The sequence below is a fragment of the Vipera berus genome, assembly GCF_964194415.1.
Source record: "Vipera berus genome assembly, chromosome: 12".
Classification (NCBI taxonomy): Eukaryota; Metazoa; Chordata; class Lepidosauria; order Squamata; family Viperidae; genus Vipera; species Vipera berus.
The window spans coordinates 13,752,502-13,808,789 of record NC_138215.1 but is presented as its reverse complement, the minus strand read 5'-3'; the positions used below and the strand labels follow the sequence as shown (position 1 = coordinate 13,808,789).

The 56,288-nt window shown below is 41.5% G+C and overlaps 1 protein-coding gene across 1 annotated transcript; it reads right to left on the bottom strand.

Moving 5' to 3' along the window:
- Positions 1 to 11,609: 11,609 nt before the first annotated feature.
- Positions 11,610 to 34,661, bottom strand: BNC1 (basonuclin zinc finger protein 1). Its single transcript, XM_081337178.1, has 5 exons — positions 34,436 to 34,661; positions 20,537 to 20,639; positions 18,590 to 18,825; positions 14,470 to 16,346; positions 11,610 to 12,733 (listed from the first exon to the last, which is right to left on the bottom strand). Exons 1-5 carry the CDS (start codon positions 34,442 to 34,444, stop codon positions 12,049 to 12,051), a joined length of 2,910 nt encoding a protein of 969 aa, XP_081193304.1. The 5' UTR covers positions 34,445 to 34,661; the 3' UTR covers positions 11,610 to 12,048.
- Between the last annotated feature and the right edge of the window lie 21,627 nt (positions 34,662 to 56,288).

Below are 56,288 nucleotides of genomic sequence, written 5' to 3'. Positions count from 1 at the left end.
ACAACAAAGATGATTAGGGGACTGGATGTTAAAATGTATGAAGAACAGTTGCAACAATTAAATATGCGTGAGGACCCGCTTCAAAACCCCTAAAAATATGAAGACCAGTTGCAGGAATTGGGTATATCTAATCTAGGGAAAAGAAAGGACTAGGGCTGGGGGTGACATGATAGCAGTGTTCCAATATCTGAGGGGCTGCCACAAGGAAAAGAGAGATGTTCTATTCGCCAAAGCACCTGAAGGCAGGATAAGAAGCAATGGGTGGCAGTACTGTAAAATTTGCTTTTTCCTGGGTAGCATCTTTAACATAGAACAAATGGTTGCTGTCATTGGAGCTGGTTTGCTTATTACAGTTTTGCGTGAACCTTAAGCCTTTTGCTATTTTAAAATATTTTTACTGTTGTGATTTTTAATTTGTATTTGCTTAAATGCATACATTGTAAGCCACTCAGAGCCTTCAGGACTGGGAGGTGCATTGAATTGTTTTTTTAAAAATTAAATGGTGCACCTCAGTTTTACTTCATTTCTTAAAAGACATAAATGTGTTTTAATCAATCACTCAATCTCTGGAACTTTGGGAACGCTTTTATATGTTTAATGCTCCTTCTGAATGTAATGGCTGGAAGGTTAACTTATTCACATCAGCAAATAGTAGATTTAGAAGAGGTTTTTCTAGTTTTATATGAAAAAGATGTCTGTTTCTTGAACCTCTTGAACCACTACTACACTATAGCTACTTAGAGAGTAGAAGTGGAGATGCATTCATTGTTGATCTCTTCCTAACTGCCAAACAATTAAAATGCCTGTAATTAATTAATTAAAACATAATTAAGCCTGTTGAATATTTTACATACTAAACCCGTTGAGTGCTTTGCAAAAAAAAGTGAGGGACCCAATTGTTTGGCATTCAGAAAGCTTCCATGTGTGATTCAGTTATTTCATTACTTCTAATTTAATTAAACAGATAACTCTTACCAAAAATGAACAGAGCAAAACCTTTGCAGAATATAGTTCTAACAAAGGAGAATATTTGTAGCTCCGGGTTGAAATGAGGGGTCTCCGAGCTTGCTTGTTTTCTTGCAGATGTTTCATTACCCCAGCTAGGTAACAACGTCTGTGCTAGTCCTGATGAAGCAATTTATGAACGAGGAATGTAGTTCATAGCTTGATCATGTCATGAATAATCTGTCTTTACAACGTACCATACCAAAAGATGTTTAGTCTTGCCAAGAGTGCATAGGTGTATAAAAGATTTAGACCTGGCTGATAACTGAATTTAGGAACAGGCAACGTTTGTTAACAGAATAACAGAGTTGGAAGGGACCTCAGAGGTCTTGTGGTCCAATCCATTGCTCAAGCAGGAAAAGTGGAATTTTCCTCCAGTGGGATTTTCCCATGTATTGTACCAGTGAACATAGATAGGGCAGCCTAGAAAAGTCAGTGCCCTCCTAAACATACCCAAGCACTCCGAATTTGTTGGCAATGTCCATTTTGCTCTATGAGTTCATGGCGACCTAACCCTAAGTGGAATTTTCCTCCTATGGGATTTCCCCATGTATTTTACCAGGAAACATAGATAGGGAAGGCTAGAAAAGTCAGTGCCCTCCTAAACATGCGCAAGCACTCCGAATTTGTTGGCGATGTCCATTTTGCTATATGACTTCATGGCGACCTAACCCTAACCCTAAGTGGAATTTTCCTCCTATGGGATTTTCCCATGTATTTTACCAGGAAACATAGATAGGGCAGGCTGGAAAAGTCAGTGCCCTTCTAACCATACCCAGGCATTCCGAGTTTGTTGGCGATGTCCATTTTGCTCTATGAGTTCATGGTGACCTAACCCTAAGTGGAATCTTCCTCCAATGGGATTTTCCCATGTATTTTACCAGGAAACGTAGATAGGGCAGTGAATCTGGCTTCCCCATTGGGATCACATGATCCCAGGACACTGCAACTGTCATAAACACATGCCAGTTGCCAAGCGTTTGAATTTTGATCACGTGACCACGGGGATGCTGCAATGGATGTTATGTGTGAAGAATGGCTATAACTCACTTTTCTCAGCGCCGTTGTCCCTTTGAGCAATCACTAAATGAATAGTCGTAACACGAGGACTACCTTTAGTGCTGGTGCTGTCAACATTCTTTGGGCAAGTCACCCGCTTGTTTCATTTTCTGGAAATTATGTCTCTCTTCCCCACCACCACCCCCGAAAAAAAAAGCAAAGCCAAGAGAGAGAGGGCGCAGAATTTACCCTGGACAGGCACAAGAAAGATTAATCTATTTCTAGTAAAAATTGAACGGTAAACACGTATATACCCACTGCTCCAACACACTCAGAGCCTTGGTGGAGCAGTGGGCTAATGCCTCCTTAAGTAACACCAGCTGCCTGCAATTAGTGCAGGTTCGAGTCCCACCAGGCTCAAGGTTGACTCAGCCTTCCATCCTTCCGAGGTAGGTAAAATGAGGACCCAGATTGTTGGGGGCAATATGCTGACTTTGTAATAATGCTGCTGTGGTGTGTGTGAAAGCCCTAATAAGCAGGCATATACATAGAATGAAGGCTACTGCTAAGCTTGTAAGCCGCCCTGAGTCTTCGGAGAAGGGCGGGATATAAATGGAATTAAAATAAAAAAATAAAAAAAATTGTGTATCCAATAAGTACAGGAAGCTGGACTGTGTTTCAGATCAGCTCATATTTCTTCCAGGAAGTGGAAGAAGTAATTCAGTTCTTGTTTCTTTCAATGCCTTCTCCATAGAGTGGGACAAATTCATGATTTGGAGAAAGCTTTGGTCTCCTGCTGACGGTTCCTAGCATAAATATAGAAAGATTTAGGAGTGGACAGACAAGGTCCATGAAGACCCGCCTGTGCCCAGATACTTACTAGGGTGCAGTGGTGGGATTCAGATATGTGAACAACCGGTTCTCTGTGTGGATGCCGCTTCTGGAAGTCCATTCTGGGCCTGGGCAACAAAAAATTAGCTACCGGTTCTGTCAAACTGGTGCGAACTGGCTGAATCCCACCACTGCTATGGTGTTTCTGACATCCTGGCCTACCTGAATTTTAAAAGGATTGTTTTAATTAATGTCCCCTATGGCTCTGCGCGATCTAATTGGAGTTGTTGTCATTGAAGTAGGACTAGAAATATGCAGGTCCTTGTATGCAAATCCCATCCTGTTTTAACTTTTTCAAAAATTGTTTTAACTTTTATAAATGATGAATTCCCCCCCCCCAATCTTATGAGGAGCAGTTGCTCCATTTATAATCCGTGTTAAGCACTGATGATCCATAATGATGCCAAAAATTTAGGAAAGTCCTTTAGGTCCCTGTAGCAGCCAATGTGGCTTCCACTTCAGTGGCACATTCTGTCTGTTGCGCTCTTTGGTTAGTGACATCTGTCGTTGTCACTTCCACTTGCATTCCCCCCAATTCTCCCCCCCTAATAAAAAAATCTCGTTAATTATGTTATTTTCAAAGGTTGCCCAAGAAGATTCTTCACAATTCCCTTTAAGCATTCATTGAACCTAGAAATATATATATATTTTTCATGTAGTGGTGAATAGATTCCAGCAGAGGTCTCTCTTGACCAACAACTACACTCTTGTTGAGCTGCTGGAAAGGTGAAATCTGCCTTCTATTCTTTACTGGTGTGAAGTTGGCTTAAGCAATTTCCCAACAAGGAATGTAAATGGGATGAGCTATCCGGGTCCTTTACAAATGGTTTGGAGGGAGCAAAGAATGTTAGAATGAGAACAAGAAAGGAATTCTGATAGCATTTGCCTGCCCTTTAAAGTTTAGAATACCAAGCCTGCTCTGTTCTTCACTCATGACTGTTAACTTCAGAGATCAAAACAGACAGTCTGGTGTAGTGGTTAAGGCATCAGGCAAGAAACTGGAAGGCCATCAGTTCTAGTCATATCTTAGGTACAATATCCAGCCGGATGGCTTTGGGCCAGTCACTCACTCTCAGCCCTAGGAAGAAAGTAATAGCAAATTACTTCTGAAATCTTGTCAAGATATCTGCTGGGACACATCCAGATAGTTAGGTAAAGGTAAAGGTTCCCCCGCACATGCGTGCTAGTCGTTTCCAACTCTAGGGGCCGGTGCTCATCTCCATTTCAAAACCAAAGAGCCAGCGCTTGTCCGAGGACGTCTCCGTGGTCATGTGGCCGGCATGACTAGACGCCAAAGGCGCACGGAACGCTGTTACCTTCCCACCGTAGTGGTCCCTATTTTTCTACTTGCATTTTTATGTGCTTTCGAACTGCTAGGTTGGCAGAAGCTGGGACGAGTAACAGGCGCTCACTCTGATACGTGGCACTCGGGATTCGACTCGCCAAACTGCCGACCTTCTGATCGACAAGCTCAGCGTCCTAACCCACTGAGCCACCGCGTCCCTTCCAGATAGTTATCCGGAGGCAAAAACTGACTCAAAAGCACCCCCAGCCCCCACCTCAGAATAAAGGAGGGGATCAATCTTTGAAATGTTAAGCACTGTTTCCTAATATTGGTCTTGCATTCTTCAGAAGCTGTTTTTCTACAAATGCCTGTATTTCAGTGTGCCTCAAATTTCAATCAATCAGAATAGAGCTGAAAGGGACCTTGGAGGTCTTCTAGTCCAACTCCCCCTGCTCAAGCAGGAGACCCTATACCCATTTCAGACAAGTGACTGTCCAGTCTCTTCTTAAAAACCTCCAGTGATGGAGCACCCGCAACCTCTGGTGGCAAAGCCGTTCCACTGGTTAATTGTCTCCACCATTGGGAACTTTTCTCCTTAATTCCAGGTTGCTTCTCTCCTTGATTGGTTTCCATCCATTGTTTCTTGTCTTGCCTTCTGGTGCTCTGGAAAATAAGTTGACCCCCCCATCTTCTTCATGGCAGCCCCTCAAATACTGGAACACTGCTATCATGTCACCCCTAGTCCTTCTTTTCTCTAGACTGGCCATACTCAGTTCCTGCAACCGTTCAGATTGCAGCGGGGCAGGAAAAGAAAAGGTTACAGTAAATCTATTTCCAACTGTTGTATTTACCAGTATACAATGGTTGAGAAAGCTGACAAGTCCTTTAGATTTTTTTTATTCTTTTCTCTTTGCTGGGGGAAAAAAAAGGAAGCTACAAAAATGAACTCCTTGTGGGTACCAAACAAAGGAGGTTTACTTTTGTCTGGAGGAGGAAGAAAAACTGCTTTCTATGTTTCTAGGATCAGAAGCAACCTGCCACACGGGAAGGAATTGTAAAACAATGAGGCGTGGAGTTTGGACGTAGCTGGACACATGTAAGACAAGAGCTTCAGAACCATGAAAGAAACGCTCAGGGATATTTAGGGCCTCCCTGCTCGGGACCTGAGCTACCCAAATCAATTTTCTTTGAGCATTTTTGGCATTAACATCCAGAAAGCATGCAGATTAGAACAAAAATGTTTCCATAAGCTCATGCTTAATAAAGTGAGGTGCAAATGAGGATAATCCTGTTGTTCTGTTATTCTATGATCGTTGTGTATCCATCCCATCAAGCCCAAGGAAAGTCCAGAATGGTATCAGCACCCCTGCCCTGGCAAGGGGTTGGACTACAAGACCTCAAAGGTCCCTTCCCACCCTATTATTCTATCTTTTAAATCATGGTATGTGATGGAGTAGATATAGCAAGGGTCTTCAAACTTGGCCCTTTTATGACTTGTGGACTTCAACTCTCAGAATGCTGGCTGAGGAATTCTGGGAGTTGAAGTCCACAAGTCATAAAAGGGCCAAGTTTGAAGACCCCTGAGATATAGGATCCATTGTTCTGTCCTGGAGTATGGCTAACCTTCCTATTGTTGCAAAGAACATTTTTCTTTAAGAATACTTCAGTTAGTCACATTGGTTCATAGTTACATCATAATATAGTTTGTTTCTTAAGGTGTTGTGTGAATTCAGTCAGTCTGGCATAAAATATAAGCCAGGCCCCGGTCTTCAGTCTACATTCTCTTTGCCTTGCTCTTCTCAGACGTATTAAATTCTCCAGAAATTCTTTTCTTCTGCATGACATTTAATTCAGTCCCTAACTTTTACGCAGAAAAATAAAATACAATTTCTGCCTGCTATACGGCTGCCAACTCTGCTTTGGAATGTAAAGAATTTAAGCAACCCTTTCTTTACTGCACAGTACCTTCTCTCCCATTTTTCATAACCCCCCCCCTCTTATTATTATTTTGCCAACAATGTCCCAAGGAAATGAAACTGGCATGGAGGTGGTGGAGGTGGGAGGCTGAAGAAGAAATGGCTGGCGTTCCTATTTAATCACGCAAGCTAATCTGAAGGATGAGCGTGACTGCAGGCATAGCTTTACAGGCCGTAACTTGAGCGAACAGTCACCCGGGCGCAGGGTGAATCTGGATTGCAAACATTCCCATGTAAATTCAAGCAACCAACACATGTCGCAATGAATTAGGAGTGCAGAGACCCCTTTGGAGAGGCGGCACAGAAGAGCAAATGGAGAAATTCATTAGAAAGTTTCCTGGTCTGTCCTTAGATATTTTTCAAGATGAAAAGTGAAAATAAGAAAGAAAAAAAAGGAGGGACGATACATTTTAAAAGAAAATTGCTGGGTTGTCATGTTGGAAATCCAGAGACCATAGCATAGTGGTAAAGATGTTGAGTAAAGACTGGGGGAAGACTGAGCCAGTTTCTCTCTCAGAGTCCCAGTTACCTCACACAATTGTTGCAAAAATTGGAAGAAAGAATACAATCAACCATAATACAGTTGCAGAAACTGGGAGTGTCTACTCTAGTCTAATGAAGTGAAGGCCTAGGGGTGACATGATAGCAGTGTTCCAATATCGAAGGGGCTGCACCGAAGAAGGAGTCAACCTATTCTCCAAAGCACTTGAGAGGAGGACAAGAAGTAACTAATGGAAATTAATCAAGGAAAGAAGCAATCTAGAACTAAGGAGAAACTTCCTGACAGTGAGAACAATAAATCAGTGGGATGGCTTGCCTTCCAGAAGTTGTGGGTGCTCCATCACTGGAGGCTTTTAAGAAGAGACTGGACAGCCATTTGTCTGAAATGGCATAGGGTTTTCTGCTTGAGCAGGGGGCTGGTCTAGAAGACCTCCAAGGTCCCCTTCAGCTGTTATTCTATATTCAGTTCTGAACTCCTGGTAAAAAGGGTGAGATAAATCTAACCAATAAATCATGAAATATTCCTGGGAAAATTAGGTAGGCTTCGTAGGCTGCTTGTAAATTATGGGAAGAAATATCAGGATTTTGATGATTGCACTAGATCTTGGTAGAAGGCCAAACCCCAACAAAACCTCAGGAGATGAGATTTTGCTTGAAACTAACTATTCTGCAGGAGACCATGTAGGAATGCTTTAATTTGTGGGCTCATAAAACAAAGTGATCCTCCCTGATTTCTTTGATAAAAATTGTGGTGGAAAAAAAAAGGATCATTTAAACACAATTTGGGCTGTGGTTTGCTCTCCAAGCTTGTTTCAATTTAGTTTCCGAACGTTTCCTTACCAGACTAGGTAACATCAGCAGCAGGATTTTGTTGCCCTGTTCTTCTTTAGCTTATATGTGACCCAGGACATTTATAAGCTACGGAGAATAGGACGAGAAAATCAGGCTGATGATGTTTTGTACCTAGTCTGGTAACGAAACATTCAGAAACTAAATTGAAACAAGCTTAGAGAGCAAAGCACTGCCAAATTTCTAAAACCTGGACCACAATTATTTTCTATTACTTAAACAAATTAACCAATACGTGCTGTCTCTGATAACCAATGACATCTTCCTTTTCAATAGGGTATGTAAAGGTTAGGCAAGAGAAGACAGGGGATGTTATATTCCACCAGGGCTCTTCAAACTTGGCCCTTTTATGACTTGTGGACTTCAACTCCCAGAACTTCTCAGCCAGCGTGCCTGGCTGAGGAATTCTGGGAGTTGGAAGTCCACAAGTCATAAAAGGGCCAAGTTTGAAGAGCCCTGCCTCAGAATATAGTTCCTGCTTGTTCCGTTAACTGGGATCGGATAGTTTGTTTTGCGTGTTCCAAAAGTGTCCTCAAATAGAACTGAAGCCGAAAACCAATCTAAATGCTGCTTAAAACATCTAAATATCTTACCAGGTTTAAAGCAAAGGATTGCCTCTTTCCATTCCATCTTACTTGTCTCTCTAGACCAGGGGTCTCCAAACGAGGCAACTTGTGGACTTCAAATCCCAGAATTCCTCAGCAGCATTATCAGAATTCTGAGAGTTGAGGTCCACACGTTGCCAAGTTTGGAGACTCCTGCTCTTATTTGATAAGCCATTCTGTTCTTTCTCTCACTAGCCAAGATGCAGAGGCCACCTAGCAGAGACAAGACCTTCTTGTTGGCAGCTCCCTGCACAGTGGACCACTCTGTGAACAATATTCATCCATGTTCCTCGCTTCCATTGGCAGTGTGGCTTGAATCTGGCTAGGATCAACCTAGAGACAGTGTTACACATTTTTATTAACACATGAAAATTCTGGAGAAATACAAAACAGCATTACTTTGGCAGAACAGTGAGGAATCATAAGATGGGAGCAATACAACGTTCACTTACAATACCCATTTCTTTCATTGCATTAAAAAAAAATCTTGAAAATTAAGTAAACACATTTACAAGAAGATCAACAACAGGGTGAATTAAAAAGGAGAGTTGAAATCAATGGAAGATGATGTGGTGGGCTTGAATTCTATGTCTAGCTATCCTGACCTCAGTTGGGTGGTGCACACATCAATGCAATATATGGCCTTTACAAGTTGCAACATGGGAGCTGAGGCCCCAATCCTTTACTTTAGAGTATGTGATTCGGTAAGGCTGGAATAAAGGATAAAGTTTCAGTTTTAATCATGAATCAACATGGGGGTTATATTGTCCTGTCTTTCAACCAAAAGTCACTCCCAGAAAAAAGGAATCCAACTTTGAAATGAAATACCTACGGTATGTTTGTAGACAATAAGACAAAACAAAATGTTTAATTATTCAGATTTATTCTGTTCCTATCTTTTTCCTCTGGGTGATTCCTTTATGATCTTATTATTCAATGCAGGTTGAATCTGTCCAACTTCTTTGCAGTGCTACGGACAACTCAAAACTACGCTTCGAGTATGTAGTTACACTCAACTTACAGAGTTTCCTTGGATCTGTTCACTAACCCCTAGGACTGTTAGGTCGAATATCTGCTAAACTAAAGCAACAGTTCTCCCCACCAAAGAGTCACCCCAATTCCCCTTTTCATAGGTTGAGAATTCCCAAATTGTTTTTCGTGGGTCATCATCTTGACAATGAGCTTTGTTTCCCTGAGATTTTTAAAAATATTTTTAAGGTATGCTTGGTGCATGGCACAGCTAAACCCTATTTACAGCCCAGTGTTTATCTGGGAATGCTTTATTTAGTCTGTGAGCACTGATAAAACATCTGGGCATACTTGGCATATTTAAACGTAGGAATGGCATCAACTTGGCCATTACACATTCTATTCAAACTGGTTTACTACATCTTTAGACCACTTTCTGGTAATGATGTTGAGGTTTATGAACAGGATTTCCACCACTTGAGCTTTCCTGAGTAACTACTGAGACTTCTTTTTTATTCTCTTTCAGGAGAAGGTCTAAAATATGAAAGAATCCGCAGTATTCAGCATCTGCTTCTTTTTTCAGATTTAGATTTTAGACTTTTTAGAGACTTGCCAACTTTATTAATCCTGTTGCAAGTCACAAGTCTTCCTCTTTGTCCTCTGCTAACCTGGCTTATTCATGGGTTGGTTTACCACTCAATCTATTCAACCTTTATATAAATATCAATGCTGCTGCAACATTATAATCTTCAAGTTTTGGATGAGTTTCCATTCAAAACACGCAAAACAGTCTCTGGATTTAAGTATATTGGGTCCACATGAAAAACTAGGGATGTTCAACCATGAAAGCTTTTAAGATGTATGGAATTCTGGGAGTTGAACTCCACAAGTCTTAAAGTCACCAAGATTGGGCACCCCTGCTCTAAACCATAGTTCTCTCTTATGCAGTCTTCAAAATCTCATTTTGAAATCAGTGCACAAATCCAATTTGGTTTGGTTTATAACTGATGGTTTCTTTGGAAATTGGTGATAAAAACAGTCCCCTCCCTTATGACTCTGGAGCTGCCACCCAATCTAACTTAGCCATTAAAAAAAATGCTTGGACTCTAGCAACAATAAACTGGGTCTGCAACCTTTACACCCCAGCCCAGAGCAACAATAATGCAACGGGGTTTATGGGATAGAACACACACTGTGGCTTAGAATAAATTAATCACTGAGATATGTGAGTTATCCAAGATAAGATAACTTGCCCTGTTTATTTTATCTGCAATGTAAAAACTATTTTTGTTTATTTTAATATTATTCAGACATTACACAACAGCAACAATAACAAATAACAGATTTTCGAACGTAGCAAGCTGCAAAACTCTGGGGAGAAGAGAGATCCTCTGTCAAAGAAACAAACAGACCAAAAAGAATTTGAATTGTTTTGGTATCATATGTGCCTAATGTGCATTTGGCATCATGCTTGCTGAATACAGTGGATCAACCTATGATATAAATATGTATCATTCAAAGGCTTGGTGATAAAAAAAAACCAACACCTTTGAATTCCTTTTCCTGTTCATAGTTATTTCACCAACCAGGTTTACACCTGCCATACACAACCACATTAATCCTATCACCTGACTGAAAAATTAAATAGAACAAAAGCGTTCTTTAAATAAAATGTACGACCAATGTCATTAAGTGCATAAGACATAACACCATACTGATATGCATAATGACCAGGATGTGGAAAATGAATTTGTTCATTTATACTAAATAATGTGGTAATACAAAACAGAACATTGTCAAAGTCAGTGGATGACTCTTATTAAATTTGTAATAAAATATTGATCTTCTGCCCAGCCCACTATTGTACATCAACACAATAGACAAGATATCCATTCATATTCATACATCTTCCCGCTTTAATTTCACATCGCTTCCTGCCAAACTCTGGAAAATGTCGAATACATTTCCCCCCCCCAGGATTTAATTTTTCTCTGTGTATCAATAAAAAAAAGTGCAGTAAAATTATACATTGCATTTCAAAATGTCCTACATGTGGTTCAAAATCTTTGAATGCGTCTCAGGTTTCGCCGGTCCTGTATATAGTTCATGCTGATGCGCTCAAAAGTTAATGGAGAATCTTTCCAAAAAATTTTTTTTAAAAAATAACTTGAATTGTTTCCAGGATTTGTTTCCTTGCAAAGAAAAAGACGGGGTTGCGAGGAAGTAAGTTTCAAGAGACACCCAAGAACTGCTGAGTGGCTTTAGCATCTGGCAGTTCATAGGTCCATCTTGAAGCCGACTCTGTGCTTCACACAGGAGAAGAAAACCTGCAGGATTCTCCCGTTTTCAAATGTGGTGAGAACAGTAGACAAGCCACGGAGCAGAAGACAACCCAACAATGGGGTCTTCAAATAGAATTTCCCCTGCCACCAAGAAATCCAGAATCAAATGCTACAGTTTGGGGTTTTTTTTGTAAATCTGCCACCTGTCTGTTCCCAGGCATACAATAATAAATTATGGGGAAATCACATTAATTTAATACCGTCAAGTCAGCTGGAAGGAGAAGCTACACATTAAAACAAAGACAGGACGGGGGCTGAAAATGGCATTTGGGTGTCAAATGCAAAACATTGGCATCACAAGCTGGTCTTAGTTTTACAGCAAGAGTTTATAATAAGAGTGAAGAGGGAAAAAAACAACAAACCTGACTTGGGGAATATCATTTTCTATGCTAGCTTTGTATCTCTATTATACCGGCGTCAACGTTTACAGTAGGAGAAACCTAACCCATTGGGTGGGTGCCTCTGAAGAAGAATAGAATTGCACCTTCGATTTGGAACAGGGGGTACAGAAAAGCAAACGGATCACAGCTCTTTCTAATGTTTAACAAAACAAAAAAAAGAAAAGAAAAAGAAAAGCTGAAATGATAAATAGAACACAACAGCAACCGCTCGGAAATATTGAGCTGTTACGAGGGGCTGTGGGTTGACCTGCTCAAGCTCTTGTGTAAATTGGGATTTTGGCTGTGCCGGTTCCTGCTACGAACGGAAGAAAACATTGTGTTGCAACCCGGGACTTTGCATTTGTGCAGCTGACGCAGGTGCACCGTTTTGTAATGGGCTCGGAACGTTCCTTTATTGCTGTAGCTTTTTTGGCAGAGGTGACAGGTGATTGGCAAGCTGGAAGGTGCGGTTGGGAAATTCGTGGTAGGGGCCTCGACTGGACAACAGTCTTGGTACAGGTCTTCATTGGGCATCAAACACAGACTTTCACAGCTTTCATTGCTGTCCTCTAAAGCCCCTGGACTTTCTTCGTTGCCTCCGTCCGAATCCCAGGAGGAGTGCGTCCCACTCTCTGACTTAATGCTAGATGTGGCGCTTAAATCCAGAATTGTTCCCTCGTTGGGGTTATGCCCACAGCTCTCCGGACAGGGTTGTGCGAACTTGCTCATGGGGAAAACCAAGCTGCCAGTTCTGTTTGTGCCTTTGAAAATGACCGACGTGTGTTGCTCCATGTGTCCTTTCAAGCAAGCTTCGGGGCAAACGTCTTGGGCCATGTCCTTCAAGAGATCGATGGCGTTGAAATGGTCCTTGCCGATGTCCAAAGGATCTTTTGTTAAAAGTTTATGGTGAAGGTTTAAATTGGAGCTGTGTCTGGAGAGAAAAAAAATGAAATATCTAGAGTAAAAAAAAGAGCAGCAGGGAAGCTTTCCGTTTAGAAAAAAAAAACAATGATAATAACAATTCAGCTATTTTTGAAAGAAGTGGAATGGAGAAGAACTGGATGCGTGGGGCTATTCACAAGAATGCCGTGCCAGTTAGAAGCACCTCACAGGGGTAGCCTTGTAGGAATCAGAAAACCAGAGAAAGTACAAACTAGGATAGGAATACAGAATTCGCATTGAAGATTGTTTAGTTGTAATCGACTTACAACCACTTGTTTAGTGACTGTTCAAAGATACAACAGAAAACAGTGACTTATGACCGTTTTCACACTTACGACCGTTGTAGCATCCCCATGGTCGTGTGATTAAAATCTGCACACTTGGCAATCATGTACTCACTTATGAGGGCTGCAGTGTCCCAGGGTCATGTCGAAATTAAGGCTGCTAAGTGAGAAATTTGTTAACTGAGCTTTGCCCCATTTTACAACTTTTCTTAAGCGAGTCACTGCCGTTGTTAACTTAGTCACACGGTCACAAAATGAATCTGGCTTCCCCATTGACTTCGCTAGTCAGAAAGGGGGTCCCGTGTCCCTGGGATGCTGCAACCGTCATAAATGTGAGTCAGTGGCCAAGCGTCTGAATTTGGATCACGTGACGATGGGGACGCTGCAACGGTCGTAAGGCTGAAAAGCGGTCGTAAGTCACTTTTTCCGATTCTGCAGTAACTTCGGACAGTCACTAAATGAATTGTTGTAAGATGAGGACTACCTGTGTCTGGTGAGGATGGGAGTCTTGCTAGGACGAAGTGGAAGGCTAACTTCGGTCCTAGATCATTTTTTTCCAGTGCCGTTGTAACTTCGAACAATCAGTAAATGAACTGTTGTAAGTCAAAGACTGTCTGTACTCTTCCTAAACCTCCCAAGATAAAAAGAGACCAGACTTTGCTTATTGGATATTAGAACGGCATGATAGAAATGGTTACAGCAATAAAAAGAATAAAAATAGAGAGGAAACTTCCACTGTGGTTTCTGGAAAGACATTATTATTATTATTATTATTATTATTATTATTATTATTATTATTATTATTATTATTATTATTATTATTATTATTATTATTATTATTATTATTATTATTGCTATTACTATTATTACTATTACTATTATTATTATTACTATTATTATTATTATTATTATTATTATTATTATTATTATTATTATTATTATATTCTATTTTTATTGTGTATTGCCCTGTTCACCGCCCTGAGTCCTCCGGGAGAAGGGCGGTATACAAATTAAATTATTAAATTAAATTATTAAATTAAATTATTGTTTATCCTTACTTTATAACATTGAGAGAAAACCTGGCAAGGAAAAAAGAATTGGTTCCCAATAGATTTTTTTTTTTAAAAAAACCAACAACATAAGGTGGAATACGAAGCGGTACCTAACCCCCTTCATCTCTCTTAAAAATGGATTTCTTTTCCATTCTCATAGTCTAGCAGCAATACGACTAACCTTTTTGCCTTTTGAAAAGCGGAGTTTGCTTCAATGGATTTTCATTTTAGTACCATTCTGACAAATGGGTGTAACAGGCCAGTAAAGCAGGCATGGCAGATCATTGCATTTCTCCCCCCCCCCCACACACAAAACATACAAGAAGCTCTCTTGTGTAAACCAGTTTACTTTAAACACACACAGCAATTTTCGCCCAATGCCACCTTACCTGTCTCGGCTTCTACGCGAGGGAAACGCAGCATTGCAACCCTCCACAATGCAAGTGTGCATTTCTTTTAGATGCACGTTTTTAAAATGCATTTTTACACTGTAAGGGTTTTTAAAGGTCTTCAGGCAGATGTCGCAATGAAAGCAGGCGTCTTCCTGCGAGAGCCCTAGCGCCTGGGCATGGCCGTGATCCGTATCGTTACACACTTCAAAGCCAGGAACAGCCATACTCCGGTTGGATAGCGCACCGAAACTGCTTCCACTCAACAAGTGGTAATGCAGTTCAGGCCAGTTGTTCATTGGGATCCTGTAATTCAATGGTTCTCTAAGGTAGCTGTATGGCTCAGTTGCTGCTTTGGTCACATCATGGTGTTGTTTGGGTGCTTCGTGTGCATTTTCACAAGAGGCTATTCTTAGCGATTTGTCTTGGTCTGGCTGGTCCATTTCAGCACATTGGTTATTTGTCTTGACAGCCTGCAAAGTTTTGAGCCCTCCAACCTTGGGAATGGATGTCCCCAACGCCTCTCCATGCTTCTCCATGAGATGATTCGTATTTTGTTCTATCCTAGACACCCCCATCTCCACAGGCCCTTCACTTACCGCCTTTGGCGTCCCATCATCTTCTGAACTGGCCACTTCATTAGTTGGGCTAGTGGTGTCAACAGCTTCTTTCTCTATCTTGATGGGCATGCTAGACTTACGGGATTTTTTCTTAGGCAATGGATCAAAGGGCAACTCGCTGGACCCCTGTGGTTCAGGTACTGATGAGGAAACCAGAGGTAGAGAAGGAAGCGTACCTGGTGTGTGTGCAATTTCAGCTGGGGTGACCGGGCTGCGGTAGAAGGGAAGGACCGGTTGCACCGTCTTCAAATTGGGGAAAAGGACACCGTTGTGTCCGCTTTGGTGAAAACCTGGTTGGACTTTGGAATCAGGACCAGAACTCCCATAGATAGGAACTGATCTGTGGTCAGGAGGTGGAAGGGTAAAATCGGTCCTTTTGTTCTCCTCCAGACCTCGGATGGACAACCCGTTGCGGAGATCTTTATCTCGATTGTTTCGGTTCATGGGCATGTGAAGTCTTGGGTTGGGATTGGCGCTATGACGGTTTCGGCTCCTCAGTGAGCTGAACACCATGTTGCAACCTTCAATAGTGCATTTATGTTTGATTTTCAGATGGACCGCATTGTAGTGGATCTTCAGAGTGCCCTTATCATAAAAGGTCTTCTCACACGCTGTACAGAAAACACGTCCTTTCCTTGTTCCAGCCCCATTTTTGTCAACTGACTTCATCTTACTTTCCGGAGATATCTGGCTGGTTTCCAGCTTTGAGGACACGGTTTGAGTTTTCAAATCACTTGGTGAAACATCCTCTTTTGGTTTGAAAGTGAGGTCTGGGCCGACGGTCTCCTTCTCCTTTTCTGGTTGAAACGACGGATTGGAAGTTAAGAAACTGTTTTCAGCAAACGGCACACGGTGGTCTGGTTTTAAGTCAGGGCTGTGGTCTTGAGAGGACTCCATCAGGAGACTCTCTGGGAGTGAACCAATCAGAGGTGGAGGAACGGGGCTATAAAACTGAAAGGGCAGCATAAACGCCATGTTGTTGACCACATTTTCGAAGTGATGGATGTGGATGGGGTGCATTTTGTCTAAAGAAGCAGAAAGGTTTGCGTTTCTCTGATTGCAGCTTTCGATAAAGGCTCTGATATCCATACTGGCTGTGGTTGTGGGGACGGTAATGGATTGCCCTTCTTTCTCTTGAATGGCCATCAGCTCCACAATGGATTTGGTTTCCCCAAAACGCAGAAATTGCTGCAAGGTGGCCAGCTCTTCTTCGCTGGTCATGATACTCCAGTGATCCAGGACCTTTCCTGAAGCATCCTTCAAAAAGACAAAAAAAAAAACAATAGTAACAATACACTTGAAAGGGCAACATACTAGCCTCAAAAGAAAAGTAGATCGGTTAATTGAATTGGGTTGACTTCTCCAGGGTGACCGAAGGGAGAAATCTTCTGTTTAGTTTCTAACAAGAACAGCACTCTCAATTGCCCTGTAAAACAGGAAAGATCATGAGAAAGAAGAACTGGGAGACCTTCTCTCTTGTTTCAATGGGAAACTTAAATAGCAATAGCACTTAGACTTATATGCCGCTTCCCAGTGTTTTACAGCCCTCTCTAAGCGGTTTACAGAGTCAGCATATTCCCCCAACAATCTGGGTCCTCATTTTACCGACCTCGGAAGGATAGAAGGCTGAGTCAACCTTGAGCTGGGGAGAATCGAACTGCTGGCAGTCAGCAGAATTAGCCTGCAGTACTGCATTCTAACCACTGCGCCACCGCGGCTCTGAAAATCCTTGGCCTGGGATCAAAAACGGCAAGATGAGAACTTTTAAAATGTGGCTCCAAGTTTATTGGAAATTACGTTTTGCTCCTCTTTTTCTGCTTCCTCTTCCTTCTCAGTCATGGCTTTCAAAAATCAAGTTGCAAACTGCTTTGGAAGCTTCCATTCGTATATAGATTTGTTCCACCAAGCTGTTTCAAGAAATCCAGAAGAGAAAAGCACTAAAGGCTACCAACCAGACCAGGTCAAAAAGGAGCCAGTTATCTGAGGAGCCAGTTTAGTCTCGGCCAGTTGCTAACACAGAATCGATATACCTGTAGACAGGTAATTGCCAGCACCTTTGCAGCACGTTGTTCTCGATTTTTCAATCACCTTGGCCTGAGTTCTTTCTACAGTTATCCTAACAGATGATTGAAGAGTGTTTTGTGATCATCCCAATGATGTTACGATACTTGTGGTGAAACAAAACCCAAGTAACAAGGCTAACGGAATGGAGCGATCAAAAGAAGATTTAGCTTCACTTCTCAGTTGAGTATTTTTTTTAATCATATTCGGCGCTAAGATCAGAGAACAAATGAGCCCCAATCGATTCTTCTCCAGTTCACAGAGCACAGCTGTAATTACACCAGAGTGTTGGTGTAATTCTTTCAAGCTCCAACCCTACCAAACTTTCCCCCAATAACTACAATAAATATTTTATTACAGAACATGGATTTGATGGCCCACTGAGAAATTTCACCGGGTGTGCAAGAGGTTTCTAAGACGAACGTATTGTCATCAATTTTTCATGCAAAAGAGGTTCAAGGTAATTGAGCCCAACTTTTTTTTTTATCTTAACACTCAAAAGCAAGATTATTAAGTGGCATTAAATATTTATTTGGGGCATAATGTAAATCATACTTTGCATTAAAGGGCGGAAGTAAAAGGAGCAGAGGGGTGGGCAATGGGGATTGCGTTGAGTGGGTCAAATCTAAAAGGATGTCACTTGGGTCAATAATTATGCAGTGAGCAGACATTTGGTAACGAAGCCTCGGCCATCCTTAGCTATTGCGGCTCTGATGCCATCAGAATATTCACAGACTCTGCAGCAGTTCAGCAAACAAAAGTGCTAAAACTTTGGAATCACCGATACAAGCAATCCTCAACTTACGGCTGTAAGTCAAGATGGTCATAAAGCAGTCACCCATGTGACTGAGGCAGTAGGCATGAGCCTAAATGGACTCCAGAAGATGATAGAGGACAGGAAGGCCTGGAAGAACGTTGTCCATGGGGTCGCGATGGGTCAGACACGACTTCGCAACCAACAACATGTGACTGATCCAATTATACAACCTTTTTTGTGGCAGTCGTTGGGGTGATTTTGCCAAAAATCAGAAGTAAACACTGGTTTTCGACAGAAAAGTTGTAAATTGGAAACGTCATTTCCACCCCTCTACCTCACCGAATTCACATAATCTCTAGCTACATTAACTCCTTGCACCAATCCTATATATATATATATTCCAATCCTATTGGTCAATCATCTGTATATTTTAATTTGCATAACTCTAGATAAAGGCCTTGCATTCCCACTTTTTTAGGATGCTTTGTATATCTCCATACTACAATAAAATTTGTGTTTCGATGGATGTAAGGTGTAGTTCCACCCCTGTTATTCAAGAACTCTATGGTGATATGTTTCCTACATGTTCTGATATTTTAGTTTCCAGTTGACTCCATGCTGGCTTGGCTCCCTTCTTATCAGCCTTTTGTCCATTAGGAAGAACCATGAATTTGATGCTTACCTGTAGAATGTAACCCCGTATGTAGTCCTGAAGTGTCCAGTCCAGAGCATGGAGGATGTGTACGACCTCTTCTTGCTTCAATACACTGAAAAGACGATCTAGGAGAATTTTGAGACGGACAGGAACGGCTTGAGTTCCATACAGCATGAGGCTGCTTATGTCAAAGACCACATTGGATTGGACTATTTCCACTTGGCTGGCTTGGTATAAGTTTGGGATCCTTAGTTTACTTAAAGCTGAAAAGATGAAAAGAAAATGCAGCCACACATGAATAATTGGGAACAAAATAACCACACTAGCAATAATGGCTCAGCATCCATCAGATCGTTCAGTAATTAATGCTTTAACAGCCATTCCAACATCATTCCCTATCATTCGGGCCAATTAGAAACATCTGGCCTATAGGCAAGGGATTTGGTCTTCCTGCTATAGTACAAGTCCCAGCAACCCTAGGAAATGGCTAACGACAAGGGAAACTGTGGGGGTGTAGTACCGTAACATCTGGGCTCATAGATTGCTCACCCTTGCAATAAATCAGGTGCTACAATCTATAGAATTTAGCAATAGCACTTAGATGTATATACCACTTCACAGTGCTTTACAGCCCTCTTTAAACTGTTTACAGAGTGAGCATATTGTCCCCAACAATCTGGGTCCTCATTTTACCGATCTGGATGGACCTGGGTGGAAATATGCGTAGAAACTGCAACCTATAGGATTTAAGCCAGGTAGATTTGCACTTAACAAGATTTTGATGGCTTATTTTTTTTAAAAAAAAATCAATCAGAAGTGATAATTTGGAATGCTTGGGAGATGGAGATCTTAGACCAATCTTTTCTTCACCTTTCTTTCTTTTTTCCAATCTAAACCCCTTTGCTTTATTTGTTAATAGCAATAGCACTTAGACTTATACGTATAGCACTTCACAGTGCTTTAGTGCCCTCTCTAAGCAGTTTACAGAGTCAACGTCTTGCCACCAACAATCTGGGTCCTCATTTTACTGACCTTGGAAGGATGGAAGGCTGAGTCAACCTTGAGCTGGTGAGAACTGAACTGCCAAATTGCTGGCAGCCGGCAGTCAGCAGAAGTAGCCTGCAGTACTGCATTCTCACCACTGCTAATTCAGGCACATGTTGATGATTACAAAGCAGACTGGCACATAAAGATAAAATACTGTGTAGCATTTTCCCTCAAATGAAACAACATCAATTTACGTATAAGAAATATTCTAGGGTTTTTCCCCCTCTTATTCTTATCATCAGCTTTGCCATGCAAAATGAGGATTGGTGGAGCAGTGGGCTAATGCCTCCTTAAGTAACACCAGTTCCCTGCAATTAGTGCAGGTTCGCATCCCACCAGGCTCAAGGTTGACTCAGCCTTCCATCCTTCCGAGGTAGGTAAAATGAGGACCCAGATTGTTGGGGGCAATTAAGCTGACTTTGTAATAATGCCGCTTGGTGTGTGTGTGAAAGCCCAAATAAGCAGGCATATACATAGAATGAAGGCTACTGCTAAGCTTGTAAGCCGCCCTGAATCTTCGGAGAAGGGCGGGATATAAATGGAATTAAAATAAAAATAAAATAAATATATGTGACTAGCTGACAGCTAGACAATAGAGGTGTACAAATCAGGGAAATCTGATTCAAGTTGGAAAGTAGATCCGATCTCATCTTCATCTGAATCCAGTCCTCCAATTGAACTTATTCAATTCAGACTGCTAAATAAATTTAGAGGGGGAAAAATCTGTACATACTTAAAGGCAAAAGTCATTCAGAAGGATCAATTATACTGTTCAAACAGACTGGCCAATTTGCTTCAGACAACAGGTTTGTAGATTTAATGGTGTTGATTGAATTTAAATGAAAACTCCAAATGAAGCCTTCTCACACAGATGTATCAACCCTATTACAAAGAATTCTAGTACAATCATCATAATATATTACTTACCATGAGCTACCCATCCATGCCGACATTGGTCACACTGTCGTTGATTTATTTTCCCAGTCTTAAAACACTGGCAGCTACAATTTACCAGGGTACATTGGATGGCCTGTAAAATAAAAAAAATAAAAAACAGTTGCAAAAAATAAGAGTTTAGTAAAGATCTCATCAGAGCTTCACCCAACGCATAGTAGTCAATCTCTCTTTCTAGAAACTCAACCAATATGTGGGGGTCAACAGAAGAGCTGAGGACAAGATTCAGATGGAGACATGCAAGAAGCAAACAGTGTAGACTAATTATTGCACTATTCAAGAATTCACTCTATAAAAAGGCCAGGATTTAAATCACATGCTATTTTATCCAGCCTTTATAAGAATGTGGGCTTCTGGTGTCCCCCTTCTTCTTTTTAATGCAGAAGGCATCTCAACATGTTTTGATGATGATTCTGGCCTTGCAAGCTTCTTACAACATCCACCCCCCCACACACACCAATCTGAAGCACTCTCAGATGTGTTGGGTTTCAGCCTAAATAAACCCCCACCCCCCACCCATCCCTATCCCAAGTTGTAAAGCAGCATGAATTGGCTATCCAGTTTAGCAGATTTTCTATGTCACGAAACAAGATACATGGTTAGCTACTACTGTATTTAATGAAAATAAATCATTAGCACCTTAATATATCATAATTACATTTTTTTAACTGTCACAAAGGGATTTGGTGTGCTTTTCTCTATCGGGTGCCAAAAAAATAAAATAAAAAATTCCAGCTTTAAAAATCCATCCTTGACAAGGTGAGGAAGTAGGAACACCCTTGGCAACTTTGCTCTAGGCAGCAACATTTTCTCAAATTGGCCCACCCCTTCTCATAATAATTATTACATTATATTATTCTTGCTGTATTGTTTATTTTAATTCCAAGAGAGATTCAGTGAAGCCTTCAGGCTTCCTGTATTCAACCTTGCAATAAATTTGCAAAGAGCCGTTACCGAAAAGTTGCTGGATAGCTGTCTTGCAGTACTTGAGGGCGGTGATCACTGATCCTGTGGAGTATGGACTTCCAGGAGGGAGGGGCTGCATTCCAGAGGAGCAAGAGACCACTCAGTTCAGATAGTTTGTGTGAGAGAAGGAGGGTGAAGATGGATCCTCCCCTCCCGAGTAGGGGATGTTAGCATGCTTTAGTTTAGCAAGGTTCTGTCTAAGGGTAAGAAACAGTAAAGCTATCTGCTAGGAAGAGCACAATGAGTCTCTCTTGGTTTTTTGAGCCTGCAACATGAGATTTTATGCACAGGTGGCTCTCTTTTACATATCTATCTGTCTGTCTGTCTGTCTGTCTGTCTGTCTGTCTGTCTGTCTGTCTGTCTGTCTATCTATCTATCTATCTATCTATCTATCTATCTATCTATCTATCTATCTATCTATCTATCATCTATCTATCTATCTATCTATCAAGCAGGAGAACCTATACCGTCTCAGACTGGTGAATGTCTAGTCTCTTCTTAAAAACCTCCAGTGATGGAGTGCCCATGATTTCCAGAGGCAAGCTGTTCCACTGGTTAATTGTCTTCACTGTTAGGAAGTTTGTCCTTAATTCCAGGTTGCTTCTCTCCTTGATTAGTTTCCAACTGTTGTTTCTCGTCCTTCCCTTTGGTGCTTTGGTGAACAACCTGGCCCCCTCTGCCTTGTGGCAGCCCCTCAGATACTGGAACAGTGCTATCATGTCTCCCCTACATATCTTCTTTTGTAAAACTGGCCCACCCCCCACCTTCAAGGAACAAGAAACCCTTAGAAAAAGGCAAGCAAATTTCACCATCCGCAACCATATTTCAGAGGGCCCTAAGACATGAAATAGCTCGAGTACAAATATTGTAAGATAGTTTACATCAAAAGTTGCAAGATAGGATTAGCACGGTTGGTTTATTCATTGGGCAAATTTGCACAAAATGCTAAGCCAGGATTTTTTTTAACTTATGATTTATTGAACAAGCCATTAAGTGGCTTACTTTGTATCAGAATGTTAAATCCAAACCGGGGCTTGGTGTATCCTACTGTGCCAAAAACGTATACATTTGTTCCCAAGCCAAGAGATTCAAAGGCCTCTAAGTGGTAATTCTAAGGGGTATATTTCCTTGAAATAAGTAGGTGGATGCAGCCAGGGCAAAAATGGGATTTCATTCATGACTGATTTCCTTTATATTGTAATCAGATTAGAATTATAAGCATGTTATTTTTCTTCAGTTGTACATTTCAGAATTTTTCTCTCCTGTCACATTAAATATTGCAATGAAGAATAATCCAGCTTGTTCAGACATCACATACTCATCTAATATACCTCTTGGATTTGAAGAGGAATTAAGTGTGGGGGGGAAAGCAGAATTATAGAAAGGAAAATTGGCTTTGGGAAAGATTATTGATTATCCCGAGCTTGTCCATCAACTTGTCAAGAGATGGCAGAAATAAAGAAAGCACTAAGTATCTCAAGAAATTATATTTTTCTGCCCGTCAATTTAGTGTTAAACCAAGAAATTTCCAGCAAGCATCTTGCCTCTGTGACAAGTAGGGTTTTCCTGGTTTAAACTCCAGAGATCTTGAATGTTCTTTCACAAATTATTGGCCTACATCTCTTTTTAATATGATTCCATAAATGAAGGAAGAATAATCTAAAATAAAGCTTTAAGAGCTGAAGGTCACCTAAGCCTTTTGACTTTCAGAAATGGATCTGGGTTTGGGTTATACTGCAGTATTTTCCCTCTTGTAATAATAAATCTCTACCGCTTCAGAAAACTCCAGTCATCACCTTTTTGGTTGGTTTGGGGCCAGATCTATATGCTCTTCGGGCTGGCGCCCTTTTCAATACTGTAAACATTGTGGGTAGAGATTTTATTATTATCGGTGCAGAAAACTCTTGCTTAATTATTCCTTTTCATTTTTATAATGTCTCGCTGCTGCTTTATTATTTTGTCCTTTTGCTACTGAAGGTGTGGATTGGTACGTTTGTTTTATTTCATTTTTTTTTGAAGCTGATTGACTCCTGACTGGGTGGGAGGAAAGACTTAGCGCTCCAAATACAGAGCATATGGTAATTATCTTGGTTACTCTCTTGCTACTTTTTTGTTCATTTCAACTGGCTGTTTCTGAGATTTAGTGTGGTATATAACATTTATCTTAATGGTTTTGATGTGGTCATTTAACTATACAGAGTTTGCTAATATCGCGTGCTGAAAAAAGAATATGAAATGCACCTGTCATTGACAAGGAAGAGTTGCAATAAAAAGCAAAAAAAAAAAAGAATGTTCTAATCCAGAGATTAGAGAACCACACAATATTTGGGGATGTTTCATCCCATTATATTTGCCTCATTACCACCCAGTCTGCAGTTCCTCCCTACCATAATGAAAGATTCTGTCAAGTTGAGTTCAACTCCTAGTTAAGGGCACAGACACAACATTCTGGTTTGCAAATGGCTTCCTCAGAGATTTACTTCCCAGCTCATTCTACAATCCCTAGACAACTTCCATCCAATTATTTTGTTTGGGTTAATAATTAAACTTTTTAATAATTACAGGAAGTCCTCAATTTACGATCACAACGGTATTGTTAACTGAGTTTTGCTGCACTTTACGGCCTTTCTCAGTGGCGTAGCGTGGGTTGTCAGCACCCGGGGCAATTTGCGCCCCCTAACCCGGTGACGTCATGGCACCGCCGAAAAGACGCGCCCCGCAGCGGCGTAGACTTTCCAAGAAGAGTTGCGCGCATGCGGGATGCTTCCGGGTCCCTTTCGAGGGCGGCTGGGCGGGGCTCCGACCTGCAAGAGCCGCTGCATTCAAGCTCGCACATGAGCCCCGCTAAATAAAGCCACGCATGCGCACGAAGCTAGGCCAGCCGGCCGGCGGGTCCGTCTTCGCTCGGCCAAGCCTGCTGGGGTGCCTGCGGGGCGCTTGCAGTTGGCCTGAGCCTGGGCGGAGAGTTGGGCGCTTCTATTTATTTTATTCAGTTTATGTGGCCGCCCATCTCACCTGCCGGACTCGTTTTGCTTTGCAAGAAAGAGCAGCTCGAGAGCGGAGCCAAGCCGACTCTGTGCAGCCCTTGGGGCTCCCTGAGCAGCTCAGTTCGAGCGCGCCCCCCCCAGATGTTGCGCCCGGTGCGGCCTGCCCCCCCTGCACCCCCCACGCTATGCCACTGGCCTTTCTTGACACAGTTGTTAAGCGAATCACTGCAACTGTCAAGTCAGTAACACCGGTTGTTAAGTGAATCTGCCTTCCCCATTGACCTTGCTTGTCAGAAGGTTGCTAAAGGTGATCACATGACCCTGGGAAACTTCCACCTTCATAAATATAAGCCAGTTACCAAGCATGGATTTTGATCACGTATGAAAAATGGTCAAAAGTTACTTCTTTCAGTGCTGTTGTAACTTTGAACAGTTGTAAGTCAAGGACTACTTATATAGTAAAAAGTAATGCAAACTAGTTCAGCGAAGTCCATTAGGTGTTACCCGAAATATCAAAACAAATACTTTATCTCTGGTCAAATAAACCAACTTTACATTCCCTCTTTTTGCATAATCTTGACTTTTAAATCATTCCTGTAGCATTGCAGGATTTAATATTTCATCATTCTTTAGTGTTTAAAAGGAGTCTTCAAAGCTTTCATCAGCCTACTTTGTAAATCCCACAAAAAAGCATTAGCCAGGATTTCTTCTCACAGCTGTTCCACATCCAGATCTTTTTCTTGATTAGTCTTTTGTATTCCTATTTTGGTAATTTCAAATTTGTTGTCTACTATGCCTTCAAACTCTATAATGTATATGTTAGTTAAAAGTTTTTTTAAAAAATTTCTCATCAGCTTTTAATAGTTTATCCATTGAAATCTATAACCATTCTTAGATATAAGTTAGCAATATCTCAGTCCATTTTTCAAAGAATACTTTAACACGAGAAAAATTTATATCTGGCTTAGCCATTGTAATTCTTTTCTGTCTCGTCCTTTAGTTTCCTCTAGTGCCCATTTGCAATCTTTATTAAACCTTTGTTCTTGATAGCATTTCGTTCCATTTCATTAATTTCTCAAGATTTTATACTTGTTTTTCAAATCTTACAACAAAAAGAATCAATAACCCAAAACCTCCTGGTTTCCAAATCCATTTAAAACTTTATTAAATAATTTTGTTTTTGATTTTTGTTGGTTGTATATTATTTTAGATTCTTTAGTCCCTGTTTGAAATTTCTTAATTCTAAAGAAAACTTACCAGGCATCAAATTAAACTCACTGTTTTGAAGGTCTCTAATATCCATAAAGTGATTAAATGGAGCATGTGATTAGAAAGTCAGTTTGGCCATATCATTAGGAAAGGCTTCAGTGCTGCTGAGAACAAAGATAGCTCCTAATGCTGTTTTATAGTCTCCTCAAGAGAAGCTATGACTCAGAGCACTCATGAGTGATCTTCCAATCTCTCCTTCTCCAGAGAGATAGGAAGGACCACTCTTCTCTCCAAATCCAATTTTTCATTCTTCACAGCGGGACCGAGTGAGCGAAGTCATCAGTCAGCCATGACTCACACTGAAAGCCCCAGGTACTCTATCCATGTATTAACCAGATGCAAGGTCAACTGCAGCTGTTGGACACTCCCTCTACAAGCAGCCTATAGCCTTGGAGCATGCTTGAAGTTCATCAAAGTAGCTCAACACAAGTAAATCCTGAGAGTGACAGTCCAGCAGCAAACTGGAAGGAGGGTATCAAATTGTCAAAACCAATCTAGAATAACTTCTCCAATTCACCCTTATTGCAACAAACCCTACATTTCTACTTGGGCAAACCATTAGCCAGATTTGTTGGCTAAGCCACAAGCGGCTGGCTTGCACAATGTATCCAGCCATAACACATAACTGTTAAATCATAATAGCTAGACTCTCCACAAGTGAAATTTAACACGATGCACAAACTCACTTTTTTGTGTGTTTGGGGGAGTTTTATTAGTTTATGGATGGAACTGATTTTATCTGCTGGGTTGTTTTAACGTTCCTTTTTATATTTCTTAATTTTAAAGGTTGATTAAAATTCTGCCTTATTATATCCTCATGCCTATATTTTGTTTGGGGAGTCCTGTTATACGCCCAGTCGTCTTATACGCCGGAAAATACGGTACTTCTTGGACTTGGTTCAGAAAAGTGTTCTGAATATTTGAACAAAATACGATAATGAGTTTATTTTAAAAATGGTTGTCGTGAAAACTGCATAGGCCCCCTTTACTTTATAAACTTCACAGCTCCCAACACTGCAACATCATTATAGCGGATCAAATGAAAATTGCCCTGAAGAAGTGAAAAAGCAAAAGAGCTTTAACAAAACTCTTCAGAAGAAAATTGTGAACCAACTTTTGAAGATGAACTAAACCCTTCAGTTATCTTCAGGCTGGATAGTAAGAAAAAAAAAGCAGATCCGAATAGCTCATGCTTATCTTGTTGGAATGAGGGAGGACATCTCCAGCTTCTGCAGCAGCTCCATTTTTCCCACCAGACCTTCTATATTTCTTCTACTTCTTTAAAAAAAAACAGCCAGAAGAAGAATGTAACTCAAAATCTTGTCTATTATCTGAGGTTTGGTTGGTCTTAAGGAAAACTTTACATTTCTGCTGATTTTGTGGCTCCTTTTCGATCAGTGTTTTCAAAGTATATCCAGAGGAGGGACAAGCAACCTGCAGATCCTGAGCTATACACAAAAGTGAAGAACCTGGAGTAATAAGTAGCTTTGCCCACATTTCTCACTGGCTAGTAAAACAGTTTAATCCTCTCACCAATAAGAAAACCTGGTTTCCTCCCCGTCATTAGGAATGAAAAATCACGAAAGTCTTCCCATTGGCTTGATAAATCATTCTACATAGTTCATGGGGAAGCCATTAACCCAACCTCTTCCTTGTTGGTTCATTTGTTAGATTTACCTCCCATCACCTTTGGGTTTTGGACTCCAGAAGACCCATCCAAAATGTCTATGGAGATGCTCCATCATCCAGTTCATGATTGTCTCATAGGTGCTTTTCCAAAAGGCAACTGGACTTTCTTGGGTTTTTTTTTCCCCCTTGAAAATGTTTTGCTTCTCATCCAAGAAGCTTCTTCAATTTTTCACTTCTCTGAAGGAGGTTTTTGGATGAGAAGCAAAATGTTTTCAAGGGGGAAAAAACAACAACCCCAAGAAAGACCAGTTAGTTAGTTGCCTTTTGGAAAAGCACCTTCGGGATGCTGAAGCTGAAATGGTCTGAGGAAGCAAGACCAAGAGACACCAACCAACTGTATCACCAGCATCCCAAGTCTCATTTTGGATTTTCTCATAGAGCATCTTCCCACTTCCTGGTTTGTTGATTTCCATGGGCAAAAAAAAAAGAAGAGAAAGGAGATGGGAAAGTGCATAAGCAAAGGAGCGAAAAAAGGAAAAATGAGGGGAATCCTGAAATGAAGATTCCGCCTCCAAGCCTTTCAGAGTAGGAATAGAAGTTGATGAACAGTTTATTACTGGCACGTCAGTCCTATTTTAATAATGCATTTTCTAAGTGCTCTTTATTTCTTATAGTAGGGTTTTCCCCCCCCCAATTGAATGTACTTCCAGTAGGGGGGGGAACAACCCTAAAAATGACATAACCATTGCATGCACCTTATCTAATTCTCTTTTTTTTTATTCTTTTTTCCCCTCTGGGTACTCAGGAAGGCACCTGATAACCCAATCTTTCTAGTTCTCAGCAAATCTTTGAGAAACTTTGAAATGATGTTTTCCTGAAAACAATCAAAAAGAGGGTAAATATTCCAACCATCCAAGATTGGCAGATTAGGAGGACATGTAGTGGACAATAGATTTGTATAAAGATCCGTTCAGGTTCTGGATTAAGACCGAAATTTTCTTCACTGTGTGCAATTTAGACCATTAGAATAATTAAATGTAAAATCCTTTATTTCTTTGTGCATGCAGTGAAATGGCAGTGGAATCTCTCTCTCTCTCTCTCTCTCTCTCTCTCTCTCTCTCTCTCTCTCTCTCTCTCTCTCTGAAATTATTAAATAACCTTAGAAAGAGAAGGTAAAATATAAATTACTGGAAATCACTTATTTAGAATTTTCCTTTCCTTTCCTTTCCTTTCCTTTCCTTTCCTTTCCTTTCCTTTCCTTTCCTTTCCTTTCCTTTCCTTTCCTTTCCTTTCCTTTCCTCCTTCTCTATTTCCTTTCTTTTCCTTCTCCTTCCCCTTCCCCCTTTTTCCTTTGTCCTTTTTTGATATTTCACTTTATTAGTTTTTCTTATTCTTTCATTCAAACTTTGCACTGCTTTTAATTCTGTTGAAAAGCTACTTCAGTCAAAATTTGAAAAATACACAAAATCTAGTATTTCCCGTGAAATATAGACTTTACAAAAAAATAAATAAATCCAAATTTGAACTATAGGAAAAAAAAATATCCATGGATTCAGTTAGAATCCAGGAACGGTTTCTAATTAGAAATGAACTCTATCTATGTCAAACTTGCTTTTAAGATTTGAAGCTATTCTATCAAAGCAAACTCCCACAGCTTGTGTAACCATTCTTCCATAAACAAAGGGATCAGACATGGAAACATATATTCTTCCAATATTATGTTCATATTTCCAGGAATAGGAATAGTTTTGTAGCCAAGCTTAGGTTGGGGAAAATGGAATTAGTTTTCAAGGAGCAAAGTGCTTCCTCTTAAGTTTTCCTTAATTTTTCTCTTAAATTTTTATGAACCTTTCCCAGTTTCTCCCTGCAACTAATTTCCAACACTCCCCTTTTTTAAAAGAACATTTCTATTTTTTTCCCTAGTATTCCATTAGGCCCACACCTCTGATCCTTGGTCAAAATTCACATACTCTAAACAGTTCTCTTGTAGATGCCGTAGTTTAAACTGATGATAATATCTATACAAATAGATATTGTGAGCCATAAACCTTCTCAAAATATAAAAACATTTAAAGAGCAGAAAGCAGAAAAAGGACATCCTAATTTTAGCTGGACCATAGATTCCTGAGAAGAAGCAAGACAATTTTTAATAATTTTCTTTAATGGCCTTTGACTTGTTAATTTTCCGGCAGCTGTATTTCTTATTAAGGAGTAGAAATTCTGAAAACAGTAGAAATAATTCCCTGGAAAATAAGGATTATTTTTTTTACATACAACTACTTGAAGGGCTGTTCAAAATAGAATTAGAAGTAATTCCAATTTTAAAGTGCTTTGCTAAATATTTTGTGGCATACGTAATTATATATTTACAAGCAAAATTATTTGTTTGAGGAAAGTTTGAAGCCAGATGGATTAATCTGGAGCTAATATAGAAGAGTAGAAAACATAGAATAAATGTAAAAGAAGTTGGAAGGGACCCTTGGAGATCATCTGGTCCAACCCCTTGGCTCCAGCAGGAGCCTTTGTACCATTTTCAGCAAATGGCTGTCCAGTCTCTTCTTAAAAGCTTAAAAACTTATTCTTTGATTTATATCCAGAACATTCATTTGTGGGTCACCTGGAGACCATGGCAAGCACGAGCCACTGGAACATGCTAATGGTGAAATGACAACCATTATATTTAAGGGCAAAAAATTCCAGGTGGATCTATAGGCTTCTTTTCAAGATATTCCAAACCGATGCATATTTGGGAGGGAATTAAAAAACTAGGGTTCCCACATCAATTTATACTTCACTGGTATGTCCTTTAACCTGCTCCAAGAAATGGAGAAATCCAGCACATCCGAATCCTTTGAACCTTTCAGTCATTGTCCGATGCTTCCTTAACTGTGACAGCTAATGGACAACATGTGTTTGCACAAAAGGGTTTAAAAGATGGAAATATTTCACTGTCATTCTAAGACAGCTGTTCAGAAGATTGTGGGTACATCTGGAGGGACAAGGTATGAAGGGCTGGCTAAATGACAAAAACAGTCCTCCATTTCAAGAGCTGGCCAAACCGTAGATGAGTTAAAGATAAGAAGTCAGAAGAAGGGAGAACTGCTAGGAATCTTGAAAATTTGCTTATCCATAAATTAGCAGCCTGGATAGTATTGATAGATCACAGTCTTCTATATCATGATGAAACAGGATGCATTTTAAAGACAGCAACAATGCCTGTAGATAGTCCAGATTTGAAACAAATGCTTCAAGCTTTTTCTTTCTAAAATAGGCAACTGTGTTTCCTCTCTGAGCAGACTGTTTCACCTGTGTGAGGTCTACAGTGTGTGCTTCTTTAGACTGCAGCCTATATACTATTTCTCAGAACTCACTAAAGCAGCAAGAATGTGCACCTTGAGGAAGTTTCAGAGTCAATCGAAAAGCTCTTGGATGTTTTGGAATATCTATAAACCAAATCTTTATTACTGTTAAAGACCAGCACATTTGATGTCCTCCTCCACCAGCACCTTGTTTTCTGGATTGAATTTGGGGACCTTGCTAAAAAAAAACATGTGCTTATTCAGCTACAAAGATTTTCCAGCTCTGAAGCTCCATAAAAACACCCCACAAAAGAAGATGCCCAAACTATTATTAATGTGACATGGTGCAAAAGTTTCAATGCTAGAGGTTTCCAACTAGGCAGTCCTCAAAGGTTTAATACTTCAGTTCTTCCAACCTTTCAGATCTAAAACATTTCAGGGATGCATCTGTCAAATGATAGGACACACCAAAGGAAAAGCGATTCGGTGATGGTCATTTTTCTAGTCAAATCAATTGTGACCGCAATACAACACTGAGTTTGCTACTGAAATGAGCCTCTACAGATGCTTTCCTTACCTGACAAGTTCCAGGTGTGTTTAGATTACATAGCCCACCAAACTGCAACTAGTTTTGGTCAATGGGTCTGTTATTTGGAGGACAATGGGATTTGTAATCCATGCTGGCTAGAAAAAAGAAACATCTGGAAGTTACAGGTTGGGAACAGCTGGTTTACATCCGTCTGAAAGAGGAATTGAAATAAGGACTGGCTTGGGGTTTTTGTTACTCAAATAACTCTATCCTAATTGTGAACAGAGTATACTAAGGTCAGACTAAAACCAGGGATCTTCAAACTTGGCCCTTTTATGACTTGTGGACTTCAACTCCCAGAATTCCTCAGCCAGGCATGCTGGCTGAGGAATTCTGGGAGTTGAAGTCCACAAGTTATAAAAGGGCCACGTTTGAAGACCCCTGGACTAAACTAATTGACTGAACTAATTGACTCTGTAGATAGATGTGAAGCAGTTGGTCGTCTTCTCTTATTTATCTCCACTATTTAGCAACTTTGGTTGGAGTGCTCCTGAACCCTGAAGAGCTACTCAACCATCATTGTTAACAGTATTTTTTTTTCTGTCTGCCTCTCCTCCATGAACCTTTAAAAAAAAATCCCTGGCAACCTAGACTTCTTACTGAAATTTTACGTGGGTCAATTTGAGAAAAGGATGTGAAAATAAATAGTAATTTTAAAGATGATAAGACCTTTTCTTTTTCTTTTTACCTGTAGGCTCAATTAATCCTAAAATGACCACTGTGATTCTGTATCATGCCCCGAATCAGCAAGACTTGCCTAACTGAATGGAGCAAAGGAAGGTGGCCTCTGTTTCTCAAGCTGGCTGGATTCAGAGTAAAGATTCATTGCACCAAACAGCCTGCAGACACCATCCCATTGCAAGAGACGCTTTGTAAAACGCAATCCAGTAGATCCCACCATTGCTTTTCAACAGCCAAGGAAGAGAAGGGTTTTTCAGAAGTTGTCCCAGTTCTGAAAATCCAAGTTTGAAGAAGATGGGAAGATGGGTATCTCCTGGAGGGAAGATCTCCTGGAAGACAGACACAGGTCTCCTGTGTCATGATCCTAACAGTGGATAAAAACAGCAGGCTTTTCCTGGCTGGAACCAAGACCCCAGAGGACTTTTAGGGGGAAAAACACCCCTCTATATTCCATCTTTTGAAGTGGCAGGAATCTGTATTTTCATGGGGAGGGGGGGAAAAAGAGAGAACAAGGGCAACTCTTTCCCCTCCCTTCACCCGAAACTTTCATCTTTTGAGAATTAAAGACGATTAGCTGGCACTCTCTCCAACTCTTTGGAAGTGCACAGTGGCATCTCCGTAGCCACAAAAGAAGCGCACTCGATGCGGGAAGAACATGTTTCTACACTGCAGTTTGAGAAAGTTTGGCTCCGAGCTATGCGCTGATTAATATCAGATCTCTTCCTTGACTCGCTCCTTGATCTTGTCACATCTGGCTGACAAATCCTTACAAGCTTTTCCAAATCAGGGCAGCTCCGTCATGCTCGGGGACTCGCTGGAAGGAAGTGACAAGACCAGCCGAGCACTGATGTGCTATCGCTCAAACTAATGAAGTTGACTTTGCTTCCAGGCTCCGGGGGGGGGGGGGAAGTCTTTTTTAATAAATAAATAAATAAATAAATAAATAAATAAATAAAAAGGCAGCACAACACGCCTCAAGGTTTTGCAACACGGTACACATAGCTCACCAGAAGATAAGACAAACGATCACCTCCCAAAATTCACTCTGCCAAGCTATTGCATGATCTAAAAAAAAAAAAATCTTTCTAAACTACTTTCAGTGATAATCCGAACCCAAACAGCATCCCAGCATGCACAATTAAAATGAAAAAAAAATAATGAAATGAAATAGTGGATTTGTTCAAAATCTTGTCTTTCCCCCACTCCTTTGGAGACGATTGTTTTCTTTTCTTTGCATTTCCCCCCCCCCTTCTTTTCCCCTTTCTTTTTGTAAAAGTTTTTTTTTTAGAGCTGGATGCTTTTAAAAATATTTTCTTTTCATTTTCTGTCCCACTGTTATATATCCCCTCTTGTGCCACATGGCCTAATCTCACTTTTATCCCCTCTGCAATATATTTCTAATATCTCCAAACCAGAAAAAAGTTACCCATAGGCTTTACTTTTTTTTAAGTAAACTTTCCCCCCCCATCCGCTACCTTCAGCACTTATCAAAACAGTGCAGACAAAAACATGCAGAGACACACTGCACACACGAATGTACATTACACATGCACCCACATATCATGAGCAAACGGGGGACGTGTTCGGACCTTAGATCTGTTATCTGAAGAATGCTAAATAAAACTTTTTTAAAAAAACAAAACATATAAACTACATCTTAACCTTTTTAAAAACTACGTCAACAAAAATCACATTTGGAATCATCTTTTTTTTTGTGGCAGGAAAAAGGACCGAATTGCCCCACATGGCAGTAGTCCCATATCTTGAAATTAATGTTGTCAAATCACTTTTTCTCTGTTCTCAGTAGTACCACAAACCTTCGTGCATCTCCGCTTAAGAGCACACGGAACATGTGGCAGGAACCCAAAATCGTGCATTTCAGGTCTACTAAAGCTCATCCAAAACTTGGTAGGGATGAAAGGCTGTCAAGCTCGTCCCAATTCACAGGTGCCTCGGCTTCTCCAGCAACAGGGAACCAGGGTAAAACTTGACCGGAATGGTTATTTATCTATATAACCTGGAAGCTAAACGAAGACGTGCCTCTTTTTCGAACCCACCTTTGCAAACCAAAGCCCACTTTCTTGGCTGTCAAGTGCAGTTGAGACAAATCTGAATTTATTTATTTATTTATCTCTCCACCCACCCACCCCTCCAGCAAGAACGAGAAGGCTGCTATTCCCCACCGACCAAATTCTTCTGCAAAACCTGGTTTCCCAGCTCCACCGACCGGGGTGGCAAGCAGGAGAAGAATCTGCTTGAAACCGATTTGGTTGCTAGCCCGGAACACTCGAGCTACTATTGCTAAAGGAAGGCGAAGGAGGAGGGGGGGAGCAAGGGAAAAGAGAGACTCCCGAATCGGTGTTAGTAGGGAGAGCGTCTCCTCCGGATCCATGCCCGGGCGGTGGGGGGGTGGGGGAAAGAAGGAATAAAACAAACACAAAACTTTCCTTACCTCCGACATTCTTACACAGCATCTGTTTGGAGCGCTATAAAAGTATTTCCCATCCCCTCCGCTGTGAGCTATACAAAGGGCCACCAGGAAACATTCTTGTCTGTACAAGTAAAAGAGGCAGAGTCATCCCTAGCCTTTGGTCTCTCACCCTCGTCTGAAGCGGTGCACCTCCACGCCTGTGTATGCTCAACTCGGGGGAGTGAAATCAGATCTCTCCCGACACCACTCCGCCTTCTCACCCCCCCCCCGACACACACACACTCCTGGCTCTGCTTCTAGGGAGCCCACAGTCTGAAGTTGGGACTTCTCTCTCTCTCTCTCTCTCTCTCTCTCTCTCTCTCTCTCTCTCTCTCTCTCTTCCTCCTTCCCTCCCTCCCAGCCTTCTTCCCAGCCTTCCTTCCTTCCTTCCTTCCTTCCTTCCTTCCTTCCTTCCTTCCTTCCTTCCTTCCTCTTTCTCTCTCTTCTCTCTCTCTTCCTTCCTCTTTTCTCCCTCCCTCCTTTCCTCTCCCTCCCTTCCTCTTTCTCTTCTCCCCCTTCCTTCCTCTCTTTTCTCCCTCCCTCCCTCCTTTCCTCTCCCTCTTTCCTCTTCCTTCCTTCCTCTCTCCTCTTTTTATCCCCTCCCCCCTTTCCTCTCCACTCTCATCCTTTCTCTTTCTTTCTCTAGCTCTTCCTTTCTTCCTTCTTCCCTCCCTCCCTCTTTCTCTTCTCCCTCTTCCTTCCTCTCTTTTCTCCCTCCCTCCCTCTTTTCTCTCCCTCCCTTCCTCTTTTTATCCCCTCCCCCCTTTCCTCTCCACTCTCATCCTTTCTCTTTCTTTCTCTAGCTGTTCCTTCCTTCCTCCCTCCCTCCCTTCCTTTTTCTCTTCTCCCTCTTCCTTCCTCTCTTTTCTCCCTCCCTCCCTCCTTTCCTGTCCCTCTTTTCTCTCCCTTCCTTCCTCTGTTTATCCCCTCCCCCCTTTCCTCTCCACTCTCATCCTTTCTCTTTCTTTCTCTAGCCCTTCCTTCCTTCCTTCCTTCCTTCCTTCCTTCCTTCCTTCCTTCCTTCCTTCCTTCCTCTAGCTCTCTCTCTCTTCGCTCCAGGAGGCTCCCACCTCAGTTGCAGCCCCTGCGGTCAGAAGCCAGACCCCTCACAGCTAGCTAGAAAAAGGGCACGACACTCATCTTTCACACAGGTGTGATCAAAAGGAGACCTGAGCAGCCCCCCCCCCAGCTCTGAATGCTGCATGTGGAGAGAGAAACCCCACTGCTCCCCCAGACCCACGAAGCCGTTCAGTCAATGAAGCTAACCTAAGGCCCAATCTGCTCCCCCCCCCGGCTTTTGTGGGGAGTGGGGGGAAGACTTTGCAAGAATCCGTAGATCTCTCTTCAAAGTTCTGAGGGAGGGAGGAGGAGGAGGAGGAAGATGATGATAGGATGATGATGAAGAAGATGAAGATTTTTTTTTTTTTGCTGAGCAAGGAGGTGAGCTTTTGTGGAGGCACACCAAGCTAAAAGTCATTTCATTTCATTTCATTTATTATATTTGTATACCGCCCTTCTCCCGAAGGACTCAGGGCGGTGAACAGGGCACATAAAAAATACAGAATACAAAAATTAAAAAAGAATTAAATAAGAGCCCGAGTTAAAAACAGTAGAATAATAAAAATCCCCAATAAAAACCCCAGCACATCCCCCATCAGGCCAGGCCAGCTTGCTCAAATAGGTAGGTCTTCAGGCCGCGCCGGAAGGAGCGGAGGTCAGGTGCCATCCGGAGCTCGACCGGCAGTTGGTTCCATAAAGCCGGGGCGCCCACAGAGAAGGCCCTCCCCCTGGGGGCCACCAGCCGACATTCTCTGACCGGTGGCACCCTGAGGAGGCCCTCTCTGTGGGACCGTACAGGGCGGAGGGAAGTTGACGCCGGCAGCAGGTGATCCCCGAGGTACTCCGGACCCATGCCATGTAGGGCCTTGAAAACCATTACCAAAACTTTTCTAAAGAGCCCCAAATGTCTCAGGTAAGGAAAAGTGAAATAAAATGGAGCCTATCAAAACTCAAATAGCTCACACGCATCCTGCTTCGTTAGCGGGGTTTTTTTTAAAGTTCAGCAAGATGATTTAAAAGAAAAAAAAGAGAGAAGGAATGCAAGGAAAGCATCTGCATCAGAGATGACCTGGTTTGGGATGTTTGTTTACTGCATGCAGGTTAAAGTATGTATCAATTAAAAGGAAAAAAACCCCACAATGATTAGATAGAGATTTGTGCCTGGGGCACCATAGTTGAGTCTATCACATACAGGGTTACAAAAATGATTTCCCAATGAAAGAGAGGCAGTTTCAGTATCTCAAGTCAAACCTCCATCCACTTAAGAACCCCCCCCCCCATTCAGGCATCTGACCTGTGATGGTGTTTCTGCATTAAAAGCATCGGTTCTGTTTTCAGGCCTTGAGACTCAAATCTTTAAGAAAAATAAAGAGGGACCTTGCTCAGTGATAAAGGCCAGGCTTTGTGGTCTAATATTTATTTATTTATTTATTTATTTATTTATTTATTTATTTATTTATTTATTTATTTATTTATTTATTTAATTTACTTAAATTTATATGCCGCCCTTCTCCCTAAGGACTCAGGGCGGCTCACAACAATAAACATTAAAAAAGAAAAAACATAGAATGAAAATGTAAAAAGAATTAAACTAGTAAATACAATGATATTATCCCAGGTTCAAATCCATAGCCTCTCTAGGTAAGGATGGGGAAAAGAAATGTTTACAAGCTAAAAGTAGTCTTTCTATGTTTGTCTTCTTGACTCCTAATGACTGCATGAAATAATCCCTGAGGTTTTCTTGGCAAGCTATTTCTGGATGTGGATTGCCATTGCCCTCTTCCTAGGACTGAGAGTGTGGCTGGCCCAAGATCACCCAGCTGATTTTGTACCTAAGAGTCGTGGTGGCGCAGTGGTTAGAATACAGTACTGCAGGCTGACTCTGCTGACTGCCAGCAGTTCGATCCTGACCGGCTCAAGGTTGATTCAGCCTTCCACCCTTCTGAGGTCGGTAAAATGAGGACCCAGATTGTTGGGGGAAATAAGCTGACATTGTAAATCCTTCCGAGAATGGTGTAAAGCACTATGAAGTGGTATATAACTCTTAAGTGTTATCGCTATTTCTTAATGCTAAGGCAGGACTAGAATTCACTGTCTACCAGCTTCTAGGCTAGTGCCTTAACCACTAGACCACACTATAGAGCAGAGGTCTTCAAACTTGGCCCTTTTATGACTTGTAGACTTCAACTCCCAGAATTCCTCAGCCAGGCATGTTGAGATGGGCAACTATAGAAATCAGATCGGATCAGATCAAATCAAATCAATAACTACTGGCTTCCCAAAATTGTCTAGACAGAGATATATGCACTACTGGCTCAATACAGAGAGTCACAGTGTCCTGTCTTGAAGAATTATTTCATTTCGTTAGACATGCATCCCAATTTTCATGCACGATTTCAAGACAATATGCTTAGCACTCCAGTTTCTCATTTTGCCCAGTCATATCAACAACCTATGCTAAGTTGGTTTGAAATAGAGTAACCTACCCCAACTTAATTGCTCATCTCCCATGGTTTGACATAGACCCGGGATCTCCCCATTCTAGTCCAACAACTTCACCACAATGGGTTCCAATAGCAAATCCAGCATGCACACCGTTTAGGGTATATAAAACAACATGGCATCAAAGCAGTCTACAAATAATTTTACATGTATCTATAGTACAATCATCTTTAAAGATTGTGAATACTTATAGAGATAACAAGGTATAGATATTTCTATGTTTATTTTAAGATTGTTGGGTGTACTGTTCTCCAACATTATCTTGTTTTTCCCTTGGTAAATGTAACTTAACACTATTATCTAGCTTCAAGTAATACCTTTAGGTGCTCATCTAAAATTCTAGCTGAGTACAGTAAATCTGAGTACTGTATATCTCAGAGCATATTTGCGCCCCTAGATAAAATTTTAAATGATTCACGGAGAAGGGGAAAAAATGCATCAGAAAATAACAGGAAATATTTATCATCTCTCAATAGGTCACCACTTCTTCTGAATATTTCTTTCTTTGCCAGTACCAACTATTCACTTTGAAAAAAAAAATCTATATCATCCCCACCGGCGCCTGTTGGAGGAGGAGTAAATGGCAACCCAGAGATTGTGGCAGCATGATCAAAGTGTTGCCCTTTGGGTGTGATGCGACTTTGATGTGTGTACAAATGAGGCAGGACTTTGATGATGATGATGCTGAGGCTGCCATTTTGCCTTGACTGACCCATTCTGTGGAAGCCAATGATCCTATACTACACTGTATACAATGTCTGCCCCTGAAACCAGGGAATTTTCTCCATTGAGTTCAATAACTTCTGGCATTTTCTATAAGTGAAGAATTCAGTGTAATACGATTACCCGAATCATAGATAAAACAGAAGGAAAGACTCATTTTGTAAACTTCCTTAAATGCTGTCACTGAAGCCTAATATTGGGCGAATGCCATTAAGTTGTACTCCTACTTATTTCACATACATTTTATATGAATGTGAAACAAATGGGTGAAATAAACATTTCACATACATATAAAATGTACGGTGAAATAAAGAGGCTTAAAACTAAATGACATCCACCTAGTATCGGGCCACATCAACAGCATTTAAGGAAGCTTGTTTGACCCTTTACAAAATGACCCCTCTCTGTTTTTCCTTCCGTTTATCTAATAGTCAAAATTTTAAACTCACGGGGTTAGGGCAATGGTATTACGTTGAATTCTTCATATATAGAAAATGACAGATGTTATCAAACTCAGTGGGGAAGCTTCACTGAATATTTGTATGTGCATTATTTCTATGACCTATTTTACACTTATTTTACTTGCTCAGTGTTGAATGTTATGTGGCTATAACTTGAAGGTGCTTCTGATAGGAATTTTTTAAAAAATGACAATAAAACCAACACAACACGAAAAGGAAAATGGCATACACCTCCAAAGAAAATGCTGTGTGGGAGGAGGGTGCGTGCTGGACAGGGCAGTGGGTAGAGACAGAGCCAAAGGTAGATTTTCCCGTTGTGTTTTTTCACTCACTCACAAGAGCTGATTCCAGGGAAAGATAGAGCACAGTTACAAGAATTAAAATCTTGCAATTAGGCCAGGATCGTATAAAATGAATCTGACGTTCACACACAGCCTCTGCTTCAGAAGATGGCCATGTTCCTGAAGTAAGTGGAATGTGGCCCCCAATGGAGATCAAAGGCGGTGGACAATGGAGATCAGGGGGCAAAATGTTGGATGAAGAGACTAGCCCACAAACTCAAGGGATGGTCTTTATTGCAGAAGATAACCTGCTGACCTTACAATGGTGCTGTCCCATAGATAGTGCTGAAATACGACTCAACCACTATTCTGGGGACTGGAGGCTTCCATTTCCCTCCCCCACCCCACCACCCCGCCCTAAGATGGGTGGACTTCAACTCCCAGCATTCCACAAAATTTTTAAAAGGTCGGTTGGGGAAATCTGAGCGTTGAAATCCACCCATCTTAAAGTGGCTAATATTAAAAAAAAAAAACCTGGCCTGAGGAAATGTATTTGTTCAGCTTATCAGTTCTGTAGCTATCTATCGCTGTCAACAAAAGGAGATAACTGGACACAGGTAATGTATAGAAATTACAATACATTACAATACTTTTTCTTATTTAAATAGAAACTAGTCTACCCAAAATTGGCCCCGACAATTCAGCCTCTAAGGCTTAATACTTGGGAGGACTTGACCATTTGGATAAGCCACTATGGGATTGATTGGCTGCAAGAATTTGATATAGGACATGCTGAGAAACTTAGCAATAGTCAAACAAAGTGGCACAGATCCAGCTGCAAGAGTAGAACAGCGGAGACATCACCAGGAGTAACTTGGTTTATTTTCAGATCTTCACTTTCCATGGCATTTCCTGGGGGTTTCCGTGCTTTTTATGGCTAAGTTTGCAATTCGGAAGTTAATTCATCCTGGTGCCATAACAAGTTTGATGAGTCATCATTTGTCAGGGTGAAGTGACAATTTACCTTTTGTTTTCCAGCGCAGTCTCTAAGACGATTGCCCCAGTGACTAAAGGTGCATCAGTGACCTTGGCAGGCTGACACAAAGGCAGGGTGTGGAAGCGGAAGCCTTTGGCACATCAAAAAACTATACACTATTATTTTTTTTAAAAACCCTCAGTGCACCCTTGCACATAAAACGTAGGAGAGAAAATATGGAAACATGACGGATGGATTTAAATACATATTCTCAAAAATGATCTCAATTCGTTCCACAATGTGATTTATGCTAATCTATGTATGTAATGGGAAGGTAACAGCGTTCTGTGTGCCTCTGGCATCTAGTCATGCTGGCCACATGACCATGGAGACGTCCTTGGACAAGCGCTGGCTCATTGGCTTTGAAACGGAGATGAGCACCGGCCCCTAGAGTCGGAAACGACTAGCATGCATGTGCGGGGGAACCTTTACCTTTACCTTATGTATGTAATGTATGTTGTCTATGTATGGGATGTATGTATCAAAATGCTTTTATGATACTTTAATCACTTTGACCCAAAGTAACTCAGTTCAAGATGGTAAACCAAGAGGAATTCACGTTAACCGTGGAAGGATTTTATATGTTCTGTCTTTAATTGCTATTTAATTTGGGGAAACCCATATTAAGATTTGCAACCCCGTAGAAAGTCTCATTTTAGTTAGGCTGGTTTCAGAGAGGTGCCATAATAGAGAAAGATTTACAGATTTACTTATAAATAGGCACTGCCATTAGGAATAGTCCAGCTATGGGAAATGAGGAATGGATCATTTCAGTCTCTAATGCCCACTATGTTTGTCGTTGTTTTAACCATTTAGAGCAGGGCTCTTTAAACCTGGCCCGTTTATGACTTGCGGACTTCAAATCCCAGAATTCCTCAGCCAGCGTGCCTGGCTGAGGAATTCTGGGAGTTGAAGTCCACAAGTTATAAAAGGACCAAGTTTGAAGACCCCTGATTTAGAGGGAAGCAACCTAGAACTAAGGAGAAACTTCCTGACAGTGAGAACAATTAACCAGTGGAACAACCTGCCTCCAGAAGCTGTGAATGCTCCAACACTGGAAGCTTTTAAGAAGAGACTGGACAGCCATTTGCCTGAAATGGTATAGGTTTTCCTACCTGAGCAAGGGGTTGGACTAGAAGACCTCCAAGGTCCCTTCCAACTTTATTTTTATTATTAGTCATGTCTGACTCTTGACAACTTTACAGGCAAATGTTCCCCATCTTTAGGCATACCGCACACATACCACTCTGCTCAGGGCAGTGTTTTTAAATCTTGGCAACTTTCAGATGCGCGGAGAATTCCGTGAGTTGAAGTCCACTCATCTAAAAGTTGCCACATTTGAAAAACACTCATTTTGCACCTTCTACTGAAAAAAAAGAAAGAAAGAAAGAAAAAAAAGAGGAAGAATTGTCCCAGAAAACAGAGAGTCTGCCTGGATTACTTTCATCTGCTCTCCCTTTCGCTCTTCACTCCATTTTCTTCAGAGTCAAAATACCCATGGATACATTTTTGCCTGCTTTTTTTTGGCTTCTCTATAAAATAGCACGTATGTTGATGACGTCTGACTAAACAAGACGGAATGAACCTTTACAAGGACAGCTGCTAAAAGCCAGCCCACGGCTATCCCCCTGTGTTTCTCCTTTAGAAGTGCGATTAATTATTTCAACAACATTGTCTGGCTCAATCAGCCTTCAAAGCAATGTGCACAGGCCAGAAAAGTACCACCTTGTAGACACACCTACCCATCTTAGACCTAGAGTTTTCTGTTTTATTTACATTGTTGGCTGAATTCATTCTTATCTAGCCTAATCGATTTTATCTATTTATGCATTAACATATTGGAACGGCTATTTTCCATGGGGAGTTACGGTAATTCTCCAGGGAGAGGCATATACCTGCGTGGTAAACTGCAAATCTGTTCCATAGGCTTCAGGGAAGCATTAGCACATATTGGTGTAATGTCATAGCTAGAAATATTCTTGGGGAGCAAGAGAGAATGTCTGCTCCCTATCTTGTCAAGACCAAGTAAACCAGTTCAAAGTGCTTTGGAAATGATGAACATATAATGTAGCATACATGTTCCGTAAATAAGGAAGTGACACAATGGTCAGATATGGGAGATTTCATGCTATACCCTACAATGAGGGTCTCTGCATTTGCGGAGCAGCAGAAGTAGAAGACTTGGCTCACATCCTATTTGACTGTTGCCTGTATAAGAGGGTGAGAGACAGGTATCTTGGTCTATATACCAAACAAATGACCCATTGGGATCCCCGTAACAAAACAACTTACCTTATGTCCGGCCAGAACTTGAAAATAACATTTAACGCAGCACAGTACTTAAACAAAATGGTTCGGTTGAGATCTGCATATGTGGGACTGATTGGGGTAGATTGCAAGGGCGACTTCAAAATATAATTTTATCATATTTTATCTATATCTTAAATTACTGTACACTATTACAATTTCATTTTAGATTTGTATTTTATTTCCATTTCATTTTAAATCGTATTTTATTCTAATTCCATTTTAAATTGTATTTTATCAAATTCCATTTTAAATTGTTTTTAATCAAATTTTAGTAACAATTTGTTGCTGGAACTTTGATGTGGCCCAAGGGCTAATCAATAAAGACTTATTATTATAAAAAAGGAGATACAAATTGAATGGGCAATTTGCTCATTTCATAATTCAATGCTAACTATCATATTTACAAGATATTCTCTATACATTGATTTCTGTGTTTCAAGCCACTAAAGAAATTTATGTGCAATGTGCAAAGGATAATACTGACTATACCAAAAAATATCATTCCTATTTCTCTTGAAATTAAAAGTAATTAAAATAAGGAAGTGTATCTGTGTCACCCCAACATCCAAGGTCATTTGGGAGAAGAGAGGAGTGGTGACAAAATGAATGATATAATTTGTAATTTGACCCCAAAAGGGAAACACAAACCTATTAAGTGTTTAGAATATTAGCAGGTTAAGTGTACTTAGTTTCTTCACCACAGAGTGGAGGAGCTTGTCGATCAGAAGGTCGGCAGTTTGGCGGGTCGAATCCCGAGTGCCGCGTAGCAGAGTGAGCGCCTGTTACTCGTCCCAGCTTCTGCCAACCTAGCAGTTCGAAAGCACGTAAAAATGCAAGTAGAAAAATAGGGACCACTACGGTGGGAAGGTAACAGCGTTCCGTGCGCCTTTGGCGTCTAGTCATGCCGGCCACATGACCACGGAGACGTCCTCGGACAAGCACTGGCTCTTCGGCTTTGAAACGGAGATGAGCACCGGCCCCTAGAGTTGGAAACGACTAGCATGCATGTGCGGGGGAACCTTTACCTTTTTAAAAAAAAAATTCAAATAGATGAGTTTTAGTTTCTGACCTGCCCCTTCTTATAAAGGGGAACGTAACCATACTGTAGCTATTCCAATTTATTTATTTAAATGTATTAAAAGACAAATGTGGTGCTTTGCCTGAACTAATGGTGTGACTCTGATCTATGCCAGAGGCTGTAGTGTAACTCATTTAACACCCTCAAAATTATATTTTGCAAATACCCTCGTTGCAACCTCAGACATTCCCAGTTTTACCTTGCTAAGCACCTCCTTAGTCAGGAAAGTGAACTCTTGTTTTATTTTCTTGTATGCATGCTCAGACAGAACTGACCCAAGTGAGGGATTTAATTATGGAGTGCACTATGCTAGAAAAATAATGTCCTTTGTAAAATGCAATGCGTTAAGGGGAAGCTCTCTTGAAGCGACTTAAAACTAAACTATTCAGAAGATTTATTTATCTTTATGATTAAGACAATTTCACTGTGAGAAAGGACTGCTTTTGGTCTCTAGAAATGCAAACAATGCAGAAGCTAAATATGCGTGAAGTGCTCTTGAATGAATATATCCAACTGAAAAAGAAAAGCATTTGTCATGGCCCTTTTTTTAAAAAGAAAAATCCCTCTTCAACAAAAAATGAGTATCTTGAACATCCGCTGTATCAAGGGAATTAAAAAGTGGATTTCCATATGACATCAGATTTAAGCTCAGATTCTCTTGAATTGAATTCAGGATTCTAGGCAGCATCGTTTCCTTGCAAAAGAGGCTTCTGGTTTTCTGCCTCACACTTTTAAACGAGCCTTATTTTTAGTGGTGCTTTTAAGTGTACTTTATCTTTCCAAAGCAAACCCTGACGTGGTAAGTTGTCTCTCTTAGCCCGTCTCCTTTCGGCCCCAGTTGTCCAAGTGTGAAAACGTTCCATTAAAAGAGCAGAAGTAGTCCTTGGCTCTTTAGCGACCGTTCAAAGTTGCAACAGCATTGAAAGAAAGCGACTCACAGCCTGTTCTCATGCTTTCAACCTCTGATCAACATTTCGGTGCTTGGCAACTGGCGTGTATTTATGATGCTTGTAAAGTCCCGAGGTCACGTGATCGCCATTGGCAACCTTCCCAGCCAGTTTCCCACAAGCAAAGACAATGGGGTTTTGAAAGAAAAATCTTCATCAGGGTCCAGTCCAAGCCGGGAATAAACAAAATGGAGACTGCTTTAGAAAGAAGGTTGTAGTTTATTGAAGAGGAGAGCCAGACAGAAAGATGGCTCTGGGAAAGCTGACCACATGTAGCTGGGAGTGGTAGGCTTTGATACCTTCTTGGGCTTTTGAGGTGGTTTCCTGTTCCTGTTTGAGGCTTTGTATTTCCTGTGTCATGTACTTTGACCTGAGCCTGAGTGTGCCCTTTTTGCTATTGGTGGGTTAATCCTATTATGTCCCCAAAGGTCATGTCTTTTAGAGTTTGGGTGGGGTATTTAGAGGTCTTTGTCTTCCTAATCTCATCAGCTTCTAGCTTCCTGGATCCAACCTTCCTGAATGGATTATTACATCTGCATTTCTAAAAGCTGGTTTCTGTTGAGTTTTCTGGCGTGGGGGGGAGAGAGAAGTTTCTGTCTTTTTAAGATCTTCTCCATTATTCCTTTGGAGAAATATATTCTGCCTTCTTAATATCCCCCCAAATATTTCTTTCTCTGGATTCTTCCCACAGGGGAAAACTGGATTTGCTTAACAACCGCGGGATTCACTTAACAATTGCAGCAATGCACAGAACAACCAAGCTGAAAAAAAGGTGGCAAAATTGAACGCAACTCTCTTAACAAGTGCCTTGCTTGGTCTCAGCTGTTTTCCTAAGTCAAGGACCACCTGCCCCTTCACAAAGTCGTCTTTGAACTCAAATGCAGGAAGCCAGGTATGAGCGCAGATGTTCCTTTGCTCTGGGCAGGCCGTCCCTTCCCCACTTTACTGCCGTAACCGTCTTTTGCTACAGGCTGACCAGCCCGCTTGTGTTTTTCCTACTGATGAATGTCATTAAGAATAGTGTCTTTCTCAAGGACTGAATTGGAAAGCTGCCTGAAGATTAAGTTTTATCCTAATGTTCACTCCCATTCTTGGCCTTTGTACTCCAAGAACTGACATTCTCGGTGCCTGGAACAGCCTCTCTCTGTCTCTCTCTCTCTCTCTCTCTCTGTCTGTCTGTCTCTCTCTCAATGAGTCTCTCTCCCAACCTTTTGAGACAATTCCTTGTGTTATTAAAATGTCCACTTTTTAAAAATGTTGTTTTGAAAAGCTATCCCTCTGGCTCCTTCCAGCCTCGAAACCTTCTCCCAATGAACTTGGAGTAAATTCTTAGCACGTCAAGACATCCCAGATTTTGCAATGCTGGTAACAAGGGGAATACATGTCCTGGCAGGTGATTGGTGAAGTTTCTGTGATGTCACAGAGGGGGGACAATTGGCAAAAGGACCTTCATATGCTCAGCACTGAGGATGTTACCTAGTTGGGTCATGAAACATCTGCAAGAAAACAACCAAGCTCAGAAAGCACCAAGGACTCCTCACTTCAACCCTGAGCTACAAATATTCTCCTTGACGGATATGCTCAACCTTCTGTTACCAGAGATGGACACTTTACATTACTTAAGGAGAACCAGCTGAGTGTTAGAGGAAAGGGCTACTTTTTTTTTGAAAACTGCTATTCTTCTCCTATGTCTAAAACTGGTGGTTTTTTTATTATTGTCTCATCACATTTTAGAGCCCGTTCCTAACCTGAGCATTCTGAACCTGTAATACACAACGCAGAGGCCACATCTAATTTGAGAGTCCTGCATGCAGTCATTAGTAACTTGGGAGGTGCAAGATTCCATGATAAACACAAATTTTAACTCTGCTGATTTGCTTCTGATGTCATCTAGCAATTGCTGTCGGTTGTGCCTGTTTTCCTAATTGTGACTGGCTAGTCGTGATGTAATTCCTTAATTGCTACGTAAAGCTACCTGCCTACTCCTCTGCAAACAGAGTCTCTGTGTATGGTACTTGCTAATTAGATTAAAGCGGTGTTAAATAATAACATTTTCCTGTAGTGGGGTTGTGCAGTTGCTTATTTAGCTCTGTCTCTCTCTCTCTCACACACACACACAAATGTGCAAAAACCACCTTCTCTGCAGCATTCAGCAGTAATAAGGTGTGTGTGAAGAGTTTGCAAAAGTTGCCTTCTCGCTCTTGCTTTAAAAACAGAGACTCTGCATAATTTTTAAAGGAATCTGTTTGCAAAAAAAAAAGGATATATTTCCTTTTTTTTCAAATGGGCAGATGTATTTTGAGGGGGAAACACAGGGTAAAAGCCACATTTGGGCATTTGGCTTTATGTATAAAAGCCGTACACGGTTTGCCCCATTTTATGACCTTTCTTGCCACAGTTATAAAGTGAATCACTGCAGTTGTTAAAGTGAGTAACATGGTTGTTAAGTGAATCTGGCTTCCTCATTGCCTTTGCTGGTCAGATGATCACAGATGATCCAGATGACCCTGGAATGCTGCAACCGTCATAATTATGAGCTGGTTGACTTATGACCGCGTTTCACATTTAACGACCATTGCAGGATCTCCATGGTCACATGATCAAAATTCAGATGCTTGACAACTGACTCATATTTATGACTGATTCAGTGTCCCAGGGGGCATGTGATCACCTTTTGTGACCTTCTTACAAGCAACGCCAGGTTCGTTTAACAACTGTGCAACTAGATTAGATTAGATTAGATTAGTTTACCTTGTCAGTTTTTTTACTGTAGGCACAACGGCACACATTAAAAATGAAATTTAGTTGCTTGCTGTCAAAGTGTACACATACATAACACACATTTAAACATACTCTATACAACACATGTATAGACCTACACCTGTACATATAAGTAGTGGTAGGATTTAAATATGTGAACAACCGGTTCTCTGTGTGGGTGCCGCTTCCAGAAGTCCATTCTGGGCCTGGGCAACAAAAAATTAGCTACCAGTTCTGCCGAAGTGGTGTGATGCAGAAAATGCAGGCGCTGCTGTGCCTGTTTCACCAGCGTCTCACTGTTGAGCGACCAAGCCAGCCTACTCATTAGCTGCACACACAGGAATTTGATGCTGGTAACCATCTCCACAGGTGAATCATTAGGGGGCTGGAGGCTAAAACATATAAGAAACGGTTGCTGGAATTGGATATGTCCAGTTTAATGAAGAGAAAGACTAGGGGTGACACGTTAGCAATGTTCCAATATCTCAGGGGCTGCCCCAAAGAAGAGGGAGTCAAGCTATTCTCCAAAGCACCTGAGAGCAGGACAAGAAGCAACGGATGGAAACTAGTCAAGGAGAGAAGCAACGTAGAACTAAGGAGAAACTTCCTGACAGTTAGAACAATTAACCAGTGGAACTACTTGCCACCAGAAGCGGTGAATGCTCCAACACTGGAAGTTTTTAAGAAGAGACTGGACAGCCTTTTGTCTGAAATGGTATAGAGCAGGAGATTGAACTAGACGACTTCCAAGGTCCCTTCCATCATCATCATCATCATCATCATCATCATTATTACTATTATTATTATTATTATTATTATTATTATTATTATTATTATTATTATTATTATTATTATTATTATTATTATTATTATTATTATTATTATTATTATTATTATTATTATTATTATTATTATTATTATTATTATTATTATTATTATTATTATTATTACACAGAGAAGTGGGGCTTTACCTGCCTTTTCTGAAATTGACAATGACCTCTTTGGTTTTTCCGGTATTTAAAACTAGGCTGTTTTCCTTACACCAGTTCCCCAAACCCTTAACTTCCTTGCGGTAAGCACCCTCATTGTCCTCATGGATAAGGCCTGCCACTGTTGTATCATCTGTGAACTTCACAATATGGCTGTTGGCAAACTGAGCACAACAGTCATGGGTCAACAGGGTGAGCAGCAGCAGCAGACGTAGGACGCAGCCCTGAGGGAAAAGCTAGGCTCAGGACTAACTTAACAAGGGCAGCAATTCACTTAAAAACTGTGGCGAGGAAGGTGGGAAAATGGGGGGGGAAACTCACTTCACAAGTTTCTCACTGTTAACAGCAGTACAGGACTACCTGTATTAGAAAGTGCTGCTGCAACAACATCGTTTTGCAAAAGGGGACACCTCCGCCACGGGCCTCAGCTCCATGTGTAACAAAACCAAGCATGGCGTCTGGTAGAAGCCTTGCTCTTATGAATTTACTGTAGTGTTGAGGCCTCCTGGTCAAGCACCCACTTCAACAAATGCAGCGAAGATGTGAGAACATTTTAGATACTCAACATTTCTACCTCTGCAGGGGAGGCTGGCCCAGGGTTCTCAACTCCCGACATGGCTGGAAAGTTATTTCAGTTTGCCAATATGTGTGCAAGCTTCCAGAGCAGTGGCCCCCAACCTTTTGGGCACCAGGGACCGGTTCCGTGGAGGGAGGCTTTTCCGTGGTCAGGAGAGGGCGTGGTTTCATGTGCTGCCTGCATCCCGCGGATGGGGCTTTGCTTGTTTCTGCGGACTGGTTCCTGGCATGCTGCAGTCCGGTGCCAGTCCATGGACCGGGGGTTGGGGACCCCTATTCTAGAGGAACTAATTGGGCATATTGCATATATTCAAATATAGTTTACATTTATCTTAGCAATCAAGTTCTTCAACCTTGCAAAGACTGCATGTTTGCAGCTACAGAGGTTTTGGGTGCTCCATCACTGGAGGCTTTTAAGAAGAGACTGGACAGCCACTTGTCTGGCATGGTATGGGGCCTCCTGCTTGAGCAGGGGGTTGGACTACAAGACCTCCAAGGTCCCTTCCAATTCTGTCATTCTGTTAACTTCTGCTAAGAATTTAAATGAACACCTGGCTTAATGTATGAAGACATTTTAATTGGAAGTGAGATGTTTCTGCTGTTATGTTGCAGACGTTCACCAGAAGCAGTGAATGCTCCAACACTGGAAGTTTTTAAAAAGAGACTCGACAGCTATTTGTCTGAAATGGTATAGGGTTTGCTACCTGAGCAGTGGGTTGGACTAGATAACCTCCAAGGTCCCTTCCAACTTAATTATTATTATTACATTTTGTTCCAATGCATGACTTGGTCTGGCAAAGGAAGATGCGAGCCAGGAGTGTATCCCTTCACCAGGAGGCAGGTCTAGAAATCATACATGACATCCTATCAGAGTCTTTGTTTCTTCAAAACTGATCCAGCAAGAGCCTCTGGCATTGATACTACTTTTTTTTAAAAGAACTATCCTCTTAAGCTGAAGCTGTGGAATGTCAGGAATGAAGTTAGACTAGAGCTGCCAGATCACATCTTCAAAAATAAATGTTATCTCTTTATTTTGATTGCCTTTGGAAGCAGTGGACCAGAAAATACTGAAGCAGGGGTAGATTAGGGAGTTGAAGCCCCCTCCTTCAAATAAACTCATCTTAACAGCATGTATGGAGCATCTGCAAGACTATCTAGACCTCTCCTATCTTTCTTTGAACTCCATTAGCTTAATGAAACCTGGTGCCCCCAAATACAACAGTTGGCGTTGAGCTGGAAAGAGCTATAATGTTCTAAAAGAAGAAGTATAAAAAAAGGTTAGAATTTTCTATGCAATGGACACAGACGTGTATCTTTCTCACATCCAGGCTATATGGAAATGCTTTACATCTAACTCCTGCCGTTACATGGAGCCCTCCAAGACAAATATAGAAAAAGCTTTAGGACACTTTCCTACTTGGGATTGAATAGCAAATATGAAAGTGTTCCCCGTTACTTAGGTCAATATTTATGTTCTTAACACTAGTTATTTTGACACCTGGAGAGGAAACTCCTATGAAATGTAACGCCTACCCTCTGACCTGAAAAATATAACTAAAATATGTGACATAACCTTTTAGTATCGTATTATTGCCAAGGAAGTTACAGTGTATGGATAATCCTGAGGCCAAGCTTAACCGCAATGAATCTTTACCTTACCCATGATTATTCCTTAGGCATCTTATCATTTCTCCCGTTTTTTGCCAGAATAGACATTACACCTGGGTAGGAACTTTTGAAAGGTTTTAGATATTGCATTGGAGACTTTCAAGGCATCTCCTGTTTGCAATGTCAAAACGGACACATATTTTCACCTTAACCTTTTACATTCCTTCCTGGCTGCCGATTTTAGAGTGGTGTGAAGTTTTTATATTTTTATTTGATTTTGATTTCAGGGTGCTTCAAAATGGTGGCCTTTTTGTGGAAGAGAGGGGGAGGAGAGGAAGAGGAAGAGGAAGAAGAAGAAGAGGAAGAAGAAGAAGAAGAAGAAGAAGAAGAAGAAGAAGAAGAAGAAGAAGAAGAAGAAGAAGAAGAAGAAGAAGAGGAGGAGGAGGAGGAGGAGGAGGAGGAGGAGGAGGAGGATGACAAAGATGAAGGAGGGGGAGGAAAAATGAGAAAAAGAAGGAGGAGGGGGAGGAGGGGGCAGAGAGGAGGTGGAGGAGGAGGAAGAGGAAGAAGTAGGAGAGCACAAAGATGAAGAGAAGAGGAGGAGGAGGAGGAAGAGGAGGAAGAGGAGCAGGAAGAAGGAGGAGGAGGAGGAGGAGGAAGAGGAAGAAGTAGGAGAGCACAAAGATGAAGAGAAGAGGAGGAGGAGGAAGAAGAAGAAGAGGAAGAGGAGGAAGAAAAAGGAGGAGGAGGAGGAGGAAGAGGAAGAAGTAGGAGAGCACAAAGATGAAGAGAAGAGGAGGAGGAGGAAGAAGAAGAAGAGGAAGAGGAGGAAGGAGGAGGAGGAGGAGGAGGAAGTAGGAGAGCACAAAGATGAAGAGAAGAGGAGGAGGAGGAGGAAGAAGAAGAGGAAGAGGAGGAAGAAGAAGAAGGAGGAGGAGGAGGAAAGAGGAGGAGGAAAGTAGTAGTAGTAAATAGTAGCAGCAGCAGTAAAAGCAGCAATAGTACACATATCCCTAGTCTCATCCAGTGGGACATTTATTCACTTTCAGGAACTGGAATGATGACAAAGCTCAAAGCAACAGACTTTACTGTGGAGGCCTTGTGCTGGATTTGCAAACCCTATCATCTTATGGAGAAAAGGAAAGGGGGGAAAAAGGAAAGAAAGAAAGAGAGGTCGAAGAAGAGTCTTGAAATTCCACCTGGATGCTATCACTCTTGTCCAAGTAAACAAGGCTGACATTTGTGCTCGCCTGCTGGCTGGTACAGGTTAAGAAGGGTCACCAAAAGAAACTGACAGGCCCAATTTGCCTCTAGAAATACTTGGGTTCTGGAATGTGTCACACAAGAGCAGAGACAAGCATGGGTTTTTAAGCAAGAATGCCTTTTGTGGCCAAGATTCTAGGAGGGGGGGGGACTGCCTGCATTGGAAAATACAAAGGTGGGTGTTTGCCTCATTACCCTGGCGTGCAAAACGATGGAACTCTCAGGGACGCTTGATTCTTCAATGAAAACGAGGCAGCTTTGAAATAAATGCGACAGAGAATAATAAATAAATAATAAAATAATAATAATAAACCTTTTATTGTCAAAGTACAACATGTGTACATTGAGATTAGCTGAGCCTCCCCCTGTGCTCTCTCTCCCCCCAACACACAGTGACAACAAACCCTCCATCCCACCACACTATGTGAACCAACCAAGAAGTAAGTCATAAGTCACCATTTTCTAATCGTATTTTCTTTTTGCGGAACGTTTTCCCCCTCTATTTTGATAAGGACCATGTTCGTGCTTCATGGTTTTATTTGTTTGCTGGACCCCCACTTCAGCGAAAGGGGTCGCTGTATAAATGGGGGACTGATTAATACCAAAACAAAGCCCCTGACATTACAGACTTCAGCGGTCGGCTTGATCCCAATTTCAAACGTTCAACTTGAGAACAACTGTTCAAACACTTCTCCTTTCAAGTCTCCAGGTTTAATAGCGTGTGATGCTGGAGGCATGCCTAAGACATTGCACATATATATATATGCGTGGAGAATGAGGCAAGCTCTGAGCTGGTTTAATTGCCTTTCTCTTCTTCCTACAAGAGCAGTAAATTTCGTAATCTGGACGTTCACAAGAGTACCTGGAATCCCAGGAAGCACTTCATGGATCTAGTTTAACCCGCTTACTCTCACCCAACTCCGCTTCTGTTTTAGCCCAACAACAATAGGATACAGTTATGGAGGCCTTGGTGCTCCCTGAGCCTGTTGTTTACTTGTCAAATTAGATTAACATCTGATGTTACCTAGTTGGGTAATGAAGAGCCTTGGTGGAGCAGTGGGCTAATGCCTCCTTAGGTAACACCAGTTGCCTGCAATTAGTGCAGGTTCGAGTCCCACCAGGCTCAAGGTTGACTCAGCCTTCTATCCTTCCGAGGTAGGTAAAATGAGGACCCAGATTGTTGGTGGCAATTAAGCTGACTTTGTAAAAATGCCGCTGGGGGGGGGGCGCGAAAGCCCTAATAAGCAGGCATATACATAGAATGAAGGCTATTGCTAAGCACATTTGATTTGTGCTTTAGATTGTAAGCCGCCCTGAGTCTTCGGAGAAGGGCGGGATATAAATGGGATTAAAAAAAAATGTCTGCAAGAAAGCAGCCAAACAGAGTACCAAGGACCTCCTCCTCCTCCTTCCCCCCCGCTTCTTCCTCTTCTCCTTCACAACCCCTTCTAGCACTGATGATGTTACCTAGTTGGGTAATGAAATGTCTGCAAGAAAACCATTAAACTCAGAGAGCTCTAAGGACACCCTCTTCCTCCTCCTCCTCCTCCCCTCTTCTTCTTCTCCTCCCCCCCTTCTTCTTCTTCTTCTTCTTCTTCTTCTTCTTCTCCACAAACCCCTTTTAACACTGAAGATGTTACCTAGCTGGGTAATGAAATGTCTGCAAAAACCCAACCATGCTCAGAGAGCACCAAGGTCCCCACGAGAGTCTGAAATCTTGGTGTTGTTTTTTTTAAAAAAAAATCTGTAAAAAAACACCTGACCTGGTTTGCACAACATTTCCAAAATGACAAAACTGAAAATGAAAAAGAAGATTGGGTTCACCCCGCCTACAGATATTGTCAATTAGGGATGGAGGGAACCACGAGTGACTAAAAACGAAGCTCTTGTCCAAGTTAGGAAGGATATTTCCTCATTCTCTCAGGTGAACGGCACTGAGCAGAATCAGCCTGGAGAAAAGAGAGCCGAATTCACGAGTCCTCAAACCACATACGATGGACTAACTACTCACGTTCTCATTGGGGAGAAAATGCAGCAGGTTACGCACGATGCGAGTGTGTGTTGTCACCTGGGTGGAGTGCGGGCTATTATTTTTATTTTTTTTAATCATTTTTATTTCTTTTACATTGTGTGTTTATTTCCTGCAAGACGCCTTGAGTCTCTGTGAGTGAGTGGGTGGCAATATAAATTTTCCAAATAAATCAATAAAAATGAGCACTGACTACAGTTCCTATCAAAGGTCACTAGGACCAGTGGGGAGAGGAATCCAGGCCAGTGTCTTGGCACTTTTGATCCTTCCCTATCTCTGCTCCTTGTTCCTGGCACAAAATTTTGTCCCAATGCAGAAGTGAATGACCGCAAGTAATGGGATCTTCTGACTTCACTCTTAAAGTCATTTTAAGGGAGGGGGTCTTCAAACCTGGCAACTTTAAGACTGGTAGTTGAAGTCCACAACAAGTCTTAAAGTTGCCAAGTTTGAAGACCCCTGTTTTAAGGAAAGACTTCAGTTACACAGACACGTAGACACTGACACACACTTACACTTTCTAATTCAAGGTCAGCCCAACCTGACAAGTCATTATTCTGACCTTGACTCCTAGTGTCAAATCATGGCTAGATGCTACCAATTTACCCAAAAGAAAGATGACTCTTAATTGAAGACAACTCTCTCCTCACCACACCTTTCCCATATAAAAAAAGGAAAACTCAGCAGTCTCCACTGCCATATTTTGGGCTAATCTACAATGATTCACCCTTTTTCAAAATAAGCAAGTCGGGGAAACAACTTTTAGCCTTCCTTTCAGTAACGACAGTAATCCCTTGCTAATTTGTTGGCCATGACAAAAAAAAAAAAAGAAGGCACGTCCACACAAGAATTTAGACTGTAAATGACCAGTTATCTGTACTGTTGTTTTGTTAGAGATTTACAGGACAAGAAGCAAAGGATGGAAATAAATCAAGGAGAGAAGCAACCTAGAACTAAGGAGAGATTTCCTGATAGTGGCCTCCAGAGGTTGTGGGTGCTCCAACACTGGAAGATTTAAGAAGAGGCTGGACAACCATTTGTCTGAAGTGGTAAAGGGTTTCCTGCCTGAGCAGGGGGTTGGACTAGAAGACCTCTAAGGTCCCTTCCAACCCTATCATTCTATGTTCTATACCTGTTTTCTTGGACCAGTTCCTTCCAAGAAATTGGCCACTTAACTGTGGTGGCTACCACAAAGAAGATGAGGTCAGCCTATTCTCCAAACTAGCACCTGAAGGCAGGACAAGAAGCAATGGATGGAAACTAAATCAAGGGGAGATCCAGCCTAGAACTAAGGAGGAATTTCCTAACAGTGAGCATAACTTCACCAGTGGAAAAGACTTGCCTCTGGTGCAAGTTGTGGGTGCTCCAACACTGGAAGTTTTTAAGAAGAGATTGGACAGCCACTTGTTTGAAATGGGATAGGGATTCCTGCCTGAGCAGGGGGTTGGGCTAGAAGACCTTCAAGGTCCCTTCCAACTCTGATGTTCTGTTTACTTTGTTCAGAAAAGCAGCTTTACAGCCCCATCCCTCTCTCACTGCTCAGACTGTCTCTTGGCCCCTCTTGGCCCCAAGAGCTCTGCTCTCTCTTTGTCTTCCCTCCATTTCGCAGCAACGGCTGTTCAGAGCCAGGCAAAAATGCCAGCTAGAGTCTTTTAACATGTCCCAACTTAGTCTGTTCCATTCTAAATTATGTCAGTTGCAAGGAAGCCTGTTCCTTGGCAGACAAGCGAGCCAGGGAGGATTGGAGGAGTGCAGAGACATGCCAATCAGCCAGCCTTGCCATCAAATGAGAAAGAGGATACTTATCAGTGGTGGAATGCTGTTCCTCACAATCTCTTTGACCCCGTAGCGGTCATGTCTTACTCCCCATCTTCAGCTCTGCAAACCTAGGCAGGACAACCTGGACATTTTCTGTGCCTGATTGAATGGGGTGCAATTCAAAGATGTGTCAAAAGCTCAACTGGACATTGGAAACAATTTGGAAAATTAATCCTTTTTCTCCACCTAAGAGTATGGACAAGGGCTAAGATCGTACCATCTCCCAGTTGAGCCCTTTTAATGAGTCATGTAGTTTAACGGTTGAATATGGTAGGCTGGCAGATAAACAAAAACCAACCTCTATATCCTATAAGGTGGAGGCAATTGAAGATAGTGATCCTACTCAAGTGTCAGGGGCAAGAGATTCCTTCCTGTCTCTAGCTCAGTGTTTCTCAACC

Excerpts from the sequence above, each read along its gene's own strand:
- BNC1 (XM_081337178.1), bottom strand. Across the intron at positions 18,826-20,536 it reads GCATGGATGGGTAGCTCATG|CTTTAAGTAAACTAAGGATC; the intron begins GTAAGTAATATA and ends TCATCTTTTCAG. Across the intron at positions 16,347-18,589 it reads TACGGGGTTACATTCTACAG|GATGCTTCAGGAAAGGTCCT; the intron begins GTAAGCATCAAA and ends GTCTTTTTGAAG.